This window comes from Abramis brama (assembly GCF_963993115.1).
Source record: "Abramis brama genome assembly, chromosome: 6".
NCBI lineage: Eukaryota > Metazoa > Chordata > Actinopteri > Cypriniformes > Leuciscidae > Abramis > Abramis brama.
In genome coordinates, this window is record NC_139968.1 from 11,343,931 (window position 1) to 11,416,019 (window position 72,089).

Genomic DNA, 72,089 nt, shown 5'->3' on the forward strand with positions numbered 1-72,089 from the left:
TATTCAAAGATAGCATGGATGGAATAGATTATATAATATGCTGTTATAACAGCATATTATACAATCTATTCCATGCTGTCTTAAAATGAATTTATTACTTAATAATCTTAATTAATTTATGCAGTAATTAATCTTACTGCACAAATAATAATACCACATCTAAATGAAAATACACCATTACAAATGTAACCAAAGTTTGTAAGCATTAACTGTAACGTTACCAACATTTTTAAAAGTAAAAGCACAACATATTTCTTAATATTAGCTACTGCATGTGGCATTTTACAGCTAAAATGTTGAAGTTTAGCTGTTTTAACTACTGTAATCATTAAAAACGTAGCAACCTGAATATCACTTCCTAACATCATCCCTAGCAAGTAACTCTCTTTCTCCTCTCATGTTCCATACTTACTTGCCCTGGATCTGCCTGTGGAACCAGCTCATCTTTCTGTCCCTCATCACTGGTGGCATGTTGCTGCATAGCTGTCTGGCTCACTTCTTCACTGCTGCTAATATTTAACTGCGAGGTGCTGCTGCTGGCTGTGCTGCTAAATATTTCAGTTAGTTTGCGCTATTTAGCGGCTTCAGTATCTAAATTCCGCCATTTTTTTTTTCTCTCGCCTTCTCAGCCACACCCTTTTCTTTCCGTTTTTTACCCGCGGCCGCGTTGCATATTGTTTGCTTGTTTCTATGCTTCTATCTAACGTCTTTGCTTTTCCTTACTTGGCGGCCACGGCCAGTGCAGCTGGCATCCAACTTAAAGGTGCATTGCTGCCACCTACAGTACTGGAGTGTGAAACAGATTAGTGGGGGAAAAAAACAGGTGATGACTGCGTGCGTGGCGGGCCGGCCCGCCGGCCGTCCTGGAGTACCGGCCGTTCTGTGATTCTCCAGATCACACAGATGGCCAGTCCGCCCCTGTGTGTGAGTATGTGAAAGAGACAAGCAGAGGGAGAAAGAGAGAGAGAGAGAGAGATAGAATACCAGGATCATGACATAATCTATATTTAATTGATAATTTATGTGCAGATTGTTTGATAACTATTCAATTTCTTTATGATCTACCTGTTAGACAATTTCTGTATGTTCTACCTGTTAGACACAGGTAAATATGACATGTATTTTGGGTTTATGTGAGGATTGTTTAAAGTTCACTTAAATTAAAAGTTGTTATATATTTTTGAAGCCTAATAAATGTAAACAAAAAAATGTAAACAAAAATCAGTGATACTGGCCTTAATTCATAAAAAGATAAAGTAAAATATACTGTCGTATCTCATACATTAGAGATTAACTGTGAAATGAATTTATTATAAAATGTATAAAAAACATAAGTGTTTTTAATTGCTATTAATCACAGAAAAAAATGTGTGATTAATCTAGTTATTTTTTTAAATCGATTGACAGCACTAAAAACACACATTATGTATCTAATGAATAGAATCAAAACGTATGTTTATTATGACTATTGCAGTAGATTTTAAGCTGTTCTGTAACTGTCATGTATTACATGTATGCTCTGTGTTCCCTTTTTCCTTTGTTGTGTTCCAGTCAATCATCTTCTGTGTATAAGTCCCCAGTTTTCTGTTTCTGTTTTCTGTGTTTCATGTGGATTTCTGTTATTCTCTTGCGTGTCCCTTGGAACATTAACAATTAAAGACTGTTTTTCTTGTACTCTCCTGCATTGTGCACTCAATACTGTCACAGTTCATGACAAGCCATTTGAAAATAAATTTTGATTTGGTTAAATGTGTAAATGTGTTGTTAATCCATGCTCATAGTTGAATTGTAGCAGTCTCAAGTCGTGCACTTTCTTTACCACTCGCAGCCACATAGAAAACACTCCTGAGGTAAATAAAGTAGGCTTATATAAAAAAAATTACAAAAGCCTCAGCTGCCTTCTAACAACTTTTACTTACATGCCCTTTCACAGAGGCCCTTTTATGGTTGTGAGGGAGGGGCTTTTTCTACAGCAAGGGACAAAGTGCTTAGCCAACAGACTGTGGAACTAGTTTAGCTAGTGTACATTTTTTCCCCATGTGAATGAGAGAAAGCTTCTAGGGTTGCCGTAGGATTCCAGTAGTAGGTACGTGATTTTATTTTTAATATTGTTTGATTATTATGGAGAAGTGGTTTTATCAGAGTTTTACTATTGTTTTAATATTTATACTATTGTAGAGTTTCAAACACATTTCAAGTGCTTAGCTGGTAAATCACAGTTTGTGCATGTCATGCAGTTTATGGTAATTTGTGTTATTTACAATTTTGGTAAGTGTTGGGTCACTACACAATTGTTCAATGTAAAATCCAGGTTCTGAAGCTAAATAAATAAAAAAAGTTTATGTCTGTATTTAAACTTATCACATTCAACAAAACTGCTGTCCAAAGTCCAAGTGAACATGGGTGTTGCTTCATAGTTTAAAAAAAAGAATGGTACAAGTTTGTACATGCTTCTTTTCAACCCCTTTGGCAGCCTATGGAGTCAAAAGACCAACATTGAAGTACAGCTTTAATAATAGCAGAGATTCCAAAACATTTTTTCTCAGCTGAACCTCTTAACCTAAAACATTTTAAGTAAATATTTCAGTAATTTAACAACACATTTGAATGTTCACAGTTCTCTAATGTCAGTTAAAGGTCACATTACATGATGCAGATAAACAAATAAAATATGCAATCTTTTTAAAATTGACATTACAATCTTGGTTTTATCAGTGGTGTAAGGTTTGTAAGTAAATTGTATTAGTTACTGTACTTAAGTATCTTGTTGGATACTTTGTAGTTTTACTGAGTGTCAAAGAAATACTTTTACTCTCTACTTGACTACATTATTGAATAAGTATATCTTTACTCCCATATATTTGTAATGCCTATACTCCTTACATTTTGCATGGCACATAACTTTTTCTGCAGCCGTTTATTTCTGCTACAAAATAAGCAATATAGTTCCCACATGACGTCACAACATACGGGCATTTGCCGACCCGGCGCCATTTCTGTGGGCAGAACAATAGTAGAAGAAGCTGAAGCGAGTTAATTTCGTGATAAAAAGTGAAAATGGTGATCTCCTGCTGGGTCAATGGATGTTTAAATCGTGTCGGAGGTTCAGTTAAATTTGGATTTGACAGTATACCCGTCATTAGACTTCATGAATGTGAGAAGACTAAGCTTTTGTCAGAACAACGACGGAGGTTATGGCTGGCGAGGATAAACAGGAAAGAAACTCCCTCAAAACACGCAAGAATTTGTTGTTTTTTATTGCGAGTGTAGCCTACACAAATATAAGTTAACACTTTGCAGTTTGAATTATGTCCTGTATGCACAAAATGACGAGATATTAAAAACATACAAAAACAACATTGTTTCCACTGTTCGATCGCGCCCGCGACTCTCTCTCTCTCTCTCTCTCTCTCTCTCTCTCTCTCTCTCTCTCTCTCTCTCACACACACACACACACACACACACACACACATTCCAGCATGGCAATCTCAGATTATGTCCCTAAAGAACCCGCGTATAAAGTAGTTCCGCATTACATTAATTAATTAATTTGCATGCGAGTTTTATTTATTTTCATACCGTGTATATTCATATTCATGCACATATTTCCAGGCTCGGAATTGCTCACATGTATTAAAACTCCTAGCCAATACCAGATAATGGTACACATGATAATACTGTATCTGAGGCAAAGCTGCATAATCAGTGTTCAGTGCTTCCTTTGTTAGCGCATACGGATCCACACCATTTATGACTGAAATTTTCGCATTGTACCTCTCTATATCTTGTGTTAATAGAATCTCTTTATAATCTCTGTCACTTTGTCTCTTCATGATTTTCGTAACATTATAAATAGAAAGAAATATTCGAAATTTGCTTGTAAAACTCATAGACAGTATGGTAAAACATTGTAAACACAGCAGCTTTTGCCCTCAAAGATGGCGTCTCCGGGGAGGTCACGTGACATTAATTGGCCTGTGGGAACTATGTATTGCGTCATCTAGGGCACTGAATGTACTATATCTTTTAACCATAGCCTGTAAAAAAAAAATATGGACATAGTGTCCGTGACGTCACCCGTAGGTTTCTGAAGAGCATTTTTGAAGCCCAAAGTGGGCGGAGCCGGACGTCGCCATCTTGGTAGTGCGTCACCGCGCGTCACTCCCGGATAAACGAAAAAGAGCAAAAAGGCGGGATAAGCTGAGGTGACATGACGGCCAACAGACAGCAGACAAATATAATATAATATATTTAATATATAATTTAATATAATTTAAACGGATGAGTTATAAAAAAAATTCACCACCCTCACAGTTGTAATGAAGGGCAAAATTAGCTATATAGACCAAATCACTTTTTGCACCAGGTTGTAAACACATTTTTTTTCTGCTGTAAAGTTGACTCTGTTTTGCATCCAGCCTCTAGCGACCAGTCGATGAATTGCAGTTTAAGTCACTTCCGTGTTGGTTTCAAGAGAGAGACATGCAGGTTGCCGCTTGGTTTTAACCCTAACTTGTCAAGAAGTCCTCGCTGCAGCCTGTAGCACGATGACGTACTTGATATCAAATACGTAGTTGACGTTTTAACACGCATGCTCTGTAGTAGGTTTCGATTACGTCATGAAAGTTTAAAATCGCATACGCACGATTACCTATTACATTATACAAAAAACAAAAAATGACATTAAAATGAAAGAAAAGATGGTCTCACATGACTAATAACGCCTCAGTCAAGTCAAATAGCCTAAATGTTTATTCATCTGCTTTTCACACCATCGTCTAAAACGCTCGAAACAATAACGGAGATCCTATGTTTAACTACACTCAATTTCCAATTATTTTGAAGGAAAAATCTGCCTTAGATAGAGATTGAGCGCTCCCTGGATAAAGGCACATTGATATTTTTCATGCAAAGTGTAATGTAGGCTAATTAATATATTTTGTTAGGAACGGTTCGGCTTGCTTCGCTTTTCCACTGCGTGGTACGACTCGACTCGGCACGGTTCGGTTCGCTTTAGCTCGGTTGCTTTTCCACTGCAGTTAGTAAAAATCTTCTTTTTTCAAGCAAGTACTTTATAAAGAGGTGCTACAGCGTTGGCTGTTGTCTACTGGCTATTTAAATCTAGCGGGTTTAGTGTCTCGTGTCGCAAATACAATTACGCTGGTAGTGATGATTCTGTCTGACCAATAAGTGATCTGCAGTGCTTTCACGTCACATTTTAGTATCGGTACGGTATGCTTGGAACCTCAACAGACCAGGTACCATTTAAAGCGAGCCAAAGCGAGCCGTACCGTACCATGCAGTGGAAATGCGCCATAAGTGAGCCGTACCGAACCGAGCCGTACCGTACCATGCAGTGGAAAAGCGCCATATGGCAGCCCATAGAATCGCTTGTGGGAAAGTTGTGAGATTTGGCACACAGATAGAAGATTGTCTGACATGTCACCATAGCAAATTTGGAGTCTCTAACTCAATCCCTCTAGTGCCACCAACGGTCCAAAGTTTCACTCATGTTTATGCTAATAACTGTTGAACCGTATGGGCTAGAAACAAAATTATCCTAATAAAATGATTCCTTTGCTCAAGACGATTCAATTGCACCCTATGACTCAGAGAACTCTACTTTTTCAAACTCCTCCTAGGCCATTGCTCCGATTATCACGAAAATTGAACCAGATCATCTTCAGACCATGTCAACAAAAAGTTATGGAAATCATGCCGATTCGTCAAACTGTTCTGGAATACTGCGCAAACTAATTTTACGTAGAGCTTCCAAAAACAGACGCAAGGCTGTATATCCGCAATGCTTTATTCTATTCAGACCAAACTTGGTACATGTTCTGGTACTTGGTACTTGAGGCTTCAGCCTGCGTTTCGGCGTAGCGCCACCTACTGGTCTGGATATACGAAAAATGGCTATTTTTTGTTATAACTTCTGAACAATTTGTCCAAAAATCATATAAGCGGTCTCGTTAGATTTGGGGCAACATGCCGAGTCAAATGATATACAATTTTTCCATATCGGCCATTTTGGGTGTTGGCCATTTAGAATTTTGCACTAAAATGCTGTATTTTGTGAACGCATGAACGTATTGTTACAAAACTTGGTATGGGTCATCAGTACGATGCCCTGAAGGAGCCTGAGAAGTTTCGAACCAGCGCCACCTAGCAGTAAAATGAAAATTTCAAATGCTGATTTTCACTGGAGTCATCTTATTAGGTTCCTGAATCCTTGCCGAGTCAAATGATACCAAACATGCCAGGTTCCGCCTTCCGGTTTGTGTAGCGTTGTTATTTAGCGCTTAAAAAAACATTTGCCAATATCTTCGAAACCGTTATAAGCCAATATCGGACGAAACCACCATCAAAAGTTTGAAAACATAGGTCGCTGGCCATATGTTAATGCCCAAATGTCAAAATAATTAATAGTAAGTGGCATAAAAATTGCGTGTTTATACATATAAATGTCTATAAAGCGAAATGAGAGAGTTTCACCAAATTTGACACATGTATGGGCTCACTCTGAGGACACATACAAAAAATAGTGGGATTGTGCCTCTTGTTGGCGCTATAATAGAACAAAACATGAAATTGCCATTGACTTCAATACAGTATTGTGATATAAAATGTTATACTTTATGAACGCATAAGCGTATCGTTACGAAACTAGGTATGAGTCATCGGCACCATGCCTTGAAGGTACTTAAATAGTTTTGGGGCAGCGCCACTTTGTGGTAAAACATTTATTAAAAAATGTCCAAAATGCTAATAGCTTTTGAATAAATTTGCCTATTGTAACAGTGACACTGGTCTTAATAGATTCCTTGGGTTATGCCAAAAACATAGATATCAATTTTGCCATAGTCAGCCAAACTTCCTGTCCGCCATCTTTATTTTCTTTAAAACCTACTTTTTCTAACTTCTCCTAGACCCCGTTTGTCCGATTTTCACCAACATCAAATCGTATCATCTCCAGACCGTGCCGACTAAAAGTTATGGATTTCATGACAATAGCCACCTATTGGTCGAAAGTGATAATCCATTAAATCATATTTTCAGTTAATGTGTATGGTTTTTCAGCCATTTTGCCAATTCATCTTTAAATGTCTTTAATTGCTCCTTGCTGCAGTTGGTCTGACACTCCCAGCCATGTTGGCATGTCTTATCGTCTTCTTTGCGGTTGGCCCCGATAATGGCTGCTTGCGGCTATATTTTTTTCATTGTATTCATATTACCTGACAGTTTGTGAATTTGTTGGACTTCCATTCATTCCATTCCTTTTTGATTCATTCATGAATTAAAAAATGCCACATTGCTTTTACGGAACTATGAAACAAATAACACAGAAGACTGTTTATAAGACAGACTAAAAAATTAAGACAAAAGTTATGGATATTTTCCAAGGACCAAATTAAATTAATTAGGTTAGGCTATTCAAAACACTATGCCCTCGTTGCGTTAAGTTTAAATACGTTAAAGCTATGATTTAAAATTACAGAATAATTTGTCAAACGAAAAAACCATTTTGATCTATTTATTCTATCTTTAAGTCTGCATTAGTTTACATTACATTAAATACAAGATTAATGCAGGCGTGTTAAAAACATCCCATTCCGTGCATGCGTCAGACATATACGTATTTGATTAATCAAGTACGTCATCATGCTTGTCATGATTACGGTCTTGTGTTCCCCTTGTCTTGTGTGGACATTTTGTTGTTTCTTGTCTTGTGCCATGTTTTGTAGTTCTTTGTAGTTTTTCATGTTGATTAGTCTCCCCAGGTGTATCTTGTTTCCTCATTACCTTAAGCGTGTTTGCCCCTGTGTATCCTTGTGTTTCACTTGTTACTTTGTCAGTTACCAGTGTGTGCTCTACAGGTGGAAGCGGGAGAAATGCCATTGAACATTCGACGTAAACAATTGCTAGTAAATTATTGGGTAAATCTAAAAGGACACAGAGATCATCCAACTAAAAGAATACTACAAGATAATTGGGAAAGGGAGAGAGCACAAAAGTTCAGTTTTGGGTGGATAGGAGATGAGGCAGCGAGAGAATTGGGAGTATATGAAAAGGAATTCTGCCCAACAGTAACATGGCCTGATACACCGGTATGGAAGCTAGAAACAATGGAAGTTGATTTTAAGTTACTTCGAGTCAAAGCAGTAAGTAATAGTAAAGATCTGGCAGCGGAATTTTATAGAGATATAGATTTTAAATATAAAGAGTATGTTCAGATTTATACAGATGGATCAAAGGATCCAGAAACAGGAAAGACTGGATCTGCAGTTTACATTTTTAATCAAAGAGGTGAGATAAGCAGACGAACAACAAATGATCTGAGTGTGTATGCAGTTGAATTATACGCTATTATGATAGCATTAGAATGGATTGAGGAAAACAAAATTAAAAAAGCTTTGATTGGAAGTGATTCAGTGTCAGCTTTATACAGTCTCATGACTGGTATATCTAATAGCCATCAGGATTTACTGTATTCAATATTGATAATGTACACAAGAATGAAGGAAAAATGCTATGAGATTCAACTGATGTGGATTCCTGCTCATATTGGCATTGTGGGTAATGAGAGAGTGGACAAGTTAGCTAAACAAGCTGTTAAAAAAGAGAATATTGAAGTAAATATTAAGTTGTCAAAGTCTGAAGGAAAGAGTATAATATGGAAAGAAGCCATTAGAGAATGGCAAAATCAGTGGGACAGGGAAACTAAAGGGAGACATTTGTATGCTATTCAAAATAAAGTAGGGGTTGTGAAGAATAGGGGAGGGAATAGAAAAGAAGAAATAGTTATGACAAGATTAAGGATAGGTCATAGTAATTTGAATAGCACACTACACATTATAAGAAAGCACCCAATTGGTTTTTGTGGTTGTTGTCAGGTTGCAGAAACTATAGAGCATGTGTTGTTGAGTTGCAGACAATATGAAGAACAGAGGAAAAATATGATGGAAGAGTTAGGAAAAGTTGGAATAATAGGGACAGGAGTGAGGGAAATACTGCAAAGTGGGGAGAATGAACAAAGCAGAGGAAATATTTTCTTTTTTTTATCAAGAACAGGTCTGATGAGAAGAATATGATGTAAATGGACATGAAAGGAAAATAAATCCGGAAGATGGCGGTAGTGCAACATTAATGGATGCAAGCTGCCGATAAACCCTAAAGAAGAAGAAGAAGAAGTACTTTGTCAGTTGTTGTACATGTAATGGTTGCTTCTGATTGTGATCCTTGTGGTTTTGTTTCCTTGTTAGCCAGTATAGAGATGCTAAGACTAATGCTAATGTGATCCTTCTTTCTTGACCCTGTGAACAGGCAAACTTTACACCTCTGGGTTTTATTTTCCCTTTCAGCTGACATGACATATCAGATGCATTATCATTTTTTATATCGCACATTATCACTGTGCAAAACCGTTTTGTTTTCTCCTGTCTCGATGGCATGCAGTGAGGCTCAGATGGGAATGCGTTTCGAGGTTGTGTACATCCTGGTTGTGAGAGAAAAGAGGTGGGTTTGAAATCAGTTTAAAATAAAGCACATTCACACATAAACTATTGTTTATGCATTATGCTACAATAAAAGCACAATGGATTTACATAGGAAATGTCTTTTAGCCATATAACCCATGTAAAAAAAAAAGGCATTGACACTGCAGAAAAAAAAAACAGCTAGTGTGCCAAACAGCTTTTATCAAAAGCGACTTACAAATGAAGAGAACAATAGAAGCAATCAAACCAACAATAGGGCAAAGATGTAAGTGCTGTGACTAGTCCCAGTTAGTCAAGCAAATATGTCACGGTGTGACAAATGAGAGGGCGGAACTAAAGTTCGCCGCAATTGTGTTCCCTCCGGTATAATAACAAGGACGCACCACCCCCCGTGTAAAGAAGTATCTGTTGCCTTGTCAACCGGGATGAGGAAATCGACATCAGGTGTGGGGAATTAATCTAGAGCCATGACGAAGCCATGTGGGCATTGAGAAGGATATAAAAAGCCAGCGAAGAGAGACTGTTGGGTGGTTCTCCCCCATGAGACGTCGTTCCATTTGAGTGTTGCAGAGAAGAATTGTGGTGTGCAGGGGCAAGTGTGTTGGATGGGATTCGAGGAGTGTGAAAGAGTTGTGAAAATACCCCGTTCGCCTGGAAGGGAGAGAGATAAGTAATCGTACCATTGGATCTCTTACCTACATGTTTCAACACTGAATTTAAGGTGGATTGGAGTGTTTTGATTGTGCTATCTAAACGTCACTGAGTGAATTACACTGATTAATGTGCGATCTCCTATCCTCTTCCCCCGTATTGGAACGGTGATGTGAATCCTGTCTATGTCTGTGGAGGAAAGCCCCGAGACACCCTTTTTCCCAACATTGAAGCTCGTTGCTTGTGGCACGGAGGCCTCTGGGTGAGTGCTGGCCTTATTTGCACTTATTGAAGTGGATTGCAGTGCTTAAATTGACGGTTCTCCCCTTCACGTTGCATGTTTGGAGTAAAAGTGCCGTGTGTGTGTGTGGAAGATTTATTCTCTTTTGCCGTGCACTCCCCACGTGCAGTGCTGGTCTACTGTCAGTAACTGGAGCTTGATAATGTCGATCGGCCCCATCTGTTGAGGACTAGAAGGAACAGCATCCGTGAGTCAAACTAACTTGCTGTTGAAGTTGATTCTGTCTGCCCTAGAGAAACTCCGCCAGCCTGCGACTTCAGTCTGCTACAACCAGGCCCGGCGCCACGAGGGGGCAAAAGGGGGCATTGCCCCCTCAGATCTGATTTGTGCCCCCTCAGTTTCATTTTTGTATTCATGGTTACAAATGAAATGTTTAACCTTTTGAGTGGTATATGGGATTTTTATTTCAGTGCTGAGAGTACGGTCACACATATGGGATTTAGAATGTTCATTGACGACATAACTGCCAGATTCAAACTGTGCTTTCGCGCGTTGGCTGGCGCTGAGCCAGAGACGGACGCGCGCAGCGCTGTCATATCACAGCGTTTTCAACCTCACAATGTTTATTTTAGGTTTCAGATATTTAAATACACATAAGCACTAGTAAAACAATACATCTGGAGTTTGTAAAATACACACTGATGTATGTGGAAGCAGCAATAATAATCTATTCAAATATAATTTGCCGACGTGTGTTATTCATATCAGACAAACACGGAAGTAGGCTAACTATAAAGTTTACTCTTCTCACAGTTCACCGACCACTTTTCTCTGCACTTTTTTGCAGAGAATCGGAATATCAGATAGTTGATGACATGGTAAGCAAGTTTGTGAATATTTTGAATAAAAAAGGGAAAAGGAAATAAAAGCGATACATGTCAGTGTTATTGTGGTTGCGGTGTGTCACGTGACAAATTATGACGCGTCGCCATGGAAACATTAAGGGGGAACGTTCTAAAATAACAGTCGCCTTGAAAAAACTCACTATGGGAGTCAGTTAGAATATTAAAATTAAGCGTAAAAGGGTTAATATATGCATAATAAATTACGCTGGCTTATCTTTTTTACTAAGCAAGTTATCAGTGTGTATTGTTCATTGATGGTGTTAAGCCCCCTTAACAATTTCACATGCCCCCTCAGTCATTTCATCCTGCAGCCGGGCCTGGCTACAACCCCAAGTCCATCTGCATGGTGTGAAGTTATCCGTCCCCTGCAACACACGTGAGCACTGTATACTGCTGTTGAAGTTGATTCTGTCTGTCCTAGAGAAACTCCGCCCAGCCTGCGACTTCAGTCTGCTACAACCCCAAGTCCATCTGCATGGTGTGAAGTTATCTGTCCCCTGCAACACACGTGAGCACTGTATACTGCTGTTAAAGTTGATTCTGTCTGTCCTAGAGAAACTCCGCCCAGCCTGCGACTTCAGTCTGCTACAACCCCAAGTCCATCTGCATGGTGTGAAGTTATCTGTCCCCTGCAACACATAAGCTTCGCTCAGCCTGCGACTCGAGTCTGCTGCCGCCCTATAATCCATCTGTCTGAAGAAGCTCTTTTCCGCCTGTTGACTTCAGGTCTGCTGCAGCTCCAGAGCCCACCTGTCTCGTGTGAAGTGCCCATCTTCCTGCAACACACTCTGTCCACATAGTGGAAAGGGGACATCTCAAGAGAGTGAATGTGAGAACTGCGCACGCTGCTTGAAGTCGCCATTCTGTTCGTCCCTGTCCCTTGCAGGCCACTGTAAACTGCGCACCGGTGTGAGAAGAGGAAGAGCCCTGACCATCTACTCACTTGTGGAAACTCACCTGTCCATCGCATACCATTGTGAACCCTACATCGGCGCGGGAAGAGGAAAGGCCTCGACCGTCTACTCCCCTGTGGAAATTCACCTGCCCGTCGTAGGTCCCTGTGAACCCTGCATCAGTGAGGGAAGAGGAACAGCCCCGACCGCATACTCACTTGTGGAAACTTACCTGTCCATCGCATACCATTGTGAACCCTACATCGGCGCGGGAAGAGGAAAGGCCTTGACCGTCTACTCACCTGTGGAAATTCACCTGCCCGTCGTAGGTCCCTGTGAACCCTGCATCAGTGAGGGAAGAGGAACAGCCCCGACCGCATACTCACTTGTGGAAACCCATCGGTCCATCACAGGCCACTGTGAATCCTGTACCGGCGTGGGAGTGGGCCCCGGAGACCACTGCATCGCCTCGATCCCTGGGAAGAAGAAGAAAGGAAAATTTTAGTTTAGGTTATTCAAATTACTTTTAACTTTAATAAAAAGAACTGTTATCCCTTTAAATTCTGTCTCCGTCTCGTCTCTGACACGCTCCTCAGGGTGGTCCTGGTTCAGGGGTGGGCGCAGTCCGGCTTGGCCCATCCCGACCTGTGACAAAATACATATTGCAAGTTTTTTTTTTTTTTTTAATTGAAAATGTTAGTATAAGTGGGTCAAGTGTTGATGAAAAAGATGCGTATTCAGCAGTTTCTTGAAAATGGCCAAAGACTCAGCAGCTCGGGTTGAGTTAGGCAGGTCATTTCATCAGCAGGGAACAATCAAAATGTCTGTGAAAGTGATTTTGTGCCTCATTCGGATGGTACCACAAGCACCGTTCACTTGCAGAACGTAAGCTGCTCTCCATTATTCAATTTGTCCACCCTTTGTGATGTGGTGAATGAGTGCTGTGATAATATTTGACCATCTTTCAGACCAATCATTTACCACCACAGGTGTTACATGTATGCTTTACGGTCATAACATGGCTGCCGACCTGCCTTTATTTTAGGTGATATGTTTTCAGCAATGCATTTTTGTAACACTACCATTACTCTAGGGATGGGCAAATGAAGCCTCATGAAGCACTGAGGCTTTCCCCTGAATGTTTTCGGGAAGCATCAAGAGTGTCGAAAACAGCGCCATATTGTGGCAGGTCAAATTTATAGCAGGCATGTTTATGAGCAGCTGAGTGTGCAGCGCCGTTGTTTTATCCATTTAAGCACAAATAAAAGCCTGACAACGCTATATTCAGTTTTCTGATAATATAATTTACATATCAAAGTGTGGCAATAAATTAAATGTAACAATTATATTAATACTAATTATAAAAATACCAACCATTTAGTTGCTTGATGGAAGTAAATGTTGGTCTAATTATTTTATGGTTTCTATGCTGTTTATGTGTCAGAATATAGGATCATGTAACATAGGTTATAAATATTTGGGTGTTTCTTCAACTAGGGGCACTTTTAGGCTTGTGAAGTTGAATAAAAACAAACTTGTTCAAAAGTCACGTAACAGTCTCATAAGTTTAAATAATTTGTCTAGTTTTAAGGTCTGTAAGAGGACAAACTTAGATTACAATAGAAATTGTTAATATTTTAAATTTCTGACCTGCAATGAACAAATGTCATTTCCACCACATCTCAATATACAGCTGTTATTTAAAAACAGAATAACTTATGCCACTCAATAATTTTCTAAGATCATTTTTGTAACTAGTTTTATCAGTTTTTCCACAATGTACAATAATCATACATTTGTCAATGAGATAAATTAACTGCCCTAAGGACCAAATGGTGAACTGTACACCTGTCACACTCTGAAATTTAATATTGGTTTGGGCAAGAGCTTATTAGAAAATAAATAACTTGATTTAACACATAAACACTGACGTCTTCACTTCCAGGTCACGAAGCGATCAATCAAAAGCTCAGTAACCAATGAGAACACACTGCTACTAGCCCCGCCCCCACGAGAGAAATGTGTCAGAACGGCGAACGAAAACTCAGGGAGCGTAAACGAAAACTTCAGAAGCGTAAATGAAAACTCTGGAAGCGCATTTGTAGGTTCAGATGACGATTGAAATATGATAAACAGTTAGCAAAACATGCAGTGTATTAAAAACGAAGTCAAAAAATTTGCCTGCGATTTATTCTTTTTCAGTTTTAGAGATAATTTATTTAGTTTCAATTTATATTTTCATTAGTTTCTTGAAAAGCTACGTTCATTTTTATTGGCACAAGAATAGCTCCATAAATATTCAGAAATGCGCTCTCCACTCACGAGCTCTGATCGGAACAAACCCGAACTGTCTGCTGAACTTGCGCAGAAACATCAAAATAGACATAGCCAGCTTTTTAAAATTGTTTTTAAAACTAAACATTTAGACTATTTTAGTACAAATTATGAGCTTATTGACGATTTTTTTTTATAATTCTTGACAAAATTAGAATATATTAATTATTATTTTTTAGTTATTTTTTGGGTGGGCCTGTTGAAAAGTGGGTGGGCCTAGGCCCGTCAGGCCCACCCATGACGCCGTGCCTGTATGGTACTAGTCTTGCTAGTAGATTAGCATAATAATTCACAGAAACCACCACTTTGAACTTCAATTTATTAGTCTTAACTGTAAACAAGCATTTTTAGAGACAATTCATATTCTCAACATTCAGGCCCAGTTTCGCGTTTGTGTATTTGGTTGCGTTGTGAGTATTTGTAGCACATGTTTTGTCAAACTGATGAAGGGTTTTTCTTAATTTGCTGGGGTTTTTTCTATTTGCATGTGTTTTCTTCAGTTGCGCGTTGAGCTCTCTCGGCCACCGTACATCTGGCATGATGCAAGTTAAACACAATGGCAGACACGCAAACACTTTATAACTTTATATTTAATGAGTCTTACTGAAAATAGACTATTAAGTAGTTTCTCTAGACTTTGTTTAGTTTAGGTTAAGTGTAAATCAAACATTTGGATGAAAATGGACCTCCTTCTGACATAAATGTAGAACACTGAACCACTGCAACCACCTGCAAATTATGTTTATGAGACTATCCTTATTTTTATTTTATTTTTATTTTTTGGTTAGGTCCAGATTTGCAGTTGGTGGATGATAGCATCTTAAATTAGATTAGGGAGATTGATTTATTTATTTACTTGCAAAATAACAAATTAAAGTGTATCAAAATATCTATGCATATTTACTTTTGAGTTGAAAATAATATATATATTTTTTTAAGATATCATTTCTGCTGTTCATAAAAACCAGTAGTGGCGTTGCACAAAGTGAGCCGAGGACGTTGTCATGTCATCAGAAACCCAGTAGGGGTTCAGCGAAAAAATCGGCAGCTGGCAGCAGAAGTAGCTGCCGTTGACAGCCGGAAGCCCTGCCATATTAGGAGGGACCTGCCGTTTCGTGGCAGCCAATCAGTATCGTCCAACGTAGTAGCAACCAATCACATGTAACTGGAAGTCAAGCTACAGTAGCCAATGGTCAATGGTGGCGCCGGCGATAACCATACTAAAAACATGGTAAATCATGTTAAACCATGCTAGAACACTTTTTACATTTTTTTCAAACTTTCTGGCTAGGGTTTTTCAAGCCAACTTAAAGTTTGTCTACGAACTTTACCATCTAGTTCAGGATTGTTGTCGATCATTCTGATTTCAGAACAACAAATACAAAGTCTGTTTCAACAGTTACAGCTGCTTCATTAAACAAAGACAAGAATGTATTAAAAGTAGTACTACAAGTGTAAAACTGAACTTAAATGATAGCAAAATATGATTTTAAATAAAGGTAATTGATGAGACAAAGTTCTTTTTTTTTTTCTTTTAGACAGGACTTTCATTATTTAAGTTTAAATATTGTATATTTAATATGTATAAAGAATATATATTTAATAAATACAATATGATTTCATAGGCATTTCTTTCTGTATGTATATATTTAATTATTTAAAGGGATACTTCACTTTAAAATGAAAATTCTATCATCATTTACTCACCCTCAAGTTGTTTCAAACCTGTATGAATTTATTTCTTCTGCTGAACACAAAGGAAGATATTTTGAAAAATGTCAGTAACCAAACAGTTAACTGGTCCCATTGACTTCCATAGTATTTTTTTTTTTCCTACTATGGAAGTCAATGAGACCAGTTAACTGTTTGGTTACTGACATTCTTCTAAATATCTTCCTTTGTGTTCAGCAGAAGAAATAAATTCATACAGGTTTGAAACAACTTGAGGGTGAGCATATGATGACAGAATTTTCATTTTAAAGTGAAGTATCTATGGGGGTATTATTGTTGCAATATTCCAAATAAATAGATTAATATTCACAAATAAATGTAAAGAGATTCACAAAAATGTATCGAATTCACAAATAAATAGATTAAGATCCACAAATAAATGTAAAGAGTTTCACAAAAAATTATAAAATTCACAAATAAATAAAATGAGATTTGCAAATAAATAAAATATTTGATATTCGATGTGGCCGTTATCTGATTGGCTTGAGTAGGCGGTGGGTGGAGTCCACTTATTTGTGGATCTGTCTGCACGTCAACGCTAGAAGTGTTTCAAAATCCACAGATGCGTGAGGGGATTCACAAATGCACAGGAACCAATTCACAAATGTGTGCAGCGATTTACAAATGCACAGAAAGCGGTTCACAAATAAATGCCACGCAGAGTTGTGTTTGTAAAATAATAAAACATTTGTAAATATTTTATTTATTTGCAAATCTCATTTTATTTATTTGTGAATTTTATAATTTTTTGTGAAACTCTTTACATTTATTTGTGGATCTTAATCTATTTATTTGTGAATTGGATACATTTTTGTGAATCTCTTTACATTTATTTGTGAATATTAATCTATTTATTTGGAATATTGCAACAATAATACCCCCATAAGTATCCCTTTAACAAACATGTGCACTCATTCATAAATTATATTTATACACGTAAAAATTCATAATTTATATATTATATTTATAATAGGCTATATATTATAATTCGCTGCGTGTCATCCACACCAATTACATATATATATATATATATATATATATATATATATATATATACATATACATATACATATATATATATATATATATATATATATAATTTAGCCTTTGTTGCTTCAAAGAAAAAGAATGCCTTTTTGAATTCACCTTAGGACTACAATAAAACGAGGTTGGTCGCGAATTAAAGAGCTCCGTATCTGCTGCTCACTCGCATTCGTTTCTAGCTGGCATGAACGCGTTTCGTCAACAGTTCATGTTTAAATAAGGCCAGATTGTTGACAATCTTACACACTGCTCAAACATTCTAAAACTACAAAACCAGTTGAAACAACTGGATTGAACACTTCAATTGATTTTTTTTTAATGAAAAACCTTTAAATACATTAGCTACAATATTTATAATTTAATTAAGCTAAGGGCCTATTTGGACAGAGATTTATCCTGAAAGGAATTTTGCCTTTGCCTGTTCTCATTATTTAAGTTAAATGAATGTGTATGTATATTTAATAAATATGCAGTATGATTACATAGGCATTTCTTTCTGTATGTATAGATTTCATTATTTAACAAACATGTACACTCATTCATAAATTATATTTACAAATTCATAATTTCAAGTGTAGCTTAATGGTTTTTTTTTTTTTTTGTATTATGTCTATGATCTTCGTTACTTGATTTATATTTGATAAACCTTTTTTAATCAAATAATATAAAATAATTACTAATAGAAGTATTTTATTTAAATAAGTACTAAAAAATTATATTAATATAATAACTTATTTGCCTGGCTAAAAGTGGCATCCACCTCCGTCTTCCGGTTATTAGCGGCAGCTGACATCTGGGCTGCGTTCAGCCGCGACAAAACGTTGCACAACGTTTTTTAAACAGAAACGGTGATGCGTTGAACACACTGTTCTGATGACGCAAGAGTTGCAACTATGACAGCTGAGAAGGCCATTCTTTGTGTTCTTTGTGAAGAATTTTCGGAGCCTGATGAAGTCGGTATAAATATGTGTTTAATACTACAAAATATGCCCGATGTTACAGTTACTGCACTTGCCGCCCAGAACAAAAGAGAACATCCCAATCGAGTGAAGGGATTGCTGAACTGAAATGGAAGCACACATCTTACCTAATTCAGACTAAAACACATCTATTTAGCCTCACATACTGACTTTATTTGTAGTTCATACTGTTTTAATACCCTGTATTTTCTTTCTCATTTTTAGGGAAAGCACTTAATTACCATTGTTTATTTCTATACCAAATGTCATACACTTGCAATGAAGCTAAAAATATAAACAACTACATCATGTTGATATCCTATATTTTTACAATAAAACTTACGACAAACATGTCTTCTAATATCCTCAGTTGTTGCGTATACCGAGCTGCATGAACACATTTGTAAATTACTTTCCTTGAACCCATTGTGCGAGTTCACTTTAATACCGCGTGCTTTATATACATGTTGCTGCTGATTGGACTGCAGTTCTGACACACCCACCAAACAAGAGAAAACGTATCTCAAACCCCGTTGCACACCGGTGCACGCCGTTTCCAGGAAACATGACGGTCAACCCGGAAACCGTAGCAAAACGTTGCGCACCGTTTTGAACTTGAACGTGCCCCAGGTGTCAGCTGCCAGTGGCAGCTACTTCCTGCTGCCGGCTGCCGATTTTTTGAGATGGTCCTCACTGCAGAACACGAAATCCAGGGGGAGGAGTTGGATCCAGATCTAACTCCTCCCACCTTACATATACCTAAACCTAAACCTACCAATCTCCACCCCCTGATCGCTAAACCCACCCCTAAACCTACCCATCTCCACCCCCTGATCGCTAAACCCACCCCTAAACCTACCAATCTCCACCCCTTAGATCTGGATCCAACTCCGCCCCCTGGATCTCGTGTACTGCAGTGAGGTGCTACTGGATTTTTTGCTGAACCCCCTCTCCAGAAACGGTCATCAGTGAGCAATGGCCTGGGTGCTTTCGAAACGTTTTTTGAAGCTTTGAAACGTTTGCGAATCATTTGTTTCGAACAAGTGATTCGGAGCGTATCGAACCATTATTTTGGTATCGAACTGCCAAAGTCACGTGATTTCAGTAAACCAGGGGCACGTTCAAGTTCAAAACGGTGCGCAACGTTTTGCTACGGTTTCCGGGTTGAACGTCATGTTTCCTGGAAACGGCGTGCACCGGTGTGCAACGGGGTTTGAGATACGTTTTCTCTTGTTTGGTGGGTGTGTCAGAACTGCAGTCCAATCAGCAGCAACATGTATATAAAGCACACGGTATTAAAGTGAACTCGCACAATGGGTTCAAGGAAAGTAATTTACAAATGTCTTCGATGCAGCTCGGTATACACAACAACTGAGGATATTAGAAGACATGTTTGTTTTGTTGTAAAAATATAGGTTATCAACATAATGATGTAGTTGCTTATATTTTTAGCTTCATTGCAAGTGTATGACATTTGGTATAGAAATAAACAATGGTAATTAAGTGCTTTTCCTAAAAAGGAGAAAGAAAATACAGGGTATTAAAACAGTATGAACTACAAATAAAGTCAGTATGTGAGGCTAAATAGATGCGTTTTAGTCTGAATTAGGTAAGATGTGTGCTTCCATTTCAGTTTCAGCAATCCCTTCACTCGATTGGGATGTTCTCTTTTGTTCTGGGCGGCAAGTGCAGTTACTGTAACATCGGGCATATTTTGTAGTATTAAACACATATTTATACCGACTTCATCAGGCTCCGAAAATTCTTCACAAAGAACACAAAGAATGGCCTTCTCAGCTGCCATAGTTGCAACTCTTGCGTCATCAGAACAGTGTGTTCAACGCATCACCGTTTCTGTTTAAAAAACGTTGTGCAACGTTTTGTCGGGGCTGAACGCAGCCCAGGCTTCCTTACGTCATAACTGTATTGAATTTTCAACATTTCGCCTCTGTCGCATTCCATCTGTCAATGAACCAATGATTTTTTTACTTGATCTCGGATGAATTTCGAAAATTGTAGACATTCAATGACGCATTTGTATAATAAAAAGGAAACGTTGTAGACTATCTCTTAGGCTACTATTGGCATTATGACATCCATAAAACAAAACAAGCCCTACAATTTAATACAATACTATTATAAAGACTCTAAATGTTTAATGGTATTAGATGATTTGTTCATTGCATTAAATGGAGTACACCTTCAATAAAACATATGCAGTTATTTTGTAAAGTTGTTTTTATGCATGTTTGGGCTGCATTTACACTGTTGCATTTACACTGTTCTGACCAGCAGACGTCACCAGCGTCAAGCGCTTCGAAATAGTGAATTTGGTTTAGTCGCTTCAAACTTTCCAAAAGCTTCGTTTTATCCGAAAGCAGCAACGTTTAGGACTTTCCGATATTTAGCCGCCCGGTTTCGTTTCCCCTAACGTTCCCACAGGACTAACAATAGGACAATCAACACGGACAGATAATACGCGAGTCATGTTTGTAAGGTATGTACACATTTTAGTGTAGCTAAATATAACCGACATGTTTTCAATTTTCCTATCATACAGCTTGATCGGTGTACATTTTCGATATTTAATTAAGAGACATTAGATATGAAAAATGAAAGTTCACGTTACAGTACACAACACAAGATTCTACGAAAAGTTTTGTAACAATGTTACTTCCGCCTGTGATAACGGTCAGTGTAGTCTAACTTTTTTTTGTTAGAAGCAATTCTGTGGAATAAAAACAACTTGTCTGGACGTAAGAAAATCTTAGATGGTTTGGTGGCTGTGGTTAGATTTTAATGCTGTTGTAAATTAATTACATGTTAAGATTAGCAGAAGTACAGATGAATAGCATCACGAGGAGTCTCGAGGCTAAAACAGGAAACATTATGTCAGCACTGTCTCAGACTGGGACAGTTCACCCAAAAATGAAAATTCGGTCATCTACTCTCCCTCAAGTTGTTCCAAACCTGTATGAGTTTGAAGAATGCTGGTAACCAAACAGCTTCTGGTCCCCATTGTCTTCCATAATATTTTTTTTCATACTATGGAAGTCAATGCGTGCCGTCAACAGTTTAGTTACCAGCATTCTTCAAAATACATCTGGAATTTAAAGAATAATGTGTTTTTATTATCAGTTATTAATTTTCTGAATGTGGCTCAATTTCATCATGCAATTTTGAGAGCATGTGTTAATACAGAGATGCTAGGCTCGTTTGAGATGAGCAAAATCTGCGCAGAACCAGAGAATGTCTAATAAGGCAAGAAGTTTCACTCTCAGTACACTTCCGGCTTCTGAACTGGTTGCAGTTCCACTCTGGCTCCATATGAGGGCGCTCACAGGACGAGTGCAGAATGAATGGATGTCTATGGCGCTATACCTCTCAAAATCCACTTTTCTCAGGATATAATATTTTGTCTAATAATTTGAATGTTGTATTCGAAAGGAGATGCAAAGAAATTACACATTGCTGGGTGTTAGATTTTTTAGAGTCACTTATTTGCTTTAAAAAGTCGTTTAAAATGTAAATGCCGTCATACACATTGTACGACCAGAGATACTGCTTTACGGCAATCCTTCAGTCACTTTGGTGCTTTCGCGCTCTGCACTTTCTTTTCTCTCGAGGCATCGACAACACAGCTGACACAGGTAAATACACGTGCTAGAAGAGTTCTTGTTTTGTTTGTTTCTGTTCCCGCTTCGGATGCCACGATACCATCAAGCGGTATCTCTGGTCGTAATCAGTCCTTCACTGACCAATCAGCGTTCATTAGCAGAATGCTAGCGTGTTATGGTTAACAACAACTCAGCCTGTAAGAAATCAAAAGGACATAAGTACTCGTTCATTCAACTTTCGACCTATAACCCATGTTGAACTTGCAAAACCTACAATCAAATCTGAGATTTCTCAACGGCAATCGGGTGAAAGAGACACATTTAGCCGTCTAGCCCCATTGACTCCCATTCATTTTGCACTCATGGGCGATCGCCCCCAGTGGAACTCTGGTGGAACTACAACCAAAATTCGGTACAATAGGACTTAATAGGGAGTGGCCAGGCTCTCCGTAGACGGGCTCTGGCAGAACCGATCACCAGTGATCACTGCGAGATGCATGCTGGTTGCTCTGATGTCACACTGACAGTTGCTCTTCACCGACTGCGCTGATCTAAAGCATGATGGGAAATGACTTGCTGACGACACTGTTTAAAGATTATAAGATGATAGCTTAAAGATTCACTTTCCTGATAATTTACTCACCCCCATGTCATCCAAGATGTTTGTTTTTCTTCATTCGAAAAGAAATTAAGGTTTTTGAGGAAAACATTCCTCCATATAGTGGACTTCAACGGGGACCAACGTTTTGAAGGTCCAAATTGTAGTTTCAGTGCGGCTTCAAAGGCTCTACATGATCCCAGCCAGTCTTATCTAGTGAAACCATCGGTCATTTTCTAAAAAAATAAATAAAAATGTATATACTTTTTAACCACAAATGCTTGGCTTGCACATTACGTAATCATGTTGAAAGGTCAGGTGGAAGGTTGAGTAGGCCGAAAAACTCTCATTTTCTCCTCCAACTCCAAAATCGTCCAAAATCTTTTTTTTCCTTTTTTGTAAAGGCTGTTCGACTTAGGGTGCTTCTCAATATCCCTCCTCGTCTCCTCGCTCCTCCGTCCTCCATCCTATGACCCGGAAACTGATCGAGCTCAGCCATCTTGAAGGACATCTCAATTCTCTAATTGCACCGCGAGGAGTCAAGGATCGAGGAGTGAGGAGGCTTCCTGAGGAGTCATGAGTGAGGATACACAGGTGTATCCTATGCGGAAGAGCTTTATTGATTTATATAAAAGCTTTCATTCTATTCCTCCGTCCTCATTTTCTTTCTTTCCTTGCGTCCTTCCCTCAGATCCTACAGGGGGAGGAGCTGAAACGAGGATGCACAAATAAGAATTGAGAAGCACCCTTAGTCTTTGCACGTTCGCTTTGTAAACACTAGGTCGTTGCTTCCACCTACGTGACGTGTGACATTTCAACGCGATTACGTAATGTGTGGTGCATGACAGCTAGTGATAAATGTTTTTTTTTTTAGAAAATGAGTGATCGTTTGGCTAGATGAGACCCTTATTCCTCGACTGGGATCGTGTAGAGCCTTTGAAGCTGCACTGAAACTTGTCCACTATATGGAGAAAAATCCTGGAATCTTTTCCTCAAAAACCTTAATTTCTTTTCGACTGAAGAAAGAAACACATGAACATCTTTGATGACATGGGGGTGAGTATTTTAATTCTGAAGTGAACTAATCCTTCAATGCTCATTGGTTTAATGCTCATGATGTTTTGTTCTCTTTTGAAATCTTTTATTTTTAACAGTCTCTCTCTCTTCATATTTCTAAAAAGTATATAAAACATGTCAAAAGCAACAGACTTGATTAAAAGGTGCTTAAACACACACACACACACACACACACACCTTATGATATCAGTTTTAACCTAAAATCTTGATGTTGATGAATATATTATCACAATGCATAAATTTTAATGGCCTTAAAAGTAGACAATAAAATCTAAACAATAAAATTTCATAATAATTGCTATCAACTTAATTTGTTTTATTTTTTTGATGATTGCAGTCATGGACACAACTTACTTTAAGGACAAGCTTTTGGGCAGATTTATCAATAGGGTATATCTAGTCACCATGATATAAAAATTGGCAAAACTTGTTTGAGATGAGCAAAATCTACGCTGAACCGATCACCGGTGATCAGTGCGAGATGAATGCCGGTTAGAAATGTGTCCGAGTGCGGTCCGCCTTGCTCTGATGTCATGCTGATGTATGTCAAAAATCTCTCGCGAGCGCAAGGTGGACGTGTCGGATTCTGCAGTCGAGCGCAGTTGCTCTCCACCGACTGCGCTGATCAAAAGCATGATGGGAAACGACTTGCTGATGACACAGCTTAATGCTCATTGGTTTAAACAACCGTGATGTATTGTTCTCTTTTAAAATGTTTGATTTTAAAACTCTGATATCATGTTTTATGTGTATACGTTATGTGTGAATATTCCCAAACTATCTGACAGTGCGATCTCTTTGGGTTATGCAATGTAATTTAAGAAAAAAAAGAAAAGAAAAACATCTGTCTGTATTAAAGAAAAAATGATTGATAAACATGTATTTGGAATGGAATTAAATAACAAGTACTTTGGGTGTCTTGTTCATTATTTAATTCCATATAAAAGCAACAGAACTTAAATTCCATCCAGTTTATTAGCAACACTGTGCACGAGCGTGAATCCCGCGATATCCATCTTTGATCTCACAGGTGTCAGATCCACTATGAGAAGAGAGAACTGTCCGGCTTGCCTGCGCTTTTTTCACTCCTCCTCTCACTGCAGCCGCCTACTCTCGCATACATTTCAGGCGAGGCAAGGCGCATCTCAAACAAGCCTATTATCAGACCCCACATATGACATGTCTCTGATGTCATGCTCTCCTCTAGGCATGATGTTCAGTGTCCAGTGCTAAAGTGAATAAAACTAGTTTATCTAAAACAAAAATGTTGCTTTGAGTAGACAAGAACCATTGTCTAATAATCATGTCAGACGAATAATAACATTTCTTTCTTTTTTTTTTGCAGATACTGGTTCATTTATTTATTTCTACATCTGCTAGACAAAGGTTAGTGTTCACAGACCTCAGTTTACAGTATGGGTTTTAGTGGTGGGGGAAAAAATCGACTCTGTTCAGTATCGCAATATTTTGCGCACGCAATTATATCGAAACAGTAGCGAAAAGTATTGCGATATTTAATTATAAAATTAGCTGTTTTACTCTCTGGTTTTCTCCATTGGTTTCCTCTGAGTTTACTCTGATCATTTACATTTGCGTATTACATCCACAAGGTGGCGCTTGTTGCTGTGCTTTGTTGCCGTGCATTCAACAGCAAATTCAAATGAAAATATTCCTAAATTAATTTTGGTTGATGACCTTGCAGCCAACAGGACTGGACTCTAGCAGTAGGCTACACATTTTTGTTTATTTTTCTCAATTTGATTGAAGCTCTAAGTTCCTCTTATTTATGATTATATACGCAATATATCGCAGAATCGAATCGCAATACATTTTTGCCAATTCCCACCCCTAATGGTTTTTCATGTAACAGTTTATTTATTGTCTTCTTATTAAAGTTGTTACTCTTGTCTCCAGTGTCTCTGCAGGACTCTGTTGAAATCGGTGTTGTTGGAGGCTCTGTCATCTTGCCATGTTCATACAATGAAGGAAAGCTAAAGACAGAGGAAATGAATGTGTTTTGGAGATACAAACAAAAAACTAAAGTTTATGATATTGAAAAAGGCATTGCCTTAACAGGAAAACAGGATGCAATGTTTAAAGGTCGAATAGAAAGTTTTCCCGCAGAGTATGCGGATGGAAACTTCTCTCTCAAACTCTCCGATCTGAGACTCACCGATGCAGGACAGTTCTCCTGTGATATCCTAAATGCGAAAAAGGAACACAAACTAACACTTCTAGTCAGAGGTACGTGGAAACCGTTATTACTCACATAGGCAGTTTGAGTCATTCAATAAAAGGATGTGCAATGCCTCAACAAATATATTTTTAGCTTTAAGCTTTAGCAATTATTTTGTCATTATCATCCAGCATGTGCATTGTATGCCTTTGTTGTATGTTTAGTCAATTACTGTCTCAATAGTAATGTTTTCATATTTGTGACTTTTTTTGTCTAACAGCAATGCCTACTACAGCACCTACTACAGTGTCTCCTCCAAAACCAACAGTGAATACAAGAAGCTCCTCCATGAGAGCACAGCCGGAAGGGATTGTAACTTTCCTGTTGCTGTTTTGTATTTTGCACTATATCAGAGTAATTTGCTAGACTGCTAGACTGCTGTATTGCTGTAGTGCCTTTCTTTAATGTATAGTTACAGTCGTTTGTACCTGGACCCCAAATGTTCTGACTGCTGTATGAAACTGTGGACAAAATGATTATTGCATATATATGTCTGATATTACTTTATTTTTATTTATTTTTTTAAGTTCAAACCCATTATGGATTATGTTATGTTTAGATTATACATTATGTAACGGATACTGATACAGAACAGGTCATTCTTGACTCTATTGGTAAGGATCTGTTACATGGGGAAATGAAGCACACTGCACTGAGAGTTCACACAAGGGCAGTTAATGTAGTTAGAAGAGACTTAACATAGTTGCTAGCTGTACACCTTTGAATTTCTGTTAATGTTTTTAGATCATCAGTATAAAATTATTTTCACACATGAGTCAGATATAGCTTTAAGAAGCTGACAAACAAGTTAAGTTGTGCATGGCACAAAACTCATGATATGTGTTACCATGTTGATAGCCGTCGAGCTTTGTCCAGGTTTTATTTTTTCTACATTATTTTCTGGTGTGTTTGTTTTTGTTACAGACTGATTAACTATGAAAAGAACAGCGACATAAATATATACTCACAGTAGTACAAGTATACTTATAACCTGCTGGTTATGTCCTCCATTTTCAAGCTTGATTGAATAAAAATGTCTGCTAAATGAATAAATGTATATTATAATAAATGTTTTGTAAAACTTTCAAAAGTATGCAGATTTTTTTTAATAGTTTGTAATAATAGAGCTCAGATAAATTAAGCCTGATAAATAATGTGATTGTTCAGCATTCTGAGGTAAACAATCAGAAGTTTTGGGTGTAGTATAGTATACAGAGTTGGGTGTAGTGGATTGCTCAGGACACGCAAGAGCGTGTGGGGAATAACGTCTTTGATTCACTATATAAACAACACATACTCTGTATCCTTATTATTCCATAAGAATGACATGTACAGTAATTCTTAGAATTGTGCAAAGTGTTGTTTAATTAATATATCCTGGTGAAAGTTGCATCACTATTTTATTTTAAATCAAATGAAAATTCCCAAATGGAAAATGTGTATTTTCAGTTGTGTAAATTACAACAAATACATAAATAATACCTGAAAAATATTGTGCATTCAGTTTACCATCTTAAATATTAATCTGAAATAAAATTTGTAGCTCTGACAGACTTACATTACACATAACTATTACTTACTTCAACATATGATGTTGATTTAACAAAAATGTAAGAATGATCATGTTCTCAGAGAAGGCCAGCTCTGACTTCCCCTCTCGTCTGTGTGGTCGAGGTTTGTGTTTCCGCTCACAGTTCGAGATGTGTGAATGATCACTATAGCAGATATTATTCATCTGGATCAGACAATGAAGATCATACAGCTGCAGATCTGTGAGTTTCTCACATCACATTTGATTGAGTCAGTTTTCTTTTGATTTTATATCTTAATAAATGTGTTTTTCTTTCTCTCATAGATCTGTTCATGTTGTATCAAGCCACAGAGAGTCTAACAAACACACCAGTAACTTTAGGATCTGATGTGAATATAACCTGTGATCTTGATATAGAGGAGATTTACTGGTACAAACTGAGATTACCGGATCCTCCAGTGTTGATCTTACGCACTTTCAGCAACACAGTTGAAGGAGGTAAATATGAAAACAGCAGCTTTGAAAACAAATACTCAGTGAAAACTAACAGTCGTCTGTTCATCAAAAATATCACCATTGATGAATTAGGAGTTTATTATTGTGTGAAAGTTACAATAATAACTTGTAACTTTCTACAGGTACTTATATAAATATAATACTTCTTAAATAAATTATCTTAATTATTTTTAATATATTAGTTTAAATATAACCTGGCCACATTATTTTTGCACTATGCTCTTAGGTTAGTATAGTGATATAATAGTTATCTTTTAGTAGTGGTTAATTGACTTAAATCCTTTCAACTTCAGATAATGTACTACATTAAATGAAATACATGAAATGTGTTTTAGAAAATTACTTTTAAAATCATAGTACACATGCTATCTGGGATACTCAATTCTGATTGGTTAGTTGCAGCATTCTGATCAAATATATTTCTTATAATTAGTGCTAAACCTTATATTTGATCATTGTGCTAGTTTTATATCTCTCACATCATCCTTCATCTTTTTCTATTGGTCCTTCAGGATGATACAATATGCTTCATTTCGGGGTCCTGATCTCCTTGTTAGGGTTTATTTTCCTATCGGCTGACTGTACATTATGTCTTACACACTGTAATGGCCATTAATTTGTATGATCTTCCTCTTCCAGTATGCTGAAGTTGATTTCTCCAAGCGCTCCAGACGAAACCGGCCTTGCCAGGATCAGGCCACCTACTCTTTTCTTCAGCCCGTAAAAGCTGTATGAAGAATTCTCTGGAATTATTGTCTCTATACAGACCTTTTTATCTTTTTTGTTTTTTTTTCTTGCCAGTGCTCTGAGATGTTTATGTTTGCAGTAAACCAGAAGGCAATGTGGGTTCTGTGTGTTAGAGCAACTTTTTACAAATGACAATTTGAGCTACTTTATGTATGTGTATTTGTATATTAAAGAAATTTGGCATATAGCTAGAGTGGAAATCATATGAACAACGCTTAATAAATTTATATTTTTTTAAAATCTTTTTTGTATATATGTTTTGCTTGCATATTAATTGTTCTAAATAATTTGCTTCTTGTATTAAAACTGGTAACTTCTGCTCTGTTTCTGTGTGGTTAACATACAGTGTGGTTTCGTGCAAATGAAATGTTCCACTAGTTTGGTCAGTTGATAAATGAAACAAACATTAAACTTTGCATACATATAGACAGGCGGTTTAAACATTTATCAAGTGAAGACGTGTGGAGCACTTTCTGCCTCTATAAACAAAACTCTAAAAAGATTTTACTTGAACCTTTTAATTACTCAGTTTCCCGTGACTATTTCGAAAAGCTCAGCAAAACCATCACCCTGTGTTTTAGAATCAGGAAGTACAGACTTGACAGCTTTGCTGAAAATGACATTCAGTTTATGATATTATTCTTCCAGAAACTTCTGAGCTAAAGTATAGTGGGTTGCGATGAAAAAATAGACCATATATTCCAGGTAAATCTGGAAAAACAATGCTGCATTTGCTTAGCAATAGATGCTATTTACACTAACTAATAATAGAGATCTTGTTTACACTAAGTGAAAATGGCAGTATTTTTCTTTGCACTAAGTGTAAATAGTAGTTAGATACTATTCATATTAAGTGCAAATAGTGGTGGCAGATACTATTTGCATCTCAGTGTAGTGCATTATAAAACAATAATAACAACGTATTCAGTGTCTATGAATATATTTATTAAAATCATAAATAGATGCTGATTTATTGGGATATTACTTGTAGTTGACATTACCTTCTCTACATCAGGGGTTCCCAACCACGTTCCTGGAGCCGCTAACATACAAAATGTGCAGTGTTTGGGAAATCCCTGCTCTACGCCTCCCACTAACCTGACCCATTAAACACAGTATTCCCACTATTAAAGCTACACTGTGTAGGATTTTCTCCCATCTAGCGGTGAAATTGTATATGACTACCAACTGAATATTACTTTCTAGCCCCTCCCATTCCAAGGGCGTTTTAACTCCTACGGTGGCCGTATTATTTCAAATCTGCCGGCAGTCGTGAGTAATCTCCCCCTCACATTCGTCACGGCGCCACTGAGTGTAAAAACGCGAAAGGCGAAGCTTGAATTTCCAGGTATGTCCCTCTTTGTCTAATATATTTTCAAGATGGATGCACAACATGGCTTCCGCCATTCGAGCGACTCGCTCGTATGTATTCTAAATGGCAGATTATACGCTTACGAGAATACTTGTGATTAGTGATTACACATAAATGAGAACGTATAATTTTGAAAGAACAAAGTGTTTTTTGCTAAAAATCAACTTAAAATATTACACAGTGTAGCTTTAAATACTCGCTAGGTACTTTATTTCCACTTTTTGAAAAATGTCTTAATTTTTATTTAGAATAAACACCTCTCTGAGCTGATGTGCGATGGGAAAAGAATGAGTTCGGTAAATGGCGGCTTCAAACTCAGATCGGTTGCATTCATTTGTAATTTGTCTGGCTCAAAGACACAATGGAGGGCAGAGTGAGTATAAATAGCCTCTGTCAACAAGACGGGCTATTTGCACTTATTGAAGGACCAAACCAGTGGAGAAACACTGCACTAATTTACATACAGCAGTAAAAAAGACAACAACTGTATAAAACATGCTCTCATTATGCTTTTAGCCGAATGCTCCCTAGAAACTGAGGTATTAAAGATTATATATAACTAGTTCAGGAAATGATCAAATGGAATAGAAGACTGCTTGTGTGGTCAGAGCAAATTGAACTGTACCTCCCCCTTGATTGTGGTTATTTGTCTGCTTGTAGGCTGGGGGTGGCAACATTAAGACTATCATGTGTTGCTTTTATCATTGAGCCATTGTATAGCTATGCTAGCATCAGCGCAGACACAAGTAACTTCTTGTTCATAATATTCACATTCTATAGAAAGTTAGATTCTGAATGAACGTGTCATGTTAGCTATTAGTAGTAACTTGAATTAAGATTAATTGATAACAGTGCTGCTCTTCTCCATATGCAGATTATGCTTTCTGTGTACAGCCGTATCAGACTGGAACGCTCATGTGCACAACCGCTAGGCCTACCCACAACCTAAGCAGAAGCTTCACTCCTCACCTGTCACAGTTATATTCAGTTTCATTGTCTTGTTTAGTTTTAGTCTCACACCTATGGGGTTAGGATTGTTGCTTTATTCCAAATAAATAGATTGAGATTCAAATGTGATTTATGTCACAAACACAGCTCTGCCTGGCATTTATTTGTGAACCGCTTTCTGTGCATTTGTAAATCGCTGCACATATTAGTGAATCTCTTCTTGTGCATTTGTAAATCCCCTCACGCATCTGTGGATTTTGAAACACTTCTAGTGTCGACGTGCACAAATAAGTGGACTCCACCCACCGTTTACTCAAGCCAATCAGATAACGGCCACATTGAGCTGACCAATCGTAGCACGTTCTCGCTACAACCAATCACGTTTGGTTTTACAATCAGGGTGTTCTTGCCCTGAAATAACTTTGCTCGTTCATCTGCATTAGCTCAAATAGAAAGTGTAAGGCTAAAGCCCATAAAATTGCTACAGTAAAATAGGTTTAAAATTTGCATTTCGTTAGAGTTAGACCAAGATTGTGATTCAAGTCAAGTCAAAATCATCCGTTTTGCCATTTCTTGCATCGTGTCTACCCCGTGCAAGCCTGTCTACACTGGACAGAGCGAATGTGCAAATCATTTGCCTACTTCAGAAGAAGAATGTCAGTGAATCATCGTGTCATCATCCAGTGTAGACAGTATCACAAATTATACATTTTCAGAACCGGCACTATAGTCAATAAGAAAGATTATGCAGACACTTTACATCCCCTTACAGAAAAACCACATGAATTTCACATGTAATCACGTGACCTCATGTGAACAACGTTTCACCACTTGTGAACAACGTTTCACCACTTGTGAACATAATGGAGCACGTGGCACATGTGGAAAACATGTTACTATAGGTTATAATGTGGAGCTCATGTGACATATATTTGCACATGTTGTAATAGGTTTTAACATGTGAATGATGTGAATCATGTTACCACGTCACAAATACTGTACATTTTCAGCTTCATTGTAATGGGAAGTTCAGATCATTTTACTGACTCGGATCTTTTGAATCTCGTTCATAATTAAAATCCCCAAACACATCAACTTGCGCGATGTTGATGTGTCATTCATCCCCATAAGCTGAGCTATGCAGTCTAGTGCCGGATACAAAAGTGATAATTAAGTGGTAAGTACTGACAAGCACAAATTTTTCGCAAAATTGATTAATGTAAATAAAAAGGCAACATAGATAAATTAAAAGGCAATGCATACACCACAAATGTGATATGCTTTTTAAAATGTTTTTAGCAGTATTTGCACCTGCCCACACTGCCAAAAGAACCAAAACCTGGTTCAATGACTATGGTATTACTGTGTAATTATTGTGTGATTTCATGTAATAATCTAATTTTCTGGGATTTTGATTTTGTGGGTTTCATAAGCTGTAAGCCATAATCATCAAAATTATAACAAATAAAGGCTTGAAATATCTCACTTTGCATGTAATGAGTCTATATACAGTAATATATTAGTTTCACCTGTTAAGTTGAATTCTTGAAATAAATCAACTTTTTGATGATATTCTAATTTTATGACCAGCACCTGTATAAAGAACCCTAAACTCCAACAATCTTTTGGAAACGGGGTGTTTTAACCACACACAAACAGCTCAGTTTGAATGAAGCGCCCATTACAGCTCCTTTCAGGGGTGCAAATATCTGCAAAATGAATCAAATTAAGTTCCCGCCCCGAGTGTAAAGTCTAACGTGATTGGTTGTAGCAAGAACGTGCTACGATTGGTCAGCTCAATGTGGCCGTTATCTGATTGGCTTGAGTAAAATTTTTATTTATTTGTGAGTTTTATACATTTTTGTGGATCTTAATCTATTTATTTGTTATCCTAACCACATACACACCGTGTCCTAACCAGACGCGATGCGATAAGATTCCAGCGACAAATAATTTGTCTGTCCACACTAGACTCGAGATACATACAGTCGGCATCTAGTCATAGTTGAGGGCGTGGTCTGGCGTGGCGAGGGTGCAGTCGGCGGGGGGGAAAACACCGCGAATATCGTGTGTATTTAAATGACAAAAATGTCATATTGCGAGTCATTGACGCCTGCCGACCGGCAACGGTACATTGCAAAATTAACTACAATAGTAGTTAAAATGCCCTTATTTAATTAAAAACTGGGTCAATGACCCAACTAAATGGCCGGAGGTGTCGTTTCCAGACATATTTTGTTATCTGGTTGAATTTCCAGGTAAGACATCGCGGTAGCCGTAGCGGTAACATTAGCCTAACTCAATCAACTTTTGTATATGTTGCATACTATAATTCCATAAAACCTTGTCACTTACCAATTGTACGTATGCTTCACTCCAAACTATTAATCCTTTTGTAAAACGGTGATCAGTAGTACGAAGTTGCCGAGGGACTGTGCTGACAGTTATCCCTAACTCACAGACTGCAGTCTGTATTGAGTGTAGACCTCAAACTACTCCATAGGTTCGCGATTGGCCTAACAAGCGAGCCTTCAGCTGATAACGCTAATGTGAATGAGGCTTAACAGCAGCAGCAGTTCCTGTCTATGCTGGCTGAAAGGTCTGATGCGGTGGCACTGAAAAGCTTCCGGGATTTTTCTACACCATCAAAAAAGCCATGGTGTTTTAGCCAGCACAAGGTAACCGAGGCAGAGGTGGAACAGGTGGAGAGGGCCACAATAAGCCAGGCATCGTGTGTGCAATGGCACCAAGAGCGAGTGGGACGCATCACAGGGTCCATTGCACACCGTGTCCTGAAGGCTACTGTGCCAAGCTGCTCCTTTATCAACAGCATATGCCAGCAAAGGCACAGGCCAATTATGAAGCCATGGATCCAGTGGGGGAGGCACCATGAGGAAGATGGCCTGGCGACATACAAACATGCTCTTGGGATGGAAGGTACCACAGCTAATGCACTATCAGCCGCTATATACATCTGTGCTCCTGTTGGCCAACCTCACCTTAACCTCAACATAACCACGGCAGGTTTCAGAATTTGCCAGGCCATGTCATTCATGGGAGTGTCCTGTGATGGCTATGTGTCCTGTGACTGTTGTGGTGAGGGTGTGGTCGAAGTGAAGTGCCCTTACAGATGGGGGCAACAAACTTATAATGGATGGCAAGAGTGGCTAGAAGATCCAAAAGGACACCTGGAAAGCTTGTCAGCTTTGAAGAGGGACCATGCATATTTTACACAGGTAAGTCATATTTTTCATTACTATTGTAAATGGTACCCCCCTGGGGTGCGTTTCCCAAAACCATAGTTGCTAACTAAGTTAGCAACTAAGGTTTTGGGAAATGCACCCCTGGTCAGTTACAGAAACAGAGTTGTCATTGCATGTACAATGTTCGTAGGTCCAGATGCAGATGTTCGTCACTCAGCGAGCATATGCAGACTTCATTACATGGACTCCTCAGACTTGCCTGATATTCAGGGTTACAAGGGATGAGGAGTTCATCAATAATGCTGTCAGCGTCACTGAAAGATTTTGGTTAGAGCACATCTTTCCAAAATTACAGGAACTGAAAGATGCACAGGTAAATGGTTTCATTTGCAATCTGATTGTAAACAAATAAGGTCATTACAATTGGAAGTACCTTATTTATGAATTTATTTCATTTCTATTCATGTTTTGAAAACTGATGTAGCACACTGTGACTTTGTATGACATTGTAAACCTGGCTACAATATCAAAACAATATCAAAACAATGTAACAGTGTATTTAAAATCATGTTAGGATAACTGCAATAATGTACTGTGATTTCAATGTCAACAATGTCATATTTTCAAAATTAACAGTGCAGTTATAGCATGTGTTAATGTTAAGATACTGTATTTACATTTTTCTGTCAAGGAAGCTGAACACAGACAATTAGATAGAGGTGAAAATAGAAGAATAACAGTGTGCAGAGAAGGAGGTGGCGGAGTAGAACCATCAGGGTGCAGAGAAGGAGGTCCGTCAGGGTGCAGAGAAGGAGGTCCCTCAGGGTGCGAAGGAGGAGGTCCGTCAGGGTGCAGAGGAGGAGGTCCGTCAGGGTGCGAAGGAGGAGGTCCGTCAGGGTGCGGAGAAGGAGGTCCGTCCGGGTGCAGAGAAGGAGGAGGAGGTGGAGGAGGCCCGTCAGGGTGCAGAGGAGGAGGAGGTAGTGGAAGAGGTCCGTCAGGGTGCGGATGAGGAGGAGGAGGTGGGGTGGAGGAGGAGGTGGTGGGGTGGTGGAGGAGGAGGAGGTGGTGGAGGAGGTGGTGTTGGAGGAGGAGGTGGTGGTGGTGGAGGAGGAGGTGGAGGAGGCCCGTCAGGGTGCAGAGGAGGAGGAGGAGGTGGTGGAGGAGGCCCGTCAAGGGTTCCATTAGACACTTCTGGATAAGACAATCAACAGAGGGTACAATTAGAATGCAAGAATGATATTGTAGAGTAGCCGATCAAAATATGGTTCATTTGTTGCATCCTTACTTTATGATTTAATAGCGGCTGTACATAACACTGCCAGACATGTTCACTAATGCTGCACAGACATGCACAATTCTGTCAATCATGGCCTCTTCTCTGTTTTGTCGCTCATCCATCAGGCTCTTCACCAGACGCATAGGAAGTGGCCCATCCAGGATATGGTACCGGTTCTTCAGGGCACCAGTCACTCTCTCTGGGGAACATATCAATTGTCTAATCACCTGTTACTTTGGATTTGTAATAAAAAAACTCAAAAATAGTTCATGACTGACTCCTTATTCATATAATGCACAGCTAACTTATGACTCAATAACACTAACCAATGTGAATTCTGATGTTGGATGCCACACGAGAATATGCTACATCTTCTTCTTCTTCTTTTCGACCACGGGTGAAAGATGGTGTAATCAGCTCTGCACCCAAAATGGCAAAGTCATCCTTTAATGTGAAACCTCTGTCTGCAAGAATCTGATATAAACAATGTTTTAATATACTGTTCCTGTATTATATGGACATATTCAGTATCAAAGTATGGGAGCTGAGCGTGAAACTGTCTCTACAGTGTAGGCCTTCATAAGACATAAATAACATTTGAAATTAACAATTTACTTGATCTCCAATGTAATGGTACCTCGAAGACAGAAAATCAGAAGACCTCACAATATGTACATCTGAGGCTCTCCCACCCCAGCCTTTGGAGAGGTAGGTGATCGCTCCTGATGGGTGACAGGCGATGAAGTATTTCACAGTGGTCCAGTTTTTATATCTTGAGTATGTAATCGCTCTTTCAGGAAAGAAATAACACAGAAATGACATCAGTAATTAATCAGTCCGGTCCAGTAGTTTGTCCCGCTTACACGTTTTAAGTCTATTAAACATTTATACCCATATGTACTGGTTTTCAGCTGCTTGGAATGTTCGATTTGTATCTCAAAACAGTCTATTATACTGGTAAGTCTGGGATAATGAAGCAGAACCTCGGCAGGAACTGTACTCCTGATACACTCCCTGTCTGGCCAGGCGACCAAAAAAGAGACTTTGGCATACATTAAATCCAGCCAACAGGAGAATATACCAAGGAAGGTGCTGCGTGCTACATTTAAGATATAGCACATCAGGTCTGTTGATGGATTTTGTCGTAATTTCACTAATTTGATGAATAGCTGGTCCTGCGTTGACAGCTTGCACCGAGGATGTGGCACCACAAATTGTGCAAGGAACTGATGCAGAGTCTCAAACAATGTCCATGACAGGCCTGTCATATCTTTGCATTTCTCATCATTTCCCTTGACATTGTTTGCTGAAAATGTCACCCTTTCCAGCTCCATCACCACATCAAGTCTTTTCTGCCTGGCTTCATCCCGCTCTCTCCTTAAATGCATTATCTCCTCATGGAGCTGCTCTATCTCACCATGATGGTGACATGGAGGCATGGTAGATTCAACCAGCAGTTCATTTTCCATGGGAGGCACCGACGGTGTTTGTTGACTCTCTAGCTGCACTGGATCGGTATCCAGCTTGTGTTCACTTGGGGGAAGCAGTGTTTGTTGACTCTCTAGCGCCACTGGATCGGTATCCAGCTCGTGTTCACTTGGGGGAAGCAGTGTTTGTTGACTCTCTAGCGCCACTGGATCGGTATCCAGCTCGTGTTCACTCTCCGTAGTCTCTGTGTCTGGCGTGAGGACTTGTTGAGACAGTTCACATTGAAGTTTTTTACGAGAGCGATTCTTCAGTCTCTGCAGTCTATTCAATTTCAACGTCGATTGTGTTCTTTGTGGAAACACTGATGGCATGTAGTCCGGGTGATCTTCCTTGTCACTTTTAAAACCTACAGCAAAACGGTGTAAACAAACGAATGAATATGGGAGGTTATGTCTAAATTATATCTGACAGCAGTTATCAATATGACTATGTTGAAAGGGAAAGAGATAGGCCTACTCGGTTAGGCCTACCAAGTGTTTCTTAGCAGACGCGCTTCCATGCGAGTTTAGGTTCGACACTAGGCTACATAGTTTTGCTTAAGGTAGAATGATAAGGCTAATTATATATGCATGCCACTTTCTGAAAAAACCTTACACAGTTTTGATAATGTTAATAATGAACACAATGTTAACATAGCCTACCTGTGATGAAATGCCGACTGCACACACACACACATGCTTAGTCTTGGGATTCCACAACTTCCCTTGATCATCCTCACGCCTTATTGCTTGTAGCCATTTTGTCCTCCTTTCTGGTTCTGTGTGTTTATTAGGAAGGATGTAGAACTTAAATTCATAATTTGTTTGTTTATTGGCGGTACAGAAAACGACACAGCAACTCTTCGGCATGATTGTACCGTGTATTTCAATTAGCACCAAGGCAATGTTTTACCCCACGGACTAAATTCACATCACGTTACGGGGCAATCAAACCCCACAGCCAATCAGAACAGCCTGTGGGCGGAGTCTCGCGGCAAGTGCACAGCACCAGAGAGTAATTTGACGGCACTCGCAAGAAAATGGATAAGTAGGCTACATAATCAAATTCACAAATATTACACCATTTAAACATTATTAAAAATACATGGGCTACTGAGTTACTAAAACAATCTTCAAAGAATACACTTGTTTGTTCACAGTTTGAACGTTCTTGTTTCCATTTGTTTAATTTCAAGATCTGAGGTGAATTATCCATTGTTGCTTTTACAGCTACAAAGCTGGGAGCACTTAATGATATTCAAAGTCACATTACATGTTTTTAACATTAAACAAAGCACATAAACAGTACCTGAGATCATCATTGCCACACTTTGTGATTGATTCAGCTGCGGCGCCATCTCCTGTTGAGACGCGGGAATTCATTCAGTGCACAACTCTCACAGTGCATTTTGGGTATTCTCTAGCCTGGTGGTTTTCAACCTGTGGGCCGCCACCCATTAGGGGGCCTCAGTGATCCTCCAGGGGGGCCGCGAGATAGCTTAAAATTGATTTAAATATAATAATATTATTAATTAATTTTTATTATTAATACGTTGAATAAAAAAAGATAAATTAAGTTAATTAAAAATTAAATTAAACAAAGCACTACCTCTCTCGAAAGCATTCTGTGATTGTGTCGGAGCAGCACTGCTCTAGCCGTTGACCGTACATCAGTTGTACACTCGCTATTGCGGTGCATTGTGGGGTTGAATGAGTGCACTTGATTATGTCCACTATGGTTTCGGACAACACTAGAAATGGTTGTACCCTCAAATAGTGCCCTATTTAAGGGTATAGGGGGCGATTTCGGACACAGCCATAGTTTTTTTTTTTTGTCACCATTTGTCTGAGTTTAGTCATTGATTAGTTGCATGGTCCCTGATTGGTGTCACACCTGTTCCCTGTTCCTCCATCATCCATGGATCGTTATTCAAGCAACCCCTGACAGAGCACAAGACCGCTAAGATTGGATTATTTTGGGGGGATCGCTCCCTCGAGTATCACATGAGGGACTTCCTCAATCTGGTGTGCCTCACTCACTACCTCGAAGGCACGCCTGTCCGGGATGGTCCTCGAGGGAGCTTTGCTCAGTGTGGAGTGGGTTCTGGTTAGAAATGACTCACATGTTACCATCTACCTCGCTGATGAGGACATCGTTAGCCCCACTCCAGACCCAGAGCCCAGCCCTGTCAGCCATGCACGCCGCAGAAAAGCCAGAGCCCACCGCTGACTCAGAGCCAGAGCCAGCCTTTAAAACAGAGCCAGAACGATTGCCAGAGGCCAATTTTATCCTGGAGCCTGAGCCCAACGCGAAATCTGTCAATGTATGTGAGCCGGCAACAGCATCCATCATCATATTGGTGGAGTTTGTGGTGATGGATTGGAGCCCTGCCCACACTCTCGCTGAGGAACATAAACAAAGCTGGTTGTCTGAATTAATGTGTGATGAGCTGTATGAGGAGGTGTTTGCTTCTCAGATGGTCCTATCCAATTGCAAGTCATCGCGGGATGAGTTCAGTTCCAAGTCATCCAAGTTGTCCCTGGTTAAGCCCAGCTCCCAAGTCATCTTTGTCGTCCAGCACCAAATCTCCTTTGTTGTATATGGTCCTGCCCAGCATCGCTCTCCCTCCTCCACTGTCAATGCCATCTGGTTCATCGTCTCCGCGGTCTCCCTTTAGCCCCTCAGCTACTCCAGTGGTTCCACTCTGCTGCATGGATCCGTCTGGTGCTTCCCAGTCATCAGCTATGACTTGGCTCTTGGATCCCTCAGCTTCACTTCAAGCCTCCAAACCCAAGATTCAACCTCGGCCCCCTAACCCATCAGGTCTACCTTGCCTCCCCCGGTTCCACGGTTGACTGTCACCCTCAGACTTTCGAGTCAGCTGCTGTGTCTCGACCCTCCACCCGTCTGGCTCTGCTGGGCTCTTGCTTCCCTCCACCATTGTCCCACTCCCACCGTCTCCACCCCGCTCTGCAAAACCCTGGCTATTTGGCTAATTAATTTAATTTCATACAACAAAACTACAATAAATCAGTCCAAACTACAGTAGTCAACATTTGAATTGGATCAAAACCTTTCATCACAGTTATACATGAATTTTGAACAATACCCGTTCTTGACTTAGGACAACTTTAAACTTTTTTGATCCACTTCAAATGTTGACTGTAATTATTTTTCATTGGAAAAATTTAATTCAATTTCATGGAAAGGTTTTTCTTAATTTAATTAAGTTCACTCAACAAATATGTTTTACTTACACAAGAACTTAAAATAATTAAGTTTGTTTAACAAACTATTATTTGTTTAAATGTACTTGTTGTAGTCTTGTTGTAGTAGAAAGTTTTCCTTAATGCCTGGCTCACACTACAGGAGTTTTAGGCCGATTTAAGCCCGATTTTCTCCTCCCGAGAATCGGAGAAAAAATCTTTTTGAGGACCTCAATCGGTTCCGATGTTCGGCGCATATTATCTGGTAATGTGAGGCATTCACAGATCAAATCTTGCACCTCCCGATCTGCTCTCACACAAATTGGGCCTGCCCTGATCATATCAAACATGTTTGATATTTAGGATTTCAAATCGGGATAAGCAAGGCAGTGATTACGTCAGTTCTGTCACAATAGCCATATAAGAAACAAGTCTACAAGGAGACAGAAGTGACGGACATTTTGAAATGGCGACCACGAAACCTGCAGCACGGACTTCGGAGATGGAGGAGTGACTAGAGTGACTCGACTCCATGTTGACCCTGTCTCCCCAACCATTTCCTTATCCACACTCGTTTAATCTTCTGCTTTTGTTTTTTCTCACGACAAACAATAATTATTGATACAGCAAGTTGTCTTGTTACAGTATCCATATGTTTATATCCGCTTTTCCGCTTCCGATCTGCTGCGTGAGATCACGTGAGGCGCTTCCTCTGGCACAATAATCTTAATAACTTTTTGTAGTGTGTGATGCGCTGCGATTTTCAAATCCTGTAGTGTGTGTATGTTTAATATTTGAGGGAAGAAAATCTGCAAAGATTCTCCTTAAGTGTCCAGATTTCACAAACGGTTAGGATTTTAAAACTCCTGTAGTGTGAGCCAGGCATAATTCAATTCATTTTAATGAACACTCCCAGAAGCTGGTGTCTGGTTATACATCTTGTTTGCAGCAGGTCTTCACAGCAAAAGGATGTTCTACTAAGTACTAAAGATGCTTGTATATTCCCATAGTATAATTATACATTTCTTAAAATTATTTATATGATGAATTTTTATATTCACTCTGTTATGAGGATCATGTCTGTGGCTGCATAACGGACCATAGTGTGTTTATTTCTCTGGTAAATATTCAAAGATAAGATATGAGCGTGAGAGTGGGACTGACTAGCAATGTTCACAATTAACAAAATAAGCAAACCACATACTATATTTAAAACAAAATTCTGGGACAAAATTCTTGCATTATAAAAATGTGGAAACTCCACACGTGTTTGTTTTGCCACTAAAAAAGATGTTTTTCTTTAAGCGTGAGTCTTTGTAATGACATTTTAGTTAATGTAAATCTATGTCTCCTGTATGCTGGTAGCAAAAAATAAATCTTGTAACTACTTGTTGATTTAAACAACTAAGAATGATCATGTTCTCAGAGAAGGCCAGCTCTGACTTCCCCTCTCGTCTGTGTGGTCGAGGTTTGTGTTTCCGCTCACAGTTCGAGATGTGTGAATGATCACTATAGCAGATATTATTCATCTGGATCAGACAATGAAGATCATACAGCTGCAGATCTGTGAGTTTCTCACGTCACATTTGATTGAGTCAGTTTTCTTTTGATTTTATACCTTAACTAGATGTACCGCATGGCGGTACAAAATATGACCGCCGCTCAGGCCTGCACTGGCTTTCCACAAAAAGAAATGACGTGGAGCAATTTGGCTGTATTGCGTGTTTATGTATATACCTAAAAAATGTAGTAGTATGTGCATGTCTGTCTGTGTGTGTGTGTGTGTGTGTGTGTGTATGTGTGTGTGTTTGTGTATGTGTGTGTGTGTGTCTGTGCGTGTATGTATGCGTGCGTACATGTGTGTGCGCGTGTGTGTTTGTGTGTGTGTGTCTGTGCATGTGGATTTGTATGTGTGTGTGTATGGGTGTGTGTCTGTGCGTGTGGATGTCAGTGTGTGTGCATGCTTGCATTTGTTTGTATTCCTGCATGTGTGTGTGTGACAGTTAGGGTTGCCAACTTCAGAAAAGGAAAATGCGGGACAATCGTGGTTATTTATAGGAAAATGAGGGACACTCAAAATATTTGTACTGTATCACACAGTGTACGTCATTTCAGTGTCTGCAGTTAAGTTTGTGTTTAAAAGGTTATCAGACATAAACACATTTGTATTGCTTAACCTATTTATGTATTTAATTCTAAAAATAATTTTAATGTCATACATGAAAAAAGTCACATTACAAACAAACCATAGTTCAAAATAACAGCATTTATCTAAAATAGAAAGCTTTTTTAACATTATACACTAGGCTTACAGTTCAAAAGTTTGGGGTTAGTAAGATTATTTTTTGGGAAAAAAAATAAAGAAAGTAATTGCCTACTTTTATTCAGCAAGGATGCATTACATTAATCAAAAGTGACAGTTAAGATAATGTTACAAAAGCTTTCTATGTACTTTCTAAAAGCTTTAAAACATTAATAATAATCAGAAATGTTTTTTGAGCATATTATTCCCTCAGGTAGATTACATGTTTTCTTGCGTAGCTGGATGTTAGACTCATGAACAATAATCACGTTGTTTGCATTCGCCAAAACTGATTAGCCGAAATCAAAACGTGGACAGTGAAAGGAAATTACCGTTAGCGCGAGACGAGTCCGGCTTGAAGCGGAAGCGACCAGACGGCAGAGGATGTTCGCAAATCAAACAATGATTTGTCTCAAAACAGTGATTAAAAAAAGCTGTGATTGGATGATGACAGGTGTCGGTGATCATTCTCAAGTGTCGTGGTCAGCACTGCTGCTGTTGTATCAGTCAGTGGTTTATCAGCTTGTCAAAAAACGGGACACGGGAGGTCACGCAAGGGACAAATAAATTAGGGCCAAAATGCATGACGTCCCGCCTAATTCGGGACAGTTGGCAACCTTAGTGACAGTATCATCCAGAATAATATTGCATTTTCATTTTTTATGGGAAGGGCGCAAATCACAAATGAGTGATTATGGGCTAGGTTGATGTGGGCCCTTAAGAGCAACATACCATAAAAAGTTCTTCATCCTCGGTGCCACGGTTCAGGTAGTTATTTAGGAAAAACTGCATTTTTGGGGTTTGGGGGGGCCCAGCGCGGGGGGGGAGTGGCCCCCGGGGACCAAACGAAATTTTTCCGTAAAAGTCTAGTGGGGCTACATGCCCACCAAATTTCATGTTCCCCGGTGTTTCGGTGTCCCTGGTATCGTTGACGAAAAATTCAGAAGATGACGAAAAAAAAAAAAAAAAAAAACTTTGACAATCCCTATATGACCGCTTTCGCTAGCTACGCTAGCGGCGGTCATAATAAATGTGTCTTTCCCTCATAAATCTGTTCATGTTGTATCAAGCCACAGAGAGTCTAACAAACACACCAGTAACTTTAGGATCTGATGTGATTATAACCTGTGATCTTGATATAGAGATTTACTGGTACAAACTGAAATTACCGGATCCTCCAGTGTTGATCTTACGCACTTACAGCAGTACATTAGAAGGAGGTGACTATGAAAACAGCAGCTTTATACACAAATACTCAGTGAAAACTAACAGTCGTCTGTTCATCAAAAATATCACCATTGATGAATTAGGAGTTTATTATTGTGTGAAAACTAGTGAACCAACTAAATTCAACAGCGGCACCAAAATCTACATCAGCGGTGAGTTATTTTATCATTTCATGTCTTTATAAACCACATGATGGATTCCAGATTTCATATACTGTATGAAGATCTAATAATAGTTTTATTGTTCTGTTAAAGACTGAAACTGAATAAAGACTGAACTACAAACCTTTTACAGACTCCGTCCACAGGAATCAGACAGATGACGCTCCACAACACCAGATACCATGGAGAAATATGAAATATGAAATATCATCATATCTGTCCTGCTGAATGTGCTTCTGACCATTGCATTGTCACGGTCACGCTAAAACTGAAGAGAGGCGCAGGATCCAAATGCAGTAAACGGGGTTTTATTATAGGGCAATCCAAAAAAAGGGTAATCAACAAACAGGCAAGGGTCAAAATCCAGAATATCAGTCCAAAAACATAAAAATAACCAACTTGACTGGAGACAGGAAACTCGGGAACAAAGCGGTGTGACATCTAACATTGATCCACAAGGAACACAAGACAAACAGGGCTTTAAATACATGAATGACAAGGGGATAACGATAGACAGCTGGTGATTACAAACTACAGACACCTGGGTGTAATTACAGACAGAATTGTGGGAGAACAGAACACCGACACCACCGGCTCAGGAACTGGCACCGACACCACCGGCTCAGGAACTGGCACCGACACCACCGGCTCAGGAACTGGAACCGGCACCACCGGAACTGGCACTGGAACCGGCACCACCGGAACTGGCACCCACGACTCAGGCGCTGGAACTGGCACCACCGGCTCAGGCGCTGGAACTGGCACCACCGGCTCAGGCGCTGGAACTGGCACCACTGGAACTGGCACTGGAACTGGCACCACTGGAACTGGCACCAACGACTCAGGGACCGGAACTGGCACTGGAACTGGTACCACCGGCTCGGGCACTGGAACTGGCACCACCGGCTCGGGCTCGGGAACAGACACCGGCTCGGGAACAGACACCGGCTCCGGCTCGGGAACAGACACTGGAACTGGCACCACCGGCTCAGGCACTGGAACTGGCACCACCGGAACTGGCACTGGAACTGGCACCACCGGAACTGGCACTGGAACTGGCACTGGAACTGGCACTGGAACTGGCACCAACGACTCAGGGACCGGAACTGGCACCACCGGCTCGGGCACTGGAACTGGCACCACCGGCTCGGGCTCGGGAACTGGCACCACCGGCTCGGGCACTGGAACTGGCACCACCGGCTCGGGCACTGGAACTGGCACCACCGGCTCGGGCTCGGGAACAGACACCACCGGCTCGGGCTCGGGAACAGACACTGGCTCCGGCTCAGGAACAGACACTGGAACTGGCACTGGCACTGGAACTGGCACTGGAACTGGCACTGGAACTGGCACTGGAACTGGCACCAACGACTCAGGGACCGGAACTGGCACTGGAACTGGTACCACCGGCTCGGGCACTGGAACTGGCACCACCGGCTCGGGCACGGGAACTGGCACCACCGGCTCGGGCACGGGAACAGACACTGGCTCCGGCTCGGGAACAGACACTGGCTCCGGCTCGGGAACAGACACTGGCTCCGGCTCGGGAACAGACACTGGCTCCGGCTCGGGAACAGACACTGGCTCCGGCTCGGGAACAGACACTGGCTCCGGCTCGGGAACAGACACTGGCTCCGGCTCGGGAACAGACACTGGCTCCGGCTCGGGAACAGACACTGGCTCCGGCTCGGGAACAGACACTGGCTCCGGCTCGGGAACAGACACTGGAACTGGCACCACCGGCTCAGGGACCGGAACTGGCACTGGAACTGGTACCACCGGCTCAGGCACTGGAACTCAGACGACACCGGCTCCGGCTCAGGAACAGAAGACACCGGCTCCGGGTCAGGAACAGACGACACCGGCTCCGGCTCAGGAACAGACGACACCGGCTCCGGCTCAGGAACAGACGACACCGGCTCCGGCTCAGGAACAGACGACACCGGCTCCGGCTCAGGAACAGACGACACCGGCTCCGGCTCAGGAACAGACGACACCGGCTCAGGAACAGACTCTGACTGGGAAAACGTGACTTGAACAGTCTCTGGCTGGGCAGACGTGACGTGAACAGTCTCTGGCTGGGCAGACGTGACGTGAACAGTCTCTGGCTGGGCAGACGTGACGTGAACCTTCCCGGAAATCTCCAGGATCTTAAACAGTGTTAAAAATACTCCAACAATGTTTCAGCAGGCGTTTTGTCAGGAGATACAGGCTCTGTAGCAACCATTTTACCAGGTGACACAGGCTCGGCAGACGTGACGTGAACATTCTCTGTCTGGGCAGACTCGACGTGAATGGTCTCTGGCTGGGCAGACGTGATGTGAACAGTCTCTGGCTGGACGTGAACAGTCTCTGGCTGGACAGACGCAACATGAACCGTTACGGAGGGAGCCTTTCTCCTCCTCCTGTGTTTAGGAGCCACCGGACTCTGGACCACCTGCACTGGGACCACTGGGACCACCGGTGCTGGGACCACCGGCACTGGGACCACCGGCACTGGGACCACCGGCACTGGGACCACCGGAGCAGTCACAGAGGGGTTCCTCCTTCTCCTCCTCCGTCTCGGATGGCGAGGAGCAGGCTCCGAACTGGGTTCTGGGGCTTGAGCGGTGTCTGGTCTGGGCAGCGGCGATGCACACTCTGGACTGGGCAGCGGGGATGCAAACTCTGGGCTGGGCAGCGATGATGCAGGCGGGTCCGATGCATCCCACCGAGCACGATGGTGGAGATATTTCGTGAAGCCCGGAAAATCTAAAATTTCCAGCCCCTTCATCTCCCACCGAGGCAAGGGATCATCCAGACTAACATTAAATAAGTCCTTTAAAGCCATCTCTCCCAATGTCAGTCCCTCCGCAGCAGCGCTGAATTTGAGCGCAAAGCTCGATACGTCGGTCCCCCTCTGACGGAGAGACCTTAAGGCTGCGTACCTTGCAATTCTCTCCCGAGAAAAACCGGGCGCAAAACCCCGTCCTGCTGGATCCATCTCTGGGTGGATCAATCTGTCACGGTCACGCTAAAACTGAAGAGAGGCGCAGGATCCAAATGCAGTAAACAGGGTTTTATTATAGGGCAATCCAAAAAAAGGGTAATCAACAAACAGGCAAGGGTCAAAATCCAGAATATCAGTCCAAAAACATAAAAACAACCAACTTGACTGGAGACAGGAAACTCGGGAACAAAGCAGTGTGACATCTAACATTGATCCACAAGGAACACAAGACAAACAGGGCTTTAAATACATGAATGACAAGGGGATAACGATAGACAGCTGGTGATTACAAACTACAGACACCTGGGTGTAATTACAGACAGAATTGTGGGAGATGAAGTTCTTAGTGCAAGACACCGTGGGGGTAAGGAGGACATCTAGTGGAGACCTGGGGAAACACAACCAGACACTGTGACATGCATTAATAGGTTTGTACTTGTTTTACTACAGTAAAAGTGTCATTGAACTACAAGAAGACAAACTCTATAGATCTACTAAATGTAGCCGGTTCACACAGAACGTGTTTTTCTATTCCACTGCGCTACTTTTGCATTGTTTTTTAATGTAAACGCTTACTGTTTCAGCATCTTGTGCGAGACATGGCGTTCTAAAAATGCCTAAAAAAAAGTTAAACTTTTAAAGGGATACTCCACTTTAAAATGAAAATTCTGTCATACTCACCCTCATGTTGTTTCAATCCTTTATGAATTTCTTTCTTCTGCTGAACAGAAAGCAAGATATTTAGAAGAATATCAGTAACCAGACAGTTTCTGGTTTCATTGACTTCCATAGTATATATTTTTTTCCTACTATGGAAGTCAATGAGACCAGAAACTGTCTGGTTACTGATATTCTTCTAAATATCTTCCTTTCTGTTCAGCAGAAGAAAGAAATTCATACAGGACTGAAACAACATGAGGGTGAGTATATGATGACAGAATTTTCATTTTAAAGTGGAGTATCCCTTTAAATTTTTCTCTCTAGACACTTTTTTCATTCCCCTGGTCTGAATCTGACATTTTTCACAGTAAAACACACTCTCTGTGAATCAGCTCTTGGACTGTTACAATGTGTGAATTCAGTGATATTCATATTCAGTGCTGTTTCAGGAATGATGAAGAGCTTTATTAATGCAACTGGAAAATCTGCGGCTCAAAACTCAAATAATCCACAGGTAAGATCTTCAATATTAATATATGTTATCTTATTTTGTCTTCTATTATGCTGGAGATTCTTACAGTGCAACTTCAAGCTGCACAATATTCATTAAATGATCTGAAATGTTTATGACCAGCTGACTGTACATTATGTCTATCATACTGTATATGTCCATTCATATATAATATCGTCCTCTTTCAGTGTGCTGAAGTTGATTTCTTCATGTGCTCCAGTAACACCAGGCCTAGTCAGGAGCAGAGCACTACTGTCTACTACAGCCAATGTGTGATGTGATACACTTTATGAATACAAAGTGTGCCTACATATGCTTTTTTTTAACAAACTAAAATTTACTGTTATTATGTTTTATATGTGTGGATTTTAATTTCCATTTATGACTTTGCTTCTTTGTATGTAAATATGCAGTGTGTGTATGATAGTAACACTTTTTGCTGGTACTGTTTTAAGTGGAGATCTTGCTTATATATAGTAATATAATCATTTTTTTCTCTCTCTATTATAAGTGTGCTGACATGCTCAGCAGTAAAAGTGGTAAACCACATGGCAAATGAGCTTTCTTGGGGCTGAAGCAGCTTTTTTTTTATCAGCAAAATGTGTAGTTGTTCTTGATATTAAATCACACATCACATAAAACAATTTTTTTGAAATCATGACATTTTCTGCTAGTTTATGTTTAATATTTTACATAGATTTGACAAAGCTTGAAGTCAAGAAAACAAATGTCAATAAATGTAAAGATTTTTTTGGCATGCATATTAATTGTTTTTAATATTTTTTGCACATATTTAAAAACATCTAATAGGGGTGTAACGATACCCTAATTCACGATTCGATACATATCACGATACTGAACTCACGATACGATATTATTGTGATACTCCAAGACATATAATAAAAGGTTAAGAAAATATTTACTGTTGATTAAATGCTAAATTTGATATAATATTGTGGGTGTAAATCAATAGGCTTGGACAATGGTGACATCAGAATAAATATATTCATGATTCTGAACCTGAAAATACAGAATTATTTTAGACGAATATGCTTGCACTCTGTCACTGGCTAGATATATTTAAAATAATGTAGGCCACTTTTTACTGGTAACATAAGACTTATAACATAAGCATTATCAGGACCCACTAATATTCCCCCATTATTATACATTATATTCAACATAATATATTGTAGTTTAATGTAGTACTGACTCTGAAAACTTAAAAATGGCAGCAAATACAGCATTTTTGTATTGCGATATATTGTGACACAATATATTGTTACACCCCTAACATCTAACTTTTGCACAGTTTTCTTTTTTGTGGTTAACACAAGCATGGTTTCGTGCAAATGAAGTGTTCCACTGGTTTGGTCACTTGATGAACAACACGATCACACACACTTGCTGCATCAAGTGGTTTAAACTTTAACCAAGTGAACATGACACGAAACACCATGGTAACACTTTACAATTATTTATGTTCCATTTATTAACATAAGTTAACTTAAATAGTAAAAATGAACTAACAATGAAAAGAAATACTTCTACAGCATTTATTAACTTTAATTCATGCTAATTAAATTTTGATTGAAATTTATTGAAATACATTATTAAAAACAAAAGTTGTATCTGTAAATATTATTTAATGAACCTGAGCTAACATGAACTTACAATGAACAGCTGAATTTGTATTAACTAACATTAAAAAATATTAATAAATTGTATAACAAATGTGAGAAATAAGTTTCACACTTCCTATTATTTTCTAGTTAAAAGAAATTCAATCCAGATTAATTAAAATACATTCTCACTTGCCTCAAGGATAAATATTGTTAATGGTGAATTAGTGGATAATTCTGTCAAGAGACAGAAACTAAAAACCTCCTCTAAACTAATGAGTTAATAATCACGGGTTAGAACGAGAATAGTTGAAGAAAACATCATATATGTGTTTGAATGACACTGAAGAAAAAAAATTGGGCTGTTCTCAGTGTCTTGGGTCATTTTGCTGCCAGTGAATTAGAGATAAATAAATATTTTTAAAAATACAAGAGATTATATATATAGGTCAAGGGTTGAGTTTTGAACAAACAGACAAAAACGCTAAACGTGTGGCCAGAGCAAACCTGCCTTTAACTTCCTCTTGATTGTGGTTAATCACACTATTCATTTGAAAGCTCTGGGGTAAAGTTACATCTCTACAGTCGTGTGAAAGAAACAGTTTATTGTACTTCATAAATATTTTATTGTTCTTTATAAGTTGATTTATAATGTTTAATGACACAATAATCCATATTTAGTGTGTCTGTGGTGTTTATTCCACAGATCTGCTCATATGGTGTGAAGCTGCGGAGACTTTAACTGATCAACTAACAGATTTGGGTCAAAATGTGACTATAAACTGTGATCTTGATGTAAAGGAGGTTAACTGGTTATTACTGAAACTACCAGATTCTCCGGTTTTGATATTACGCACTTTCTCATCTACAACTCCTCATTACTACAATAATAGATTTAGACAAAAATATTCAGTGCAAAGAAAACCTCATCTATTCATAAATAATGTCACTATTGATGATTTAGGACTTTATTACTGTGTGACCACAGACGCTCCTCCTAAATACAGCGACGGCACCAGACTACACATCACTGGTGAGTGAACATTCAGTGATCATATTGATGTCATACAATTAATTATTATACAATGCATCCTTTTTAGACCGTTATGTAAAGTAACTAAAACGTTTCAATGGATGCACAGTGCTGAATATATTATATATTATGTAGAACCGACTGCAGAGATCCAGAATCAAACAGTGGTGAAGAACATTGAGAAGAATCAGACACATTGGCAGACTATTATCTTCATATCTGCTTTCATAAATGGTCTTCTGATCATTGTGATCATAGGTGAGCTCTTTGGTGAAATTATATGTGTATGGCTCCAAATGTGGACATTGTGCTCTTGAATTCTCACTATAATATCAGTATGCTATTTAAAAAAACAAAAACAAAAACTAAGAATCTCTCACAGCTCTTTATAGTGACTACAATTGTTATATTACAGAAAGAACAAAACCATGAAATGTTGGTGAATGAATAATGTTTTTGTCTAAACTACTCATTTAATGATAAATCTGAATTCACTTTGCCACTTTTAAGGACTCTTAAAGATGTTTGTTCATGCAAGAAACGGAGACGACTTGAAACAATTTCAAGACACAGACCTACAAAATCTTCAAGATATGGATTTCGAACAACCTCAAGACTCAACACAAACACTGATATGTTACATGAAAATATAATCTAAACAATATGTCTTTCTCTTTGTTAAAGTATAAAGCTTATAAATATGGTTGATATCAATGTATGTGCTGTTTAGGGGCAAGTAAATACAAAAAACGTAATACCCAATTATGCATAATATGTCCTAGAATCAGGAATATGTGACCAGAAATAATGTTTTCATGTTTCCTGCTGGCTTTTGTAATTTGTTTATTCCTGTTGAAACAAACAAAAACAAAAAGTCACAGCACAAAGGAAATGCCTCCTGACCACAAGAGAGCAGTGTTGAGCAAGAAAACCAGGATTTAAAAAAACTTTTACTGACAATAAATCCAAAACATTGACTATATTGACTACATTGGCTATAAATGTACAAAATAAAACCAAGTTGCATTTCCGTTGTGTTGTGAACCTTTGAATCTTAGGATGTGGATTTTGTCTATTTGATAAATTTAGGTCATATTAAAACTTATTTCACGAGTTCCTTTGCCCATATAATCTTTAAGCTAATAAGGTTAAGTGTATTTTGCTTGCTGTCTGCAGTGGAGGGGCTTGAGGAAGCAGCTTCAACTCGAGCTTAGATATTCCCCCCCCAGTGGGACTACTAATGCTTGGATGATGAGTATGGTAGCAAGATGCCTAAATTATGTTGGTGGAGTTGGGGAGGTGTAGGGATACAAAAACAGCTGATGCCAGAACAAGGTGAGCGGCTGCTTATATGATCCAGCAGTTAATTGAAAGATTAGATGGGTTCACTCTTCCCGAAATTACATTGTGAACTTCACTTAGAGACATTTATCATGTGTTCATCATTTATTTTACTGCGTTGTAAATGTATTTTATGTATAGGTTTATTATCAGTAAAATCACCTTTCTTAAGAGACAAACTTGTGAAATGTGTCCGAGTGCGGTCCGCCTTGCTCTGATGTCATGCTGATGTATGTCAAAAATCTCTCGCGATCGCAAGGCGGACGTGTCAGATTCTGCAGTCGAGCGCAGTTGCTCTCCACCGACTGGGCTGATCAAAAGCATGATGGGAAACGACTTGCTGACGACACAGCTTAATGCTCATTGGTTTAAACAACCGTGATGTATTGTTCTCTTTTAAAATGTTTGATTTTAAAACTCTGATATCATGTTTTATGTGTATACGTTATGTGTGAATATTCCCAAACTATCTGCTATCTCTGGGTTATGCAATGTAATTTAAAAAAGTATGGTTTTTAGTGGTGGGGGGAAAAATCGATTCTGTTCAGTATCGCGATATTTTGCGCACGCAATTATATCAAAACAGTAGCGCAAAGTATTGCAATATTTAATTTGGGTTTTCTCCATTGGTTTTCTCTGAGTTTACTCTGATAATTTACATTTGCGTATTACATCCACAAGGTGGCGCTTGTTGCTGTGCTTTGTTGCCGTGCATTCAACAGCAAATTCAAATGAAAATGGCTTCACCATCACAACCGGTTGTACACGACGCTCCGTCTTCTTTCAAATCGAAAGTGTGGGCATGTTGACCAACTCCTTTTTCTAAACAATAATGCCAATATTCCCAAATTAATTTTGGTTGATGACCTTGCAGCCAACAGAACTGGACTCTAGCAGTAGGCTACACATTTTTGTTTATTTTTCTCAATTTGATTCAGGTTTATGTTACTCTATTGTATTTAAATCATTTTAAGTTATGTGCTGGGAGCTCACCATTCATGTGAGAGGTCTCCTATTCAGAGAATAATTATGTCCTGTCCTGTAATAAGGTCCTGTGTCCTGAATGTTCAAGGATTAAGTTTTTGCACTTCAGTTAGATAATGTCCACAGAATTAAATGTGACATTTGAAGTGAGTTGAGCAGTCTTATTTTTTGTAATGCCTTTGAATAATATGGGGGACATGAATTGCAATATATTGCAGAATCGAATCGCAATACATTTTTTCCAATTCCCACCCCTAATGGTTTTTCATGTAACAGTTTATTTATTGTTTTCTTATTAAAGTTGTTACTCTTGTCTCCAGTGTTTCTGCAGGACTCTGTTGAAATCAGTGGTGTTGTTGGAGGCTCTGTCATCTTGCCATGTACAAAGAGAGAAAGCTAAAGACAGAGGAAATTGATGTGTTTTGGAGATACGAACAAAAAACTATAGTTTATGATACTGAAAAATGCGTTACCTTAACAGAAAACCAGAATGCAATGTTTAAAGGTCGAACAGAAGGTTTTCCCTCAGAGTATGCGGATGGAAACTTCTCTCTCAGACTCTCCGATCTGAGACTCACCGATGCTGTAACGGTCACCAGCTGGAGTGCCCTTGAGAGCCACCAGAGGGCACTCCACATAAGACTATTATCACTCACAAACTACATTTCCCATAACTCACTGCCCGGACTCATCATCACTTATCACTGATCACATTCAACTGTACCTCATTCACTGATTGCATTCACCTGTGTCTCATCATCCTGTTAGTCTCAGTCTATTTATACCATGTTCATTTATTCACTCACTGCGAAGTCTTGTTTGTGTCACACTGCATTTCTGAGCGTTCTCTTGGTTTTCTTGTCTCTTGGTTTTCTTGTCTCTTGGTTTTCTTGTCTCTTGGTTTTCTTGTCTCTTGGTTTTCTTGTCTCTTGGTTTTCTTGTCTCTTGGTTTTCTTGTCTCTTGGTTTTCTTGTCTCTTGGTTTTCTTGTCTCTTGGTTTTTGGATATCTTGCCTCTGGTCCCTGGATTACTCTCTTGCCTCTGGTCCCTGCCTTGTTTGTTTGTTTGTTTGTTTGTTTGTTTGTTTGGACTGCCTATCTGTGTATGACCCTTGCCTGTACGACCTTCCTTATTAAAAGCTGCATTTGGATCGATCTTCGTGTCTCGGAGCAGTTCGTAACAGAAGACTTCGCCTCACATAGATCCAGCAGCTGAGAACTCACCATCATGAATTCAGCAGTCAAGATTACGCATCTCCGTCAAGGAGATCAACCCATCGAGAGTTACATTGTTGACTTTCTGGAGCTTGCTCACCTGACTTCTATGGATGAGGTATGCCTTATGATATTTTTTCGTGGAGTGCTATCCGAGCCGCTCAGCTCTGCTATGCCACTGCACAATCCCCAATGGACTTTAGGATTTTATATTTATTTGGCCCTGCAACTGAGTGGTTCTGCCTATGCTGTGGGGATCACGGAGGAGAAGCATGGTACTCTCACATTAGCCCTCATTCCTCAGCCTCGTCCTGTCACGTCCTCCGAGGCTGAGCTTCTCCACGCCAGTCCAGCCGAGCCTGCACTTCACGTCAGTCCTGCCGAGCCAGAGCCAGAGCTTCACGTCAGTCCTGCCCAGCCAGAGCCAGAGCTTCACGTCAGTCCTGCCCAGCCAGAGCCAGAGCTTCACGTCAGTCCTGCCCAGCCAGAGCCAGAGCTTCACGTCAGTCCTGCCCAGCCAGAGCCAGAGCTTCACGTCAGTCCTGCCCAGCCAGAGCCAGAGCTTCACGTCAGTCCTGCCCAGCCAGAGCCAGAGCTTCACGTCAGTCCTGCCCAGCCAGAGCCAGAGCTTCACGTCAGTCCTGCCCAGCCAGAGCCAGAGCTTCACGTCAGTCCTGCCCAGCCAGAGCCAGAGCTTCACGTCAGTCCTGCCCAGCCAGAGCCAGAGCTTCACGTCAGTCCTGCCCAGCCAGAGCCAGAGCTTCACGTCAGTCCTGCCCAGCCAGAGCCAGAGCCAGAGCTTCACGTCAGTCCTGCCCAGCCAGAGCCAGAGCCAGAGCTTCACGTCAGTCCTGCCCAGCCAGAGCCAGAGCTTCACGTCAGTCCTGCCCAGCCAGAGCCAGAGCTTCACGTCAGTCCTGCCCAGCCAGAGCCAGAGCTTCACGTCAGTCCTGCCCAGCCAGAGCCAGAGCTTCACGTCAGTCCTGCCCAGCCAGAGCCAGAGCTTCACGTCAGTCCTGCCCAGCCAGAGCCAGAGCTTCACGTCAGTCCTGCCCAGCCAGAGCCAGAGCTTCACGTCAGTCCTGCCCAGCCAGAGCCAGAGCTTCACGTCAGTCCTGCCCAGCCAGAGCCAGAGCTTCACGTCAGTCCTGCCCAGCCAGAGCCAGAGCTTCACGTCAGTCCTGCCCAGCCAGAGCCAGAGCTTCACGTCAGTCCTGCCCAGCCAGAGCCAGAGCTTCACGTCAGTCCTGCCCAGCCAGAGCCAGAGCTTCACGTCAGTCCTGCCCAGCCAGAGCCAGAGCTTCACGTCAGTCCTGCCCAGCCAGAGCCAGAGCTTCACGTCAGTCCTGCCCAGCCAGAGCCAGAGCTTCACGTCAGTCCTGCCCAGCCAGAGCCAGAGCTTCACGTCAGTCCTGCCCAGCCAGAGCCAGAGCTTCACGTCAGTCCTGCCCAGCCAGAGCCAGAGCTTCACGTCAGTCCTGCCCAGCCAGAGCCAGAGCTTCACGTCAGTCCTGCCCAGCCAGAGCCAGAGCTTCACGTCAGTCCTGCCCAGCCAGAGCCAGAGCTTCACGTCAGTCCTGCCCAGCCAGAGCCAGAGCTTCACGTCAGTCCTGCCCAGCCAGAGCCAGAGCTTCACGTCAGTCCTGCCCAGCCAGAGACCGTGTACGCCACGTCTTCCACGCCTGTGTCTTCGGACAAGATGGCCGACTCCACGCCTGTGTCTTCGGACAAGATGGCCGACTCCAAGCCTGTGTCTTCGGACAAGATGGCCACCGCATCCTCTGAGCCTGTGTCTGTTCCTGAGCCTGTTCCTGTTCCAGTTCCTGACCCTGAGCCTGAGCCTGAGCTTGAACCTGTTCCTGTTCCTGTGTTTGTTCCTGTTCCTGACCCTGACCCTGAGCTTGTTCCTGAGCCCGTTCCTGTTCCTGAAACCGTTCCTGTTCCTGAACCGTCGGAACCGCCTTGGCCGCCTGAAGGGTCGTCTCCTCCCTGGCCGCCTGAAGGGTCATCTCCGCCCTGGCCGCCTGAAGGGTCATCTCCGCCCTGGCCGCCTGCACAGCCTGCTCCGCCTGCTCCGCCCTGGCCGCCTGCACAGCCTGCTCCGCCTGCTCCGCCCTGGCTGCCTGCACAGCCTGCTCCGCCCTGGCCGCCTGCACAGCCTGCTCCGCCCTGGCCTTCCGCCCTGCCGGAGTATTCAGGTCCTCTTCCGCTGCACGGGCCTGGCCCTCCATCCCGCCCCTGGGTCCGCCTCCGCTCCACCTCCCTCCTGGACAGTTTTAGGAGCGTCTGGAATCCGCTCCTTAAAGGGGGGGCTATGTAACGGTCACCAGCTGGAGTGCCCTTGAGAGCCACCAGAGGGCACTCCACATAAGACTATTATCACTCACAAACTACATTTCCCATAACTCACTGCCCGGACTCATCACTTATCACTGATCACATTCACCTGTACCTCATTCACTGATTGCATTCACCTGTGTCTCATCATCCTGTTAGTCTCAGTCTATTTATACCATGTTCATTCATTCACTCACCGCGAAGTCTTGTTTGTGTCACACTGCATTTCTGAGCGTTCTCTTGGTTTTCTTGTCTCTTGGTTTTTGGATATCTTGCCCTGTTCCCTGGATTACTCTCTTGCCTCTGGTCCCTGGATTACTCTCTTGCCTCTGGTCCCTGCCTGTTTTGTTTGTTTGTTTGTTTCTCTGTTTGGACTGCCTATCTGTGTATGACCCTTGCCTGTACGACCTTCCTTATTAAAAGCTGCATTTGGATCGATCTTCGTGTCTTTGAGCAGTTCGTAACAGATGCAGGACAGGTCTCCTGTGCTATCCCAGATGCGGAAAAGGAACACAAACTAACGCTTCTAGTCAGAGGTACGTGGAAACCGTTATTACTCACATAGGCAGTTTGAGTCATTTGATAAAAGGATGTGCAATGCCTCAACAAATATATTTTTAGCTTTAAGCTTTAGCAATTATTTTGTCATTAATTATCATCCAGCATGTGCATTGTATGCCTTTGTTGTATTTTTAGTCAATTACTGTCTCAATAGTAATATGTTTTCATATTTGTGAATTTCTTTTTTGTCTAACAGCAATGACTACTATAGCACCTACTACAGTGTCTACTCCAAAATCAACAGTGAATACAAGAAGCTCCTCCATGAGAGCACAGCCAGAAGGGATTGTAACTTTCCTGTTGCTGTTTTGTATTTTGCACTATATCAGAGTAATTTGCTAGACTGCTAGACTGCTGTATTGCTGTAGTGCCTTTCTTTAATGTATAGTTACAGTCGTTTGTACCTGGACCCCAAATGTTCTGACTGCTGTATGAAACTGTGGACAAAATGATTATTGCATATATATGTCTGATATTACTTTATTTTTATTTATTTGAAGTTCAAACCCATTATGGATTATGTTATGTTTACATTATACATTATGTAACGGATACTGATAAAGAACAGGTCATTCTTGACTCTATTGTTAAGGGTCTGTTACATGGGGAAATGAAGCACACTGCACTGAGAGTTCACACAAGGGCAGTTAATGTAGTTAGAAGGGACTTAACATATTTGCTAGCTGTACACCTTTGAATTTCTGTAAATGTTTTTAGATCATCAGTATAAAATTATTTTCACACATGAGTCAGATATAGCTTTAAGAAGCTGACAAACAAGTTAAGTTGTGCATGGCACAAAACTCATGATATGTGTTACCATGTTGATAGCCGTCGAGCTTTGTCCAGGTTTTATTTTTTCTACATTATTTTCTGGTGTGTTTGTTTTTGTTACAAACTGATTAACTATGAAAAGAACAGCGACATAAATATATACTCACAGTAGTACAAGTATACTTATAACCTGCTGGTTATGTCCTCCATTTTCAAGCTTGACTGAATAAAAATGTCTGCTAAATGAATAAATGTATATTTACAGTTTTGTAAAACTTTCAAAAGTATGCAGATTTTTTTTAATAGTTTGTAATAATAGAGCTCAGATAAATTAAGCCTAAATAATGTGATTGTGCAGCATTCGGAGGTAAACAATCAGAAGTATTGTGCATTCAGTTTACCATCTTAAATAATAATCTGAAATAAGATTTGTAGCTCTGACAGACTTACATTACACATAACTATTACTTACTTCAACATATGATGTTGATTTAACAAAAATGTAAGAATTATCGTGCTCTCAGAGAAGGCCAGCTCTGACTTCCCCTCTCGCTGTGTGGTCGAGGTTTTATCTAAAGCTGCTGATGTTTCCGCTCACAGTTCGAGATGTGTGAATGATCACTATAGCAGATATTATTCATCTGGATCAGACAATGAAGATCATACAGCTGCAGATCTGTGAGTTTCTCACGTCACATTTGATTGAGTCAGTTTTCTTTTGATTTTATATCTTAATAAATGTGTTTTTCTTTCTCTCATAGATCTGTTCATATTGTATCAAGCCACAGAGAGTCTAACAAACACACCAGTAACTTTAGGATCTGATGTGATTATAACCTGTGATCTTGATATAGAGGAGATTTACTGGTACAAACTGAAATTACCGGATCCTCCAGTGTTGATCTTACGCACTTATCTTAGCACAGTTGAAGGAGGTACATATGAAAACAGCAGCTTTAAACACAAATACTCAGTGAAAACTAACAGTCGTCTGTTCATCAAAAATATCACCATTGATGAATTAGGAGTTTATTATTGTGTGAAAGTTAGTGAACCAACTAAATTCAACAACGGCACCAAAATCTACATCAGCGGTGAGTTATTTTATAATTTCATGTCTTTATAAACCACATGATGGATTCCAGATTGAATTTACTGTATGAAGAACTAATAATAGTTTCATTGTTCTGTTAAAGACTGAAACTGAATAAAGATTGAACTACAAACCTTTTACAGACTCCGTCCACAGGAATCAGACAGATGACGCTCCACAACACCAGATACCATGGAGAAATATGACCATCATCATATCTGTCCTGCTGAATGTGCTTCTGACCATTGCATTAATAGGTTTGTACTTGTTTTACTACAGTAAAAGTCTCATTGAACTACAAGAAGACAAACTCTACCGCTTCACACAGAACGTGTTTTTGTCCAGTCACTTGTTTTTCTATTCCTCTGCGCTACTTTTGCATTGTTTTTTTATTTTTATTTAAACGCTTACTAAACATGTTTAACTGCTGCGCTCACGCCTCTTTTTTCAGCGTCTCGTGCGAGAAATGGCGTTCTAAAAATGCCTAAAAAAAAGTTTAACTTTTACATTTTTCTCTCTAGACACTTTTTTCATTCCCCTGGTCTGAATCTCACATTTTTCACAGTAAAACACACTCTCTGTGAATCAGCTCTTGGACTGTTACAATGTGTGAATTCAGTGATATTCATATTCAGTGCTGTTTCAGGAATGGTGAAGAGCTTTATTAATGCAACTGGAAAATCTGCGGCTCAAAACTCAAATAATCCACAGGTAAGATCTTCAATATTAATATATGTTATCTTGTTTTGTCCTCTATTATCCTGGAGATTCTTACAGTGCAACTTCAAGCTGCACAAGATTCATTAAATGCTCTGAAATGTTTATGACCAGCTGACTGTACATTATGTCTATCATACTGTATATTTCCATTCATATATAATATTGTCCTCTTTCAGTGTGCTGAAGTTGATTTCTTCATGTGCTCCACTAACACCAGGCCTAGTCAGGAGCAGAGCACTACTGTCTACTACAGCCAATGTATGATGTGATACACTTTATGAATACAAAGTGTGCCTACATATGCTTTTTTTTGTTTTTTTTACAAACTAAAATTTACTGTTATTATTTTTTAAATGTGTGGATTTTAATTTTAATTTTAATTTCCATTTATGAGTTTGCTGCTTTGTATGTAAATATGCAGTGTGTGTGTGATAGTAACACTTTTTGCTGGTACTGTTTTAAGTGGAGATCTTGCTTATATATAGTAATATAATCATTTTTTTCTCTCTCTATTGTAAGTGCGCTGACATGCTCAGCAGTAAAAGCAGTAAAAGAACACACATGGCAAATGAGCTTTCTTGGAGCTGTTTTCTTTTTAGCTTTTTTTTATTAGCAAAAATTTAATTATTCTTAAATCACACATCACATAAAAATTTTTTTTTGAAATCGTGACATTTTCTGCTAGTTTATGTTTTATGTTTTACATAGATTTGACAAAACTTGAAGTCAAGAAAACAAATGTCAATAAATTTAAAGATTTTTTTGGCATGCATATTAATTGTTTTTAATATTTTTTGCACATATTTAAAAACATCTAACTTTTGCACAGTTTTCTTTTTTGTGGTTAACACAAGCATGGTTTCGTGCAAACGAAGTGTTCCACTGGTTTGGTCACTTGATGAACAACACGATCACACACACTTGCATGAAGGGGTTTAAACTTTAACCAAGTGAACATGACATGAAACACCATGGTAACACTCAATTATGTTCCATTTATTAACATAGTTAACTTCAATAGTAAACAATGAAAATTTGAATTTCTTGAACACACCTCTCAATACCCAAGTAGCACTCCTAGTAACTCGTTTGTGAATGAAAATAAATACTTCTACAGCATTTATTAATTTTAAATTGATGCTAATTAAATTTTGATTGAAATTTATTGAAATACATTATTAAAAACAAAAGTTGTATCTGTAAATATTATTTGATGAACCTGAGCTAACATGAACTAACAATGAACAGCTGAATTTGCATTAACTAACATTAACAAAGATTAATAAATTGTATAACAAATGTGAGAAATAAGTTTCACACTTCCTATTATTTCCTAGTTAAAAGAGGGCGTACTAGGCAAAAAGAAATTCAATCCAGATGAATTAAAATACATTCTCACTTGCCTCGAGGATAAATATTGTTAATGGTGGTGAATTAGTGGCTGCTGAGAGCATTGAAATTCAAGAGAGAGAAACCATAAACCTCATCTAGACTTATGAGTTAATAATCACGGGTTAGAATGAGAATAGTTGAAGAAAACATAATATATGTGTTTGTATGACACTGAAGAAAGAAAATTGGGCTGTTCTCAGTGTCTTGGGTCATTTTGCTGCCAGTGAATTAGAGATAAATATATATTTTTAAAAAGACAAGAGATTATATATTTAGGTCAAGGGTTGAGTTTTGAACAAACAGGCAAAAACGCTAAACGTGTGGCCAGAGCAAACCTGCCTTTCACTTCCTCTTGATTGTGGTTAATCACACTATTCATTTGAAAGCTCTGGGGTAAAGTTACATCTCTACAGTCGTGTGAAAGAAACAAGTGTTTTAAAATCATGAAGATTGTGCAGCTTTACCTCTGTGAGTTTATTGTACTTTATGAATATTTAATTGTTCTTTGTAAGTTGATTTCTTATGTTTAATGACACAATAATCCATATTTAGAGTGTCTATTTCACAGATCTGCTCATATGGTGTGAAGCTGAGGAGACTTTAACTGATCAACTAACAGATTTGGGTCAAAATGTGTCGATAAACTGTGATTTTGATGTAAAGGAGGTTAACTGGTTATTACTGAAACTACCAGAATACTGCAATACTACAATAATAGATTTAGACAAAAAAAAAAAAAAGTCACAGCACAAAGGAAATGCCTCCTGACCACAAGAGGGCAGTGTTGAGCAAGAAAACGTCTCAGGTTACGTATGTAACCATGGTTCCCTGAGAGGGAATGAGACGCTGCGTCAAGCGCTGCGGGAACGCTCCTGCGTGATTGCGTCATGAAGCACTCGTGAAATCAGTCCAATGGCGTGACGGGACGTCATAGGCGGGTGACGTCATTGACCAGGAAACTATAAAGCACCCCCCAGACCAAACAATGTCAGCTTCTGATAGGTCGAACAAGTTGGTCACAGGCATGCTGGGAGTATGGCAAAGCGACGCAGTTCAAGGGAACTCGCACTGCGTCAAGCGCTGCGGGAACTGAATACCCACGTCGCCATAGTCCTCAAGTGCCTGTATATGTGAAATCGCAATGCACATTAACCTACAAACACCCGAGAACCCGGAGTAGAAGCCACATCCAGGTTATAAAACCTCACAAAAGTGTGCGGAGAGGACCACCCTGCCGCATCACATACCTCTTGAAGTGAAACCCCTGATAACAGGGCCATAGAAGCAGCCATACTCCTAGTTGAGTGGGCTCGGACCTTTAGTGGTGAAGGATAACCGGCCGACTCATACGCAAGTGAGATAGCCTAGACTATCCATTTACTTAAAATCTGCTTAGATGCGGGCTTCCCTTTACTCGGGGACCCAAAACACACAAACAGTTGATCAGACTTGCGCCACAGGGCAGCTCTGTGGACATACACATCTAAAGCCCTAACTGGGCAAAGTAAGTTTAATTTCTCCTGGTCCTGGTTTTGAAACAGAGGCGGAGAAAAGGCCTGCAGCATTATTGGACCCGCCACATTAGTGGGGACCTTAGGCACATAACCTTCCTTTGGAAACAGGAACGCTTTCACCATACCAGGCGCAAACTCAAGACACGAGGGAGCAACTGACAATGCTTGTAAATCCCCGATCCTTTTAAGAGAAGAGATAGATAGAAGAAACAAAGTTTTTAATGTGAGAAACTTCTCCGGAACCTCTTCAATAGGCTCAAAGGGGGCCAGGGCTAGGCCTTCTAGTACAATGGCCAAATCCCACGTCGGCACCCTCGAGCGTGCCGCAGGCCTCAGCCTCAAAGTACCACGGAGGAAGCGAGTTACCCATGGGTGTCTCCCCACTGACGCACCCTCTAGAGGAACGTGATAGACAGATATAGCTGACACATATACCTTCAAGGTGGAGGGGGACAACCCCGAAGAGAACTTTTCTTGTAGAAAATCTAGCACTGAACCTACTGGGCAGTCAACTGGATTCACAGACTGGTCTGAACACCAGGCAACAAAAACTCTCCATTTTAGGGCATAGAGCCTCCTCGTGGAAGGAGCTCTGGATTGCAACATGGTCTCTACTACCTCAGTAGAAAGACCTGAGCCTATGAGCTGATCCCCCTCAGAGGCCAAGCCCACAGTCTCCACAGCTCCGGACGCGGGTGCAACACTGACCCCGCCGCCTGAGAGAGAAGGTCCCTCCTGACCGGGATTTCCCATGGAGGACCCTCGAGAAGGGACACAATGTCCGACAGCCACACTCGGCCCGGCCAGAACGGGGCTATCAATAAGAGCTGAACCCCGTCCCGGCGAACTCTCTCCAGAACTCCTGGCAGTAACGCCAGGGGGGGAAAGGCATACAGACGTAGCCTCGGCCACGTCTGTACCATGGCATCCAACCCCATTGGGGCTGGGTGCGTGAGGGAATAATATAGGGGACAGTGCGTTGTCTCTTGAGACGCAAACAGATCCACCTGAGCTTGTCCGAATCGACTCCAAAGGAGCTCCACCACCTCGGAGTGAAGTCTCCATTCCCCCGGCACCACTCCCTGTCTCGACAGAGAGTCTGCTGTCTTGTTCATGTAACCCGGAATATACAGTGCTCGAACTGATAGCAACTTCCCCTGGGCCCAAATCAGAACTCGATGTGCCAGTTTCCAAAGCCGGCGAGATCGTAAACCCCCCTGGCGATTTATATAGGAGACCACCGCTGTGTTGTCCGTGCGAACCAACACATGGTGGCCCCTGAGGTCTGGGAGAAAGTGTCTGAGCGCCAGAAACACGGCCATCATCTCCAGCTGGTTTATGTGCCAGGAAAGTTGATGGTCGCTCCACAGACCCCGAGCCGAGCGACCACTCATGGTCGCCCCCCACCCGGTGAGGGAAGCATCCGTCGTTAGCGTTAAGCGACGACAAGGAGCTCCCAACACCGGACCCTGGGACAAGAACCAAGGATCTTTCCACATAACTAAGGCACGTAGGCATCGCCGCGTGACCTTGATCATGCGAAACGGATTTCCCCTCGGGGAGAACCCCCTGGTCTTGAGCCACCACTGTAAGGGTCTCATGTACAGCAGGCCAAAAGGAATCACGTTGGACGCTGCTGCCATCAAACCCAAGATTCTCTGAAACTGTACTACAGTGAGTGACTGGCCTAGTCTTATCCTGCGCACGGCTTCCAGGATCGTTTTTATCCTGGCGGGCGCCAAACGGGCTCTCATGGTCTTTGTGTCCCATACTACGCCCAGAAAAGTGGTATTCTGTTGTGGAACTAACACGCTTTTCTTTACATTTAGCCTTAACCCCAACATCTTCATATGGGCTAGCACAACATCTCGATACTGGGCCGCCTGAAGTTCTGACTGCGCCAGAATGACCCAGTCGTCTATATAGTTCAGCACGCGGATGCCCTGGAGTCTCAAGGGAGCCAGAGCTGCATCCACGCACTTCGTGAACGTGCGGGGTGACAGTGCTAGGCCGAACGGAAGAACCCGATACTGGTACGCTTCGCCCCCGAAAGCGAACCTGAGGAACTTCCTGTGTTGCGGAAGGATGGAGACGTGAAAATATGCGTCTTTTAGGTCTATCGTGACACACCAGTCCTCGGACCTGATCTGACACACAATCTGCTTCAACGTGAGCATTTTGAATTTTAATTTCTTGACTGCCCGATTTAGTTGGCGCAGATCTAGAATGGGCCGCAGCCCTCCACCCTTCTTTGGAACTATGAAGTACGGGCTGTAAAACCCTGACTCTCTGCTGTGGGGAGGAACCCTCTCTATGGCCTCTTTTTGCAGAAGCGTCTGTACTTCTCCTTCCATCACCAGAGCCTGCTCGGAGTTTACTACCGTGTGTACTACTCCATTGAACCTGGGTGGGCATGACCCGAACTGAATTCTGTACCCTTTTTCCACTGTACGCAGGACCCAATCTGAGACATTTGGCAGAAGTTTCCACGCTGCCAGATACTCTACTAAGGGAACCAGCCTCTCAAGGCTGGTCTCTGGTGTTATCTGAGCGGCCAGCTCGGCGACCTGAAACGGCGCACCGGCAGGAAGCAACCGAACTGACCCACTTTGAACCCTCCTCAGAGGGTGCGAGCTTCCCCATGCCGCTACGTTTCCGGGCGGACATAGAGATGAGTACTCGCTGAGGACCGCTGCGCCCTGAAACACCGGAGGTGGCAGGGTTGGCAGCACAGCCCCCTGATGGCACCGAGAGGAAACGGGTGCCTCGACACACCGACTCCCCTCGTAGGGGACTGCCATCGAAATCCTGACACCCTTGGCGTCAGGACTTCTTCGCCGAGGCCTTCCTGGAGATAATAACAGTCCTCAGATCTGCTTTACCTCGGGAAGACCTTGGCTGAGCGCGCTGTCCCGGTCCCCAGTCTCTCTGTGGGGGAGCACGGGCAGCCACGCTCACCTTCTGCTGAGCTCTGTGAGAGGAGGACATACTCGACTGGGGCTGCTCCCGCCCAGCCACCCCAGAGACATAGACTTTTCGGGGAAGAAACTTTGAAAATGCGGCTGCCTGCTTTTTCGCTTCTTGAAATCGTTCGACAACCGAATTCACTGAATCACCAAACAGACCGGTAGGGGAGACAGGAGCATCTAACAAAAACTTTTTATCTCTTTCCTTGATGTCAGATAAATTTAACCAGAGATGCCTCTCCGTGGCCACCATTGCTGCCATAGAGCGGCCGATAGATTTTGCCGCTTCTCTGGTGGCCCGAAGAGACAGATCAGCTGCCCTCCTGATCTCCGCGATCGTTTCTCTCCCCACTTCCTCACATTCATCGTCTATGTCTTTTAATAGATCAGCTTGATATGCTTGCAGGACAGCCATAGTGTGTAAGCTAGCGGCTGCCTGACCTGCTGCTGAGTATGCCCTACCCACTAAAGCCGATGTCGTTCTCACTGGTTTAGTGGGCAGCTGCGGGGCTTTCAGCGATGATGCAGACTCAGGGGAGAGATAGCTCGCAAGCGTCTCTTCCACCTGAGGCATCGCCGCATAACCATGTTTCTTTAACCCTACTATATTCGAATATTCAGTAGTCGCTGGGTTAAAAACTCTGAATGATGCCGGTCTAATCCATGACTTCGACACCTCTGTGTGGAGGTCAGGAAAGAACGGCAAGCCCCGCTTTGGAGGTCGAGATCTAGCTGGCAGAAATCGTTCATCTAACTTGCTTTTTGTTTGACTTAATTCCTGCTCACCGGCTGGCCAGTCCAGATTTAATCTAGCAACAGCACGAGTGATAACCTCCAAAAGCTCCTCTTGTGTGTGTGTAACTGTGTGTGATTGTGTAAACTCTTCATTTTCACCCAGGCTCACAACATCCAGCTCCTCAGAACTGGAGTGCTGTTGCACCTGCGCTTCAGCACGAGCAGAAGAAACCGCAGCGCGTGCTTCTGACTCGCAAACTGAAGCGTCGGATTCAACGGTTAAAGGAAGAGATAGGGGATCACCCGTCTCTAACCGTGCCGTTAAATCCATCTGCGAACCCCAGGACGAGCGTCTCCGCCGTGCCTCGGCAGCAGCGGGACCCGAGCCCTGGGGAACGCGAGCCAAAGCGCCCTCCTCGAAGAGCGCTCGGCGAGACCGGAGAGTTTTCATTGCCAACTTTTCACAATGCTCACAGCCAGCCCCCTCGAGAGCTGACTGGGCATGTTCCAGTCCCAAACACATCACACAAAGCTCGTGTGTATCCCCACCCGTGATAAAACGAGGGCAGGGAGTGACACACTGCTTAAACTGCTGCTTTCCTTCCATAATATATATATATAGAGAGAGAGACAAACACACATCAAATAGACAAAACGATTTCACAAGACACAGAAGCTGACATTGTTTGGTCTGGGGGGTGCTTTATAGTTTCCTGGTCAATGACGTCACCCGCCTATGACGTCCCGTCACGCCATTGGACTGATTTCACGAGTGCTTCATGACGCAATCACGCAGGAGCGTTCCCGCAGCGCTTGACACAGCGCGAGTTCCCTTGAAAGGGAACCAGGATTTCAAAAAACATTTGCTGACAATAAATAAAAAACATTGACATTAAGTGTATTTTGCTTGCTGTCTGCAGTGGAGGGGCTCGAGGAAGCAGCTTCAACTTGAGCTTAGATACACCCCCCAGTGGGACTACTAATGCATGGATGATGAGTATGGTTGCAAGATGCCTAAATTATGTTGGTGGAGTTGGGGAGGTGTAGGGATACAAAAACAGCAGATGCCAGAACAAGGTGAGCAGCTGCTTATATGCTCCAGCAGTTAATTGAAAGATTAGATGGGTTCACTCCTCCCGAAATTACGTTGTGAACTTCACTTAGAGACCTTTATCATGTGTTCATCATTTATTTTCCTGCGTTGTAAATGTATTTTATGTATAGGTGTAATATCAGTAAAATCACCATTCTTAAGAGGCAAACTTGTGTAGTCCCGTCCCTTTTCAGAGTTGCACTCGATGTGTCTTCCTGTTTGTATTTCCAGAGCATCAAAGTAAGATCTTATGGATTTTTGAGTGAAATCTTCCCGGTCTACTGACATTTGTTATGACATCCACTTAAAACATTACAATGCTCATGATAACTTTCATTAACTCTACAATAATTAAATCCCCTTCACCAGCATTCGACTGCGATGCCATAGAAATACACAGAGCTACCGCAAAAACTGAAGTTCAAACACAAAATTCGAAAGATGGCTGTGCGCTTGTTTCTCTGGCACATAATGTCTATACTATATGAAACTGAACAAACATGAATCTCTTTTGGCAGGCTTAGCTGGAAAATCAGCCTGTTTAATTCCAAGGGTTTGTTTATTAATTTTAATTTTAATTTTTTTTTTCTTGAGGTCCACTTCTTTTATTTTAATAATTTTTAAATGTCTATTGTCCACTCTGAATTTACGATGTGACATCTTTCAAGATGTTCACGTTTTTTAAATCTCAAATATCCTTCTTTTCCTCCCACCAAGTATTTTTACTGTCTTTGACCACCAGAGGACAGCAATGGTTCACAGTAAAACACTTAAAGGCATCTCATCTCACTTAAACAATTAGCTTGTGCTATATTACTTTAAAATAGATTCCTCTTGTCAGAACTGTGGCACAGTGGACTGTGAACATGTACGAGATGTTGGATAATTATTTATAACTCAATTTAAGCTGCAGAACAATTCACAGTATTGGCCACATTTAAAATGGTGTCTTAAGTGCTAATGGACGAGGTGTGTCTTCAGCTGTTTTTTCTTTTCTTTTTTTTACTGTTGGGATGGTCTCAACAGATAGTGTTTTCCACCACAGAAAAATGCACAAGAAGTTAATGTAGGTCATAAGCTGACAAATTGATTATCCTGTCAAAATACTTAAATATATAGAGCAGGCACTAAAGTCACAGTGTTCTGTGGTCTCGATTGAGCTAAAGACAGTCCAATACTAAAACAGAGCAAACCATTACAACTTAAACAGGGGGGTGCTCAACGAATGTACAGAAATAACATAAACCTAAACTATTTTAAATACTTACTCAAACATTTAAGATTTTAGTATTACATTTGAATTATTCCAATTATGGCTCTTACAGTGACAAATAAGCACATTTCTCCAAATTCTCATTAGCGTAATGTGTCCAGGTATACAGGTGGACACTGGCAGGACAACGATCCTCCAGGACATCCCCCGCGTCCCATTCACCAAGGAGGCACCAGTAGCTCATGGAGCCAGGGAGCAGGCCTTGCAGAGACAGGTGTCTTGGGGATGGCCTCCATGGCCGTGTCACAGGTGATAAGAATTTCTAATGGCCCCGTGGCTGGAACACAGGAGACAGGAGTTTATATTGGTTGCCGTGGCAGTGAATGTGACAGACATGCCAGGCTCTGTCAACAACCAATCACAAAGAGCACCATCTCCAGAGTTCTATCATCTCTGAACTTTACTATTGAAAATCCACTAACCTGCTTCCATTTTTCTCGCTGTGCTTTAATAAACTCATACTGTTGAATTGTCACCATCTGTCTGAGTCGTTTCGTTACAGTGACGAAGATGCTTATGACCACAATGTAGGAGCAGGGAGGACAGGAGACTAGGCTGGCCGTCGTGGCCGAGACGAGGGCCCCAGATACTTGTGCACATGTTCACAAGTCCCTAAAGGCATATCCATGTCAAGTCTCAATTCTTTGGTCTGTTTTTAGTAATAGTTCTTTCAGCTAGTTATTGTAATTAAACATGTTTTGAAATATCAACACTGATTTCTACTTTAATGTCTAATAAAGCTCCCCTTTGGATTTATTGATTGCATTTCAAATTAAATGACTTGAAGATTATCACAAGGTAAGACTTGAATATATTGTTATTGTTTGGTGTTCATTTATATAACAGCACTTTTCCAATGGGGGAATATGCATGCCTTCAGATGTGTTACGCGTAATATTACAGTTTAATTTATCCGTATTTGTCATATTCTAACATGGTGTGGGGGAGCACATTTCCTACAAAGCTACATAAAATTTTAATTCTCCAGAAACGGTTTGTCAGGATAGCGGCTCGTTCAGGTTCCCACACATCTTCAGCTATGTTATTTAAGAAACTGCAGATTTTTTCAATTTTTGACATTAACACCTTCCAAATATGTGTTTTCATGTACAAATTATTTTCATCGGAAGGAAAGATTCCTGGTCAGTTCATGTTATACTTTAAAGCTAACTCAGCTGTTCATGCCCATAATACCAGGCAGGTAATGGATCTTCATCCTCCAAACTTTACCACATGTAGAGGCCAATTTTCAATAAGATTTAAAGGTACACAGATAAGGAATAGATTTTCTCATGTGGCGAGACAATGCACCTCAATAGAGTTTTAAAAGAGTTTTAAGAGGTCTGCTGATGAACTAGTTTGTGCACTTGGTTGATTCTATATTTTTCATTGTATTTTCATTTTACTGAGAAGTGCTTGTTGTTTTATCACCAGTATTATCATGACATATTTTTTTTTCTTGTTTGTTTTTTTGTTTGTTTTTTTCTTTTATTAATGTTTGTATGAGTTGTATTATATTGTGTTTGTATTCTTTGGTTATTTTTTATCTTTCTTTGGTGGAGGCTTTAGATAAGCCATACTGGCTTTTTGCCTTCTCCGGCACTGTATATGCATCAGTATGTCCTTGGTGTTGTACTTCTTTTAATTTGTGCAAATAAATAAATAAATAAAATATAATAACACTGGCTTGGTGTGTTTGCTGCAGCACATGTTGATAGGGAATGAATGAATTAAAAATGAATAATAAAATGTTGCGTTTCATGATGTAATGTGGGGGGTAGTAAAGAGAGAGCGTAATCGGAAATGCCGTACCAAAATGGCTTATGTTTTTCTCGAGTCTCTGTTTTCAAGTTCAAGTCAAGTCTTCAAGTCAAGTCTCAACAGCCACTTCGGCCATGACAGGGTACTGCTCGGGCTGGAGCCGACACTGGACTGTACTCAGGGGCTTGAACAGATTCTGGATTGGACTCATGAACTGGAGCGAACTCTGGTGCAAGGATGGCTGGAGTGGACTGGGGAGGAAGCGACTGAGTGAAATTATCGTCTTCTTCAACCTTGACAACAGTGATGGAAATACCACTTAGCCACAGCACAATCAATTTAGCTCTCAAGGGAACAAGTGGTAGGTGATGCTGGTATCTGGTGATAAAGATGGTCGTCTAACCCACACCAAAACATGATCTTCATGGTGTAGCGGATGGACAATCTAACTATGACTTGGAGCTTTTAAACCTTAAACTCATGAATTTAAATTACAGCATGGCTCCACACTGAGAAAAACAATAAGTAGAATTTACTCAATTTTAATAAGGCAAGTTTTTGCACGAATTTTTTTCAAGTAAATTTCACATTGATGGAAATTAAGTAAATCTACTTAACTAAGCCGAGTAAAATTCACAAAGTGAATAAGTACATATAACTTGGCCTGTTAAATTATATTGAGTAATTTTTACTTACAAATATGATATAATTAATATAATTAAGTAAAACCACTTGATATTTTAAATACATTTTACTTGTTTTATGCAGTGCTGGTAATTATTTTAAATTAAATTAAATGTTACTCTTATAATGTGACAAAATAATACTGTGACAATGTGCAGTTAAGAGTAATTTATTAAGAAATAAGCATATACAGAAACCTATAATGACAATAATAACAATTCAGTGTGTTCGGTCTCTCTCTTTGTCCCTCTCAACCGGTTTACAGCAACAGAGGCACAAAGGGCTGAATGCATTTGAGAAATATCCTGAAATTAAGAAAAGAGAGAGAGAAAAAAACAATAATCAGTAAACAGCAAATACTTTTAAATTAAAAGTTAATTAATTTGCATTCACATTATTCATTTCATTTAAACCAAATCATTAAAAACATCCTGCATGACCTTACTCTCATAGTCAATTTACACACATTAATGCTAACATGTGACACACAGCAGATATCAAGGCTACGAATTAGGCATTTGGGAGTACGAATTATTGTCATTTACAACGTGGGCACGATTTAGTAAAAGCACCATTTAATAGATAGTATGCACGATTTAGCAAATGAATGAGGAAATGAATTATATTGTGCACGATGAGGGAACGAGAACCTTCTCACTTAGGCCTATTGTTAATTTGTGGCCAATATTTGTCATCTATAAAGAAAATTGCACACAAAATAACAAATATTAAACAAAAAGATCATGATTTAAGTGACATATTCATGGTTTTTAGGCGTAATTACTGATAAATCGTGTAAAACGTAAAGTTTAAAACAAAAATATGGCTAACGTCTAAACTAACTCGTCATTATATTAACCCTCTTTGAGTCGGCAAAAGTGCCCGCGCGTTTTGCTCGATTTTTTTTCACATAGCAGCAAATTAGACTTATACTCCGTCATTTTTGGTCATAAAGATTACAGACTTAAGAAATATGAAAAAATAAACTGTTAAATGTCTACTTTTTCCACTTTCAATCGAAATAAAACATTGTGCTTTTGTAAAATAAACAGGGTGCTTTCCTCTGCCTCTCTCTGAACTTTTTTCTGGAGCA

General features: G+C 40.5%; 1 protein-coding gene and 1 long non-coding RNA gene across 9 annotated transcripts in view; one reads left to right on the plus strand and one right to left on the minus strand.

The window, feature by feature from the left end:
* Window positions 1-2,006: 2,006 nt before the first annotated feature.
* On the plus strand, window positions 2,007-58,147 carry LOC311084350 (CD276 antigen homolog). 8 transcript variants are annotated; one of them, XM_084116323.1, is made up of 5 exons: window positions 2,020-2,086; window positions 9,363-9,516; window positions 24,893-24,933; window positions 25,462-25,791; window positions 26,004-26,873. In XM_084116323.1, the coding sequence occupies exons 2-5, from the start codon at window positions 9,368-9,370 to the stop codon at window positions 26,147-26,149; spliced, it is 666 nt and encodes a 221-aa protein (XP_083972449.1). In that variant the 5' UTR covers window positions 2,020-2,086; window positions 9,363-9,367; the 3' UTR covers window positions 26,150-26,873. The 8 variants fall into 8 exon arrangements, 7 of the variants coding, with proteins under 7 accessions (XP_083972449.1, XP_083972450.1, XP_083972447.1 ...); XM_084116324.1 differs by having other exon boundaries at window positions 9,457-9,516; XM_084116326.1 differs by lacking the exons at window positions 2,020-2,086; window positions 9,363-9,516 and adding exons at window positions 20,515-20,752; window positions 23,345-23,526.
* Window positions 58,148-71,149: 13,002 nt separating this feature from the next.
* The window catches only part of LOC311085516, a 1,393-nt gene continuing 453 nt past the window's right edge, over window positions 71,150-72,089 (minus strand). The window contains exon 2 of the long non-coding RNA XR_014606857.1: window positions 71,150-71,301. This is a non-coding gene — a long non-coding RNA (uncharacterized lncRNA). The remainder of the gene's footprint in view (window positions 71,302-72,089) is intronic.

What these genes read in the sequence shown, in the direction of transcription:
- LOC311084350 (XM_084116323.1), top strand. Translation starts at nt 9,368, where the DNA reads ATGACATATCAGATGCATTATCATTTTTTATATCGCACATTATCACTG. An exon ending in CTGGTTGTGAGAGAAAAGAG is followed by an intron (nt 9,517 to 24,892) that starts GTGGGTTTGAAA and finishes TTTTTTTTGCAG; the next exon opens with ATACTGGTTCATTTATTTAT. An exon ending in ACTAACACTTCTAGTCAGAG is followed by an intron (nt 25,792 to 26,003) that starts GTACGTGGAAAC and finishes TTTGTCTAACAG; the next exon opens with CAATGCCTACTACAGCACCT.